Here is a 72,089-nt window from a genome sequence, read left to right on the forward strand (position 1 = left end):
AATGTAATGTACGTGGTGCATGTGCAGTACTTTAAGTACTGTAGAAGACAAGATACTGTTATCGAGGCGACCATCGAACAAGATATATTCATCATTTTGCTTTACACTAAATCTGTATTGGTCTGGAATAATTTTGGGGATTTCTAAATTTTTTTAAAAAAAATTCTAAATAAGGGACACTCCGTTTTGGTTTACACTACCACCAGTTTGGATTGGCAAAGGTGTAGACACAAAACAACACTATTATTGTGCTTCGCGAATAGCGTTAAACTTTTACCTTTTACGTTTTGACGACGGAGCTGATGGCAGCCCTATCGCGAAAGCAACACTCTCAGCAACCTTACCCAGCCAAAAGCAACCTCAGAAAAGTGCAATCTATAATAACTACGAGTAATTGATGATGTGTGGGTCACATCATGAGTGGTTTTGATATCTTTTTCAGAATATAGAGACACGTAAGTTCGTAACAAACCACACTCGCAGAAAGGAGAATTCTTATAAAAAAGACTCACTTATAAAGCAGAGCAAGTAAAAAGGTCTTGACCTCATCGATGACGTCTCATGAGCGACCGGTCATACGCGGAGATTAAACACTCGCGGGAAGGGCACAGTACCAACCAGAGCATTCTGAGGCGCATAAGACTAACATATGTCTTTGACACTCTGTGTTCTTGTAGCTGCATACTTCCTGTAAGATAGCTGTGTCAGGCTGCTGTGGCCTCTCAATCCACTCTGTCGGGCTAATTACCAGCTCGTTACCCCTGGCGGAAGCAGCATGCTAGCGTTCCTCGAAGCCAATAAGTCCTTATTTGCTCTCGCTCGCTTCTCCGTTACTCCCTCCCACATCGTTTTCCCACATCGCAAATTGTTCGCGATACTCTTCATCGACAAGCGGCTCGTACATGAGCACACTTACCCGTAGCGTTTTATCCGCAACAGCGTAATACTGACGCACCACAAAAAGACACCAGTGATTCGCATTTAAGCTCACTGGATTAACAATGCATTTTGTCTCAAGTATTTGTGTCTTGAAGGAAGTTTGCCAGCCCACCATTCCAAATAAGGTTGAAAGCATTAGGGTCTGTCCGATTGACCCCGCAGTAGCTTCAAGGCGGAAATCCATCGCACTGTCGTTTAAATAGCATGGTGAGTTTGTGGCAAACCAGAGCCACAGCGTGCCGTCAAATCTAAGCCCTCTGATGGAGATACTACTGATGGTGATAGTGAAAGTGATTCAACCCGGTTAGTTTATCCTACAGAGGCGATGGATACGGTGAAGCAAATGCAGAAAATCGAAAATGAATCCGAGAACAGTGGTGAGTACACCGATGATGACAGCGTGTCAGGAGATGACGTGCTCTCGACCCAAACTACGGAGCCAGCTCAAAATGAACAGAAGCGTGAGCCACTGTCGTCTATAAAATAAATCTGGCAGTGACGAGTGAGGTATCGGTAAAGGAAGATTTTCGTACCCGCCAGATGTCAATAGAGTTTGAGTTCACGACAGAGACAGCTGCGCGGCCGGTAGATATTATTAATGTACCAAAAGTCAAACGCCGGGGAAACCAAGAACCCAGCTCAAGCAGCTGAAATTATCGCGAGGGGCAGATCGACTAGCCGTGCACACGTACCCAAGCAGTTTAATAGCATCGTTGAAGGAGCTGTTAGCTTGAGCAAGGAACACCCCAAATCTGAAGTGTGTACGGGAGCTGATCGATAAGTATCCTGTTCAGCTGTAAGACCCTTGCCTACGATAGATGCTTTAAGAAAAGGTTACACGATCTAACCTAACGTTGTCAAACAGATGACGGATTGTTGTGATACGTACCTGTACAACAGCCTCGTCATGAGTAGGAGCAGCCCATCTTACTGCAATACCATCAGACATAATGCAGATCGCTTCATCACCTTCCAGCAAGTGATTGCGAGAAACTGACAAATCAATATTTTTGCATCGAGAAATATTTTCGTCAGAACGCGCCTTTCGACGAAGTCCTTGTCAATCACGACTGACGAGATGCTGCGCCATCCTGGAATATTATCCTTGAAGTAAGCGAAAATTGTTGATAAGGCCATAGCCTGTTGGTCTAGGCAGATAAAATCCAAAACTGGGAATCCTCTGCCAGTGGCTGTAGTGACCATAAGTCTGCACAAAATTGCCACAGCAAGCACATGTTTCGATTAGAATCTGAGGTTGCCATATGGTTGCTATAATTGGGTTGTCGTATAGCTGTTTGGCATAAAACGTTGTGTGGTGAGGTGCTTTCTCAGAAATGAGAGACGGGATCTGACAAGGAGTCAATATCACAGATATGTGACTACACCCGGTGGTTAGGGTGGATCTGGATTGCCCGGCGTGGATCCATACTACTCGAAGTAGATTGGGCCGAGGTAAAGTGGCATCCCATTTGTATCGACGATGGATCTGGGAATAAAAGTAGTTCATAGTGTTAAGGCCAGAAAGAGAAATATGGTGGGCGGCGGTACAGCTAAGATCGACCAAGGGGGATCCACGCTCACCCAATTATACCGAGATAAATGGGATATACCATGTGCGGGTGGATCGAGTGGGGATCATATGGAGGAAAGGCTGTGGATGTCATCTGGAGGTGGATCTGGTATCAACAACAAAAGAGAAGGCAAGATCCACCGCTATATGGCTCAGATCCCTCTTCTCCAAGTACGGATCCAAGGGATGGAGGATCTTACACCGAGTGACCTGGATCCAGGATATGGAGATGGTGGATGTAACGGATCTCGAGCTTTCGTGGAGCGATGGAGACCGCAGACATTTGTAAGGCGATGTCGGAGGATTGGAGGGCTCAGATTCATGATGAGTGTACACTTGCAGCAAGGTGTTTTAAAGTGGCTTGGATCCGGGACAGTGTACCCATAATATGGCGACCGCAATATGATTACGCCATGGATCCGGTGGGTCTGATGCTGATACAGCTGGGGTGATGGGCCAAGGAGAAAAAGGGCATGCAGCCGAGCCTGGTAGGGGATTTAGCAGGTAAAAGAGATATAAGTTAGAAATTCAGGCAGGTAAAGGCTTAACTATGAATCAGACTTCAATTTGCACAGTATCACGCAAGTGCCTTCCTGCCCTCGAGAATCGGAGCTATATTGACCGTACGAGCTTGGTGAAGATTGGATATTGCAAATCTAGTTCTGGTAGCGATAACTGGATAATACATTGGCCAGTTCCTACGACCTAGTGATCTTTCCTTTACACGTGCAGATCCGAAAGACTAACCGTATTTACTACTTGCCCGGGTATACCTAAGAAGCTCTCAACTCGCTTCCGGAGCGGCAAGTACGACGCAAGGAAAAACAAAGGCAAGGTAGGACACCCACAAGGCAGCCCTACGGCCAGATCCCAGATCTAGGCCCTGGATCCACCAAGCTTGAACATTCGCTTGGAGTCCAGAAACAACTACGGACGCAGAGTGAAGATCGTACCACTACTGCTCCACCCCATCCCCACGTCTCGCCAAGATACTCAAGCTTGACGACGTGAACGCTTCGGAAGTTATCGAGAGAGCAAGATCCCGCCCAACCGACGGGTACACAAGGTGAGAAAAGGTCAGCAGATCACGGAGCACCGGGAGACACACTCCGTTAGTCGGCGTCTGGGCGCTGTTGGTAAGTTGGATTCAGCAATCTCTCAGATTTTGCTAATTCCGCTACACCAGATTTGCTATCTACGAACCCGAATGGTAGCCCAGATTATCGGTACCGTGTGTGAAGTTCATTGTAAGTCCCCCCCCCCCACCCCCACCCCCACCGGTTAAACATTAACTTGTGAACCTTGGTCTGTACTACGACTCCACATGTGACATCCATCTGGTCCTACATGACGAGAACGTCATTGCCTTCCAGTTACACCAGAGCGTGGAGAAAAATTTTAAAGCGCTCCTTTGCCGAGTCTTAAACGATGATGCTGCGAATGTGGTTGCACGTTTGTTGTGATGTGATTCGGCAGCCTGTTAGCATTCAAAACAAATCATAATGTCGGGCTCGCTAAACGCACCGGTATCAACGGGCGTGACAGCAGGCGCAACAGCGTCATTGCTGCGATGCTCTGCCTCCCGAGGAACGCCATCTTCATCGTGGCCATGTTCCTCTTCCCGAGGAGTACCATCCTGCTTGTGGCTGTATTCATCCACTAATTTTGTTTTTCCTTTACTACTTATTAGAATCGCACCCACTCGCATCGCACCACGCGCACAAAGGCGGCATCATATCTGATAATGAAAACATTGCCAGTTGATGAGCAATATATTGAAGATGTTAAGACGCTTGCCGACACCCGAGCGTCGTCAAAACAAATTACCAACTTTCTCAACGACCGCATCGGTGATGTTCAAAAGAAAGAAACGTGGACTTAAGCTCAGCCGAGAGCTTGGTCCGCTGCTACAGATGCGGCGGGCATGGACACTACCAGCGTGTCTGCCACGCTCTTTTCGCGTCTTAGTCACTATTCCAACGGCGTGTAGGTGTCCTTCATGGACACCGTGTACCGTGACGGTACACAACCGTGGTGTAGGTGTCTCCCATCGACACCATGTACTGTACGGTACTAACCTTTGGTGCGGTATGCCCACCACAATGTTGCCATGTCTGGTGGCAACAGCTTCTACTGTGCTCTCGCCGGAGCGGTTTCATGGCCAGTACTTGTATCATGCACGACGCATGTGCAAGCACAGTGTACAGGTCCATGGATCCGTACACGATGTACGCTGTGTACGACACGTACCACGGCTACCATAAATGCTCCGTGAACTTCATATGTGTCATTCACGACGAGTTCATTACGCGGAACACCCGGCAGGCAGCTCGACAGCAGCCAGTGACGATGAACGGTACGTGCGTTGACTCACAGTGTATACGCCCAGAGCGAATTAAAGCGTGGTATGGCATATCCGTTGCACTTATACCAGTCTCTGTCACAAACACCATGTACCTTGATGATACTCGACCGTGGTGGGGCATATCGCATAACCATGCCACTGCGACGTTGGTGTCTGGCATTGACACCGAGTACTCACGGGTACCAGCCCATGGTGAGGCAAGCTGCCATCACCACGGTGTCATGCTCGGCGCGGCACCAGCTACGACTGCGTGCCTTGCCTCGACCACCACCTGGTCAGCTGTGTGTGCACACGTGCATCACAATTGGGTTATGGTTCCGCGGTCCATTAAACCCGGCGCGTGGCGTACATCACGTACCGCTTCCGCTTTGTCAGTGGGGGACACTTTCCATTCACCCTGCTCGACAGGTCGTTCATGACCAAGGGACCTGTGCAGTGATTGCACCAGTCTGCGTTCCACCTAGTGTGTGGCTGCATGCAGCCACAACACTGCTGATTCGCTCAGCGATTCCGAGGCACCTTGCGCCAGTGGCTTTCTTCGCCACTATATCTTGTTCGGCTAGAGCTACCGCAGCTCTAGCCCGGCTGTTCGCCCCAAGCCTGCAGTCGATGTACATCGACGCCTGGTTCCGTAAGGAACTAGGCCTTACCTCAAGACCAGCGAGGAAAGGTATTGTCGAGCCTCTCCCCCACTTACAATTGAGATTATCGAGGCTCGCGTGGCTTAGGATAGCCACTGGCAGCACGACGGCTACCTGCCTCGTAAAAAGGCATGAAAGAAAGGAATTTTCAACCCCCCCCCTAACCCCCTAACTTAACCTTGCGACTACGGAGTCTCCCGTGGCTTGTGATAGCTACTTGCAGGCGCGGCCCTCCGCCTCGTGCACGGCGTCGGTATGGACGACTGCGTCGGCCGTGCTGACCGAAGGCGTCCAGCCTTCGCGTCAGCAGTTTGAGTCTGCGCGACATGACGTCGAGCGAGTTGCTCACGTCTGGCGAGGCCAAGACATCCTCGCGCCTCGAGCCAATGGCTATGTGTGCGGAACTATGTTACCCGCCTCGGGTGTGGAACGCTGTTACCCACACCGGAAGCGCATACAGCGACTTCGTTATCAGTTATGGTCTGAGTGACCTTGCGTGGAGCTATGTTACCCACGCTAGGAGCACCGAATGTCGGTCTTCTTAAGCAGCTTCGCTGCTTAAGGAACTTATTATCCGCAGTGTGGACCTATGTTACCCACCTGGTGAATGCCCTTCGGCGCCACCTCTGTCGAAGCCCATACGACTCGGCGACCTTCGGTGTTGGGATCGGCTAGTGTGGCAGACCCGCACACACACCGGACAGAGTTGGTGCTCACCAACCAAGCCAGAGGAGTCCTGGCCTTGAACTCCGAGTCGCTTGAAACGACGTCGGCCTGAACAAGCTTCAGACCCGACTTGCGGCGGCTGACGTGACGTGGCACTTCGTTATCCACGTCGTGATGTTCCGTTGAAGACATCAGAGACACTCGAGACCTCGTGTGGCACTGTGTTACCCACACAGGAAGCATGATCAGTGTTTTCCTCTTCGGTTATAGTCTTTGGGCGACTGCGTGAGGTAATGTGTTACCCACACAGGAAGCGCATTCAGCACCTTTCTCTTCCGTTAATGTCTGGACGACCGTGTGGTCCTACGCTACCCATCTGGCTAGCGCTTATACGCATAACCACTGTCGAAGCCCGTACGGCGCGACGACTTTCGGCGTTGGACGCTGCTGGTGTAGCAGGTCCACACGCCGTGCAAAAGACCCATGCCCGTGGCATTGCCGCAGCGGATCATGGCCTTGCTGTACGCAGAGCTGTCGGCGCGTTGACAGCGCCGTGACGCTTCTGCGTCCTGGCGGTCTGTATCAGACGCCCCAGTCATGACGGAGGTGGGAGCACGACTCACCAATGGACCTGGACTGGTAGGCCCTTCTCAGCCTTGCCACACCAAAGTCCGGGCTGTGTCTTATGTTCGGCACAGCCATATTGTCCATGGCGAAAACTGCGAGCGACACCGCGGTGCGCGAGTTCATCGAACCCAAACGTTCAGGTCCGTTGAGGACCATTGGTACTTCCCTTACCGTACCAAAGGCTAGTCCAGTCCATGACCGTCACTCTGACATAGAGTGCCGTCGGGTGTCGCTATGCCAGGCGACGTTCCATCAACGTCCCAGAACTCATCAAACGCTCAAGGGGTACCGTACCCTCGTACACCTAGTGTACTACTAGCAACCCATCACTGCCCTTCACCGGTTTGAGAGAACCACTTCTCTCTAGGCTAAGTCCCATGATGTGCACAACCTGCACACCCATCACGAGGTTTGCGCTCTTCAGTAGGGCATACCGCCTCTACTGATGTCCGGGGAGTCTTCGCCCACCTGGCCGTGGCCTGCGCCACCGGACCTGGGGTCCACGGGCTGTCTTCTTCCGGAAAACTGGCGAGGATTACAAGCTCCCCCCGCAAGAATGGACCCTTGCAAGAGTCAAAGGCATGGCCCGAGGTGAGCTGATAGCTCCCTCTAGTGCTGGGGCAGGTGTTGCCCTTCTCGGTGTCGTCCCTCGCGGGAGACGCCATGCTCCGGGCGCGTTCGCGAGGACTGTCGTGTCTAATGGTGCGAGCTGTGGGCGAATGCCAAACGTTCGGATTTATTGCACCCTGTGTCAAAGCACTGTACGAGCGCTAGCGCAGGAGCTAAGGCAGCTCTGCGTGAAGGCTTTGCGAACAACACAGTTGTGAGCATAGGGATGCAAATCCCAGTGAGCTTTAGAAGCACAAGTCACTGTGGGTGTGACTGAGAGCCGCGCCAGTCTCGTGGTTGCTCAGTGTGAGAATTCACCTTTGGGTGTTTCAATTCTCTCACTTCTGATTGGAGAATCCGTTGTGATTGGAGAATCAGGTGATTCCCAGTTAAAATGGGGGAGGAAGTAACGAGGTACAATCCAGTATGCCCCATGTTACCTAAGAGTGACCCGTCACTCTTGTGGACATCTGGTACACAGTACCAGGTGCTCTAGGAGCCAGTCAGGGCATGACTACTTAGGTCCACTATCGGTAATCTCTAGTGTTTGGAACCCAAGCTAACCTTACTTATAAATAAATCAGTCATACATCTACTCTTTTAAGCAGCAAACCGTTCCCTTTGAGGCCGGCAACACGTGGCCTAACATCCACTCGGGTGGTAAATACTCTTAAGCACTTTGTCTGTGCAAGGTGCTGTATGACCCCGTCACATAAGTTGTGTCTCATCAGTCTCCGCATTTGCTACAACCGTTTCGACCGACTTCTGTCTCTACACAATCTCCGCAGTCTCGGACGTCCTCTTCGATTATAATTATTATAATAGTCATACCCCGACTGTGACGGGGTCACACAGCACCTTGCGCTAGAGGAAGTTATCTTCCGAGAGTATACAAACTCTCAGTGAACGGCAGTTCACAGGTCCCCTCTTTAATTAAAGAGAGCGAAGTGACCTAAATAAGGTAGATTGTAAACTGAGTATATTTATAGGTAGGTTAAGTTTGAGGTTAATACAAACTATCAGTTACCTATAGTAATGCAATGTCATTTAACCAATGGTTGGTTTTGAATGACCTTGGTACCTTGTACCAAATATCCCGGAGTATGACATGTCATACTCCTGAAGTGTGAAGTGTCACACTTCATGTAACCAGGGTACACTTAGTGCTACGTACCCCGTTACATCCTCCCCCACTTAGGTTCGGTTTACCGACCAATCAGAATGAAGAGATGTTCGTCACAAACTCTCATTCTCAAAGTCGAAAACCATCGACTCGGCCGCGCGAGCGCGGCGGAGGCTCACTTTACAGTTAGAGCCTCGAGCAGCAACCTGTGCGCTCTTCGTCAAGGTCTCCACTTCGACCGTTAACATGCCTCGTGGCACTGCTAAGAGCGGTGCTAAGACACGCTCCAAGGCTGCAGCCGGTAAGGCGCAGGCCAAGAGCACTAAGCCTCACGGCAAAGGCTCTGCACTCAAGGAGGCTACTCAGGTGGCCTCCGAGGCGATCGGATCCTCGGGTGACGCGGCTGCGGACAAGCGCGCAAGCAGGCGCCGCAGTCCGTCGCCCTCGTCTTCAGACAATCGTCCGAACCCTCGGTTCGTAGAACATGAGTTCAACTCGGGCAGTGAGGACGATGCCGAGTTCGAGAGCACTCATGATGCTCCTGCGGGCTCTGTGGGAGGGCACAGCCCAGTGCCCAGTGAGCACAAAGAAGACAGCGTGCAGTCGTCCGCTAGTGATCACGGTGATCACAGTCCCAGGACCTCTGTGCGCTCTGAGAGTCCGGCCGTTAAGGCTAAGGGCACTCCCAAAGCCGGTGGCGATGAGGAAGGGAGTCCTCGCAAACGTCTCTCGCTTGCCGAGGGTCTTGCGCGCGCTAAGGCCTCTAAAGCCGAAGGCGCCAAGCCCTCAAAGAAGCGTACCGCCTCTAAGTCTCCACTCCGCGAGGAGAAGGAGACTCGACGCTCCTATCAGAGTCTCTTCGACTCCTCGGATGAAGAGGAGGAGAAGGAGGAAGAAGAGGAAGAGGAGGGTGCCATTGTTGAGCCCCGGGAGGTCTCGAATGACCTCGACCAGCAGCAGGAGGATTTCCAAGCTGCCCAGCGTGTGCGTGGGGGTTCGGTGGCGGCACCCGTCAACCAGGGAGCTGCCATCAACTCAAGAGGGTATTGGCCTCCCGAGGAGAGCTCTGGGGCTGACCTCTTCTTAGAGCTTCTCGTCGCTCCTCGTGGCCTTGTGGGCGGCCACACTTCTAGGGGCATCTATGAACGAGCCCTTGTTCAGAAAGAACAGTTGTTCGTCGACAACGTGGAGGCTGCTCGGTGTGTGCTTCTCGCGCCACACCGCATTCCCCTTAAGGACTTCACGACTTGTCGTAAGAAGCCCGAGACCCGGGGTGGTCTCTATCCTGTTTGGGGATACCCCTGGGTTATGCCCGAGAACTGTCCCACATGGAGTTCTTGTGAGGACATGTTCTGGGCGTGGGTGGAGACTCTCAAGTACTCGCCCACGGAGTTATGGGAACTCCATGAAGATCAGCAGCTGTCCCACATCCTGGACCAGCGTGATCTTCGTGTGAGGTTTGCCCACTTGATCAGCAAGCGTATGCTGCCAAGGGACATCCTGAAGCGCGCGGCTTCTAGCGCTCACGATGAGCGCGGGTACGGTATGTATTCATCATCCGTACCCCGTTCGGGCAAGAAGCCCCGGACTACTTATGAAGCTGCCGCCGCTTCTGTTCCCAGATTGCGACAGCCTTCGGGCAGTCAATCAGGAGCCGTTCAATCGGCTCCCACGAGTTCTCGGAGTGGGCATAACCCCTCCACTTCACGAGGAGCTGTCGCTTCCCGCGACACCGTTGCTCCTGGAGGATCCGCTCCACGTGGAAGTGGACTTCTCCATTCCGGTCAAGCAGGCGCGGAGGTGCTCTCGTACGAGGTACGAGTACGAGTACTCGGCGCCTCCCGAGAGCCACTCTCGTCCGAGTGCTCCGACTGCGGGTACCCTGAGGTTGACCGCCTCCGTCAACGTGTCCTCGTGCTTGAGATTGCACTTGGCCTTGGGACTGGCGGTAATGCTGCCGCCCAGGCCGGGAATCAGGGCGAGCTCGCTCGTCTTGCGGGTCGCCTGGACCTGGTGGAGCGAGAGGTCGCGAGCCTGCACCTGCGGGTGGACCGCCGGGCCTCTTCGTCCGATCTGGACGAGGCCTTTCGCATGATCCGACGGATCGAGGCTTTGTTGCCACGTCCGGAGCCGCCTGCGGCACACTCCCAGACGTACGCGTATGGTGCGTACCCGGCGTACTCAGCGTACTCGGCGTATGGCGCCGGGGTCCGTTCGTATGGAGCCCCTCCGGCGTACGGTCTTGACCGCAGCCTTGCCGTCCCGACCGAGGCTTGGGTGCCTGCTCCGACGCCCTCGTCGACGACTGTGACCGGCCCTCGCTTCGAGGAGCTGGGTCAAGGGGGGTCTGCGAGTCAGCAACCCCCTGCGGGTCAAAGTACCGCTTAAGACGTCCGACATAGAACGTCGGGTGCGTCGTCATTGACTTTGGAAGGTCGATGGTGTACGACGCACCATGTCTGGCCAGGACTGCAAAAGGTCCGATGAAGCGGTGCTTCAGCTTGTTGCTGCCGACAGAGCTGACAGTGTCTAGCGGTAGGTTCCTCGTGTCTAATAGCACTAAGTCACCAATCTCAAATATACTTAAGTTTCCTCTTCCATGTTTGTCTGAGTACTCCTTTTGTCTATCCTGGGCCGCTGCCATGGCATCGCGGACCCTGCTGACAATGTTCAGCTTGGTATCCATAAAGGATTCCACCTGTTTCCGCAGCGAAACTGGCCTCACATCCGAGACCTGGGAGGAAAGGGCTTTCCGAGCCTCTCCCCCACTTAGAATAGAGGAGTCAGTGTTTCCTCGAAGAGTGAGAGGCACTCTGGGGTGGCGGAAGCCGTTCAAGTAGAACGGCGTGAACCCCGTGGACGCGTGCACCGCGTTGTTGAGCGCAAACTCAACAACTGGAAGCTGCGTCGACCACGTACGTGGCGCTGCCGCGCACACACTGCGCAGAGTGTCCTCGAGCACTCGATTGACGCGCTCTGTTTGGCCGTCTGTCTGCGGATGATCCGCAGTGGACATCTGCAGACGAGTTCCCAGTAAAGGGAACAGCGTTTTCCAAAACGCAGCAGTGAACCGCGGGTCTCGGTCCGAGACAATCGTCTCCGGGAGACCGTGATAGCGGAACACGCCATCGACGAACAACCTTGCGGTTTGTTCGCCCGTCACAGTGACGGGAACTGGAGCAAGATGTACCATCTTGCTCAGCCGACACACGAACACCAAAATTCCGGTGTTGCCGTGTCCGTCGGCGGGAAGCCCAAAGATGAAGTTAAGACTCATCGACTTCCAACAATCAGCCGGTACGGGCAGGCTCTGTAGTGGAGCCGAAGAGTGCCCTGCGGGTTTAACCCGCTGACATGTTTCACATGTCTTGACGTACCGGGCGACCCACTTGTACATGTGGGTCCACCAGAAGGACTGAGAGACCGACAGAAAGGTCTTCTCGCGGCCCAAGTGGCCGCTGGAGGGTGCGTCATGCGCCTCCGCGAGGATGTCGAACTTCAGATCCTCGTCGTTGGGTACAACCACCCGTGGAGGATCAGTGGGCTCTACCCGATAATAGAGGAGGCCCTCCTTCAACTCATATCGGTGGAGCCGTGAGCGCTGTCGCGACGAGAGCCAGTCGGACTTCGCGCTCGTTCCGGCCTTAAGGAACTTGACGATAGGCGCGACAGCCTCATCGTCCCGATACGCCATGCGTATCCGATCATATAGATCCGTTGTCACCCGCGTGATGTGGGCCAACTCATAGTCGGGACGCCTAGAGAGGGCGTCCGCAAGCACGTTGAGCTTGCCCGGCTTGTACTCGACGCGGAAGTTATATTCCGCGAAGAAGGACAGCCACCTCGCCATCCGTTGGGAGAGGTGAGGCGAGTTAGTCGCCGTCCTCAAGGACGCGTGGTCTGTGTAGATCACAAAGGGCCTAGAGCCCAGAAGGTGAACACGGAACTTCACAAGGGCATATTGCATTGCCAGGAGCTCCTTGTCATGGACAGGGTAGTTCCGCTCGGCGGCTTTGAGCTGCCGGGACTGGAACGAGATGACTCGTTCCTGTCCAGCCGTGATGTCCTGCAGCAATGCACACCCGATGGCGTAATCGGAGGCATCGCAGACGACGCTAAACGGCTTCGTCTCGTCCGGCAGAGCCAGGACAGGGGCCTCTTGGAGACTGGCCTTGATGCTGTCAAAAGCATCCTGGTGCTCTTGCTCCCAGCGCCAGTCGACGTCCTTCTGAAGGAGGCTCGACAAGGGCTTAGCGAAGCCCGCGTACCCAGCGCTGTACTTGTGAAGGTAGTTGGCCAAACCCAACCACTTTCGAAGATCCTTCTGGGATCGGGGCGTCGGCCATGCTGCTTTGGCCTTGACCTTGTCTGGGTCAGCCCGAACGCCCACGTTGCTTACGAAGCAACCGAGAACTTTGATCTCTGGTGACGCGAAAACGCACTTGTCGATGTTGGCGTAGAGCTTGTTCGCTCGCATCACGTCCAACACTCGACGGAGGTGTCCTAGATGCACCTCCATGGCCGTCTTGCCTCCCTCGGCACGGCTATGGACGAAAATGTCGTCGAAGTACGTCTGTACGAAGGTACGCAAAGGGCGGAACAATTGCGTCACCAGGCGATTGAACGTCGCCGGGGCGTTAGACAAGCCCTGCGGCATGACGAGCCACTCCCAAAGCATGCCGCTTGGAGTGCTTACCGCGGTGAGCGGGATGTCACTCTCTCGCATCAGGATTTGGTAGTATCCGTCTACCAAATCCAGCGCACTGTACAGTACGCTCCCGGCCATGTTGTTCAACAACACATCCTTTCGTGGGATCGGTGTTTGGGCCGGCACCGTTGCGTTGTTCAGCTTGTTATAAGCGTGAACCAGACGCCACTTTCCGTTCGGCTTACGAACGCAGAAAGTCGGCGTCGAGTGCGGGGATTTCGACTCCCGCACCATGCCTGCCTTCGCTTTCGCGGCGAAGAAGGCATCAATGACCTCGCACTGTTCGCGCGGGAGAGGCCATTGCCTCGTGACACAATACTTTGTGCCGGGCACGAGATCAATCTCGTGCCGTACGCCTCGATCCGGTGGGAGTTGGGTCGGGGGGTGTTTATTCACCACGTCCGCATACTCCGTCACCAAAGGATACACCGGATCCTTGGGGTTCTTGAGAATCTCAGAACCCAAGCGCGCCTGACGCTGCTTGTTCATGTCTTCCAGGACGTTCTCGTCCAAGACAGAGGAGGAGTTCAGCTCCTCCTGAGTGGTCTCAGGTCTCATGAGTACCATCTCAGCGATCTCTCCAGCCTTGAGGTTGGCCAGGAAAGACTCAGCCGTCATTTCCTCGAGGTTCAGTATCTCTGCAACCTCTGGCAACGGTTCCAAGTGGACACCAGATGCCTTGACGGGTAAACCCGTCTCGCTATCGAAGATGTGATAACACTCTTCCACCGGCCTTGTCGGAGGAGCCCGGGCCCTGGACTCCGAGTCGCTTGAAGCGACGTCGATCGGAACGAAGTTCGGATCCGACTTGAGGCGGCGGCGGCGTCTTTGCCGACGGCTTCTGTGACGGGGAGCTTTGCTGCCCACGTCTAGGGATGTCGTCGCTACGACATCCGAGGCACTCGTGGCCTCGTGTGGTACTGTTGTACCCACACAGGAAGCGTGTTCAACGCCTTCCCCTTCAGTTAAGGTCTGGGCGACCGCGTGTGGCACTGTGTTACCCACACAGGAAGCGTGTTCAACGCCTTCCTCTTCAGTTAAGGTCTGGGCGACCGTGAGTGGAACTCTGTTACCCACTCTGAACACGCTGTTCTCAGTGTTCATGACAGCTGCAGCTGTCTGCGGAACTAAGTTACCCGCCTGTGGACCTAAGTTACCCACTTGGCCGGCGCCTCTTCTGGGCGCGGCCACCATCAAAACATCCTCGGAGTCGTCATATACGTCGACGACTCCCAAGCATCTGCCGGATGCTTTGGTACCCTGGCAGCCCTCGCGGGCGCCCCGGGTCCTGACAGAGGTGGGAACATGACTCACCAATGCTCTGTCGGACTGCGCAGGGCGGCTGGCACCGATTGCCTTGCCTCGCCAGTCGATCCAGGGCTCGTGCTTCTCAAGCCAGGGCATGCCCAGGATCATATCATATGGATCCATATCGAGAACAGTGAACTGTTCGAGGCTGTCAAAGTCTTCAAACTTGACAGCCAGATCCACTTGGACGTTGGGGACAGTGACGACCTTCCCGTCGGCCAGTCGCACTGACACCGTCCCGTTGCCCTTGCTTTCTCGCAAAGCTTCGGACAACTTGTTGCTGTTACGAGCAACCGTCTGGCGGCGTGCGAAATTCTTCGACGCCCCAGAGTCAATCAAGATTCTAAAGGGGTGATCGTACCCCCGTACACATCCGTGTACTACGAGCAACCCGCCGCTGCTCTTCGCCGATTCGAGAGTGCGAAGACTCTCAGGGGCTAAGTCCCCGTGGTACGCGCCACCCGCGCACCCATCACGAAGACTTAGTTCTTCCCCAGTAGGGCGCCCCGCCCCTACTGGTTCCCTGCGTTCCCCTGTCCCCGGGATCCTGGCTTCTGCCAGCGACCCTTGAGGACGGGCTTGGGGAAGGACCGTCTGCGGAGTCTTTCCGCGGGACAGTCGCGCTTGAAGTGGCCCATCTTCCCACAGCCGAAGCAGCGGATGTCACGCTGTTCGGCGGACCCGAGTTCCATGGGAACTGGTCCGTTGGGGCTTGTTCGACCGGGAGCCGACAAGGAACTCCCAGGCCACGCTGAGGCCGGCGTACGCGCCTGGCGATGGCTGTATTCTTCTTGAAGAGCCACTTGAATCGCCTCTTCAAGGGTGTTTGCCTGCACCCGGAACAGCTGAGTGCGTGCGGGGCCCACTCGAAGGCCGTCCATGAACACAGTCATCTTGATGTGTTCATTGAGTGGGTTTCCCACTAGGGACGCCGTGAGCTCCCGTATCTCTTGCACATACTCGTGCAGTTCGCGTCTTCCTTGTTTACACGCGAGGAAGCGCGAACGCTGGCGGTACTCGTAGTTCGCCGGGAGGAACGCGGCTCGGAGCTGTTCGCACAGCTGAGCCCAGGATGTGAAACATCCAGGGGATGTCGCTTCCCGAGTGTACACCCAACTCTTAGCACGACCGCTAAGGTTGGAGAGTGCAAAAGCAACACGCAGTTGCTCGGTCGAGATCAGAGCCGCGTCCATCGCAAGCTCTACTTCTCGGACCCAGAAGTGAAGGTTCTCGCCTTCCTTCCATTCATACGGCTTTACCTTCAGCCGTATTGGCTTCGGGTGAGGCGGGTTTGCTCCCGCCGCCGGAGCCTGCAGGTTCTCCCGCACATGCGCGATGAGGCCCTGCTCGTACGCGTCGAATGCATTGACGCGCTCAAGCTGCTCAGCCGGTGTTGATACCACCAGGCTCTGCAGGGCCTCCATCCCGAAGATGCCTGCCATCTTCCGAACCGACTCGAACTGAGAGTCGTTCATATGGGAGAAGTCGTTCCTATCCATGGCAACGAACTTCGGAGGTTCAGGTAGTCTACCCGCGATGGCGTGGATTGACTACAAGTGCTACCAAGTGTGACGGGGTCACACAGCACCTTGCGCTAGAGGAAGTTATCTTCCGAGAGTATACAAACTCTCAGTGAACGGCAGTTCACAGGTCCCCTCTTTAATTAAAGAGAGCGAAGTGACCTAAATAAGGTAGATTGTAAACTGAGTATATTTATAGGTAGGTTAAGTTTGAGGTTAATACAAACTATCAGTTACCTATAGTAATGCAATGTCATTTAACCAATGGTTGGTTTTGAATGACCTTGGTACCTTGTACCAAATATCCCGGAGTATGACATGTCATACTCCTGAAGTGTGAAGTGTCACACTTCATGTAACCAGGGTACACTTAGTGCTACGTACCCCGTTACACCGACTAATTGTGGTGTACAAATCGAAATACAAAATATTAGGATTGCAGCTGCTCTTATTATAAAAATACCGGTAACAAGGAATAATTTGGATGAACGGTGAAGTGGCTTCCAAATTATCATAAACTGGAGTTATCATTGTCCAGTGTGCCAAATCGATGGTACAATCAGGTCGAGTGTATTCTCCATGGCTAGCCGAGTTTTACACGCGGAGAAGGCTTATCAAGCTGACTGGCTAACATTGCTAAAGAGCTTCGCTTTAACTTCACCACACTTATCATTAAGGCACAATTCTGTCGACTACTCTTTCCCAAACAGCCCGAAACGTGCATAGCACCTACATACTTATATACGACTACGAAGCTAAAAATCAGTTAATCAACCATTATTCCATTGACCAGTACTAGTATGATTCATTTCCATTGTTAACGACTATATCTTAACGTTTGTTTATGCTGTAGTATTAATTTAGCTTTCCAAATCCCAACCACGATCGAAGGAACATTAAGAACCAAATTTTATCTCTACTCCATTTGGGAAATCAAGACCAAGAGTAGTCGGTACGCCGGTGAGTTTTGAGAGGCGGATTTAAATTACCCGGCTCAGATGCTGAATTCGCTCTACGTTAAATACAATCTTCACGGATCATTTTTAAAGCTCGGTTCAACAACAGCCATTTTGCCACTGGCTACATTTAAGAAAGCCAGTTTGGTGCTTGTACAAGTACTGTACAGTATTACTTAAATTAGTATGAATGCAAAAGTACTGTTGGTAACATGAAACATTTCTCCGAAAAATGAATTGAAATTCATTAGAATTATCACATTTACCCTTTCTTAACACTACAAGTCGGATAGCGAGGTCCTGCTTTGAGCCTATGTATAGTAATACCAATTTAATACGAATTGTTTTTGTTAACCAAAATTTTAAATAGGTTAAATAATATTATTAAACGGTCTTTTATCGATGTTGCATTTTTTAAACCATTGGATACAATATCGATACGAGCTGATGGGTATGAACGTTTGCTGGCACGGCATCGCCGAAGCCAAGGGCACAACACCGACCGCCAGACACAAGACAACAACTTGAGTGACCGATCCGGTAGTACTATTTGCATTGCGTGATTCCTATGCGAAAAATTTAGCTAAAACCCCTTGTGAGTCGGATGCCAATACTTACAATGTAAGGGCCAACGCAGCAGCAAGTGGTTCTTGCTCGGGAACTGTTGTTATCGAGGAATGCGGTCTCACAGTCGCAATCTGAGAGGCGAGACGAAACTAATCTGTCATCATCCAAAAGTATGACCGACAAATTGGTTTGAAATCCAATTTTTTCATAAAAAACCATTTCATACCAGTATTTTTCGCTTAAACTACGTAGTTTAAGTTTATATAATACTACGTTGTAGTAGTATATTGCATACTCAGATAACAACAACCAGCACCACACTACTTATTTCATTTTCTAACTCACGTTCAGCTGAGCGTTAACCTCTAAATGACCACCTTGACGTGAAATGGGCACCCACAAAACCAGGGAACCTCCACCTGTACCAGGCAAACCAAGAAATCCTGGTCGCCAGCGATCCATGTACAGAGTCTTCCCACCAAGCGTAGTAACGTTCGACGTCCACTGGGCGGTACCCCCTGCTTTGAGCAGGACTTCGCCAATCTTGTCGCCGCCAGACTTGATATTAACAGTCACGTCCTCGGTATCTTTGCTCTTCAAGTTAATAATGACGGCGCCGTCACCCTTTTTCCTCCAAGAAAGCGTGCTGTTCTTAAAAGCTTTATGAAGTGCACCCATTCCCAGGGTGGCTAGTTCGTCGCCGTCATCGATTTCACCCATAAACTGCGTAGGACCGCAGATAGTCTGCAGGAATTCCGCAAACAGAGTCGACAAGTCCGTTGGGTCCCAAGCATATGAGGCAAGCCAGAGACCATTACGTAGCCAGGTATAGGCGTTGTATTTCGCAGCCATGTGCGTACCGTTGTCACTTTTGCCAGACTTGATGAGATCGTTGATCATCACTGTGTAGGTCTTGCGGAGCGTTTCTCGAGTCTTGTACGCGGTGGCGACACTTGACTCGGAGACCATTTGGGTCATACAGTTGTTGGTTACCGTTGGGATATCGTACAGAATGAGGCTAGACTCGCTTAGTTTTAGGCGGAGGTCGCCCTCGCTAATCTTGGGGTTCTCCTGTCTGTACTCGTTCACCGTCACCCAGACTTGGGTGGTTAGCATTTTGAGGTCGTCACCGCAAGTGGAGTTCTGCTTCATACCCGTCTCCAGACTCTTGATCTCACCCTCCGTAAGTTGATCAGCTGCTTCCGTAAAGTTGGCTCTCTTCATAAAAGCTTTGAACCTTTCCCAACTCCTGATAATTTCGTCGTCGTACGCGACTGTCAATAATAGAAGTAACTGAGCCGTGGGCATCAGTTGACGTGTCAGCTGCAGGTTTGCCGGAACTTTTTTGCCTGAGCACGCATAGATAGTTGCTGGAAGATCGGCGACGACAAAGCCAGCCTGGTAAAGCAGCAAAAGTAGCTTTTCCAGCGGCGTGTTGGGCTCGTTGACCTGTTGGTTTCGAATAAAGCGGATTGCAGCTCTTACAAAGACCAAGAGGTAATTAGCGCACGTGACTGCCCAGCTCACCTTCTTGCCGTATTTGGCCAATTGGCCGAACACGCCGAAGGAAGCCATACTCAGAGCAGCCATCGCCACAGCAGACACCTTGGCGGCGTTCTCACGACCGCAGTCGTTGTTTAGCTGGGTGCACTGCATGCCACACTCTATGGGATAGTCCATCGGGCACTCGGTCCAACATGTGTTCGTCAATTCGTTGCGATCATAATTACTTGGACACGTTTTCATGAAATGAGCCTCACGGTAGCAAGCAGGGTCGGCTGACTGCGTCCAAGGCCCCACCCAGTTTCGGTAGGTCGATTTAAACTCGGTATTTGCAGTTGAAGGACTCGCTACGTCGTCCATCGAAGGTAAAGCCACGTCCCACGCAGAGGACCCCGACATTGACAGTGCAGTAGATGCAGAATCATCATCCGTATCGAGCGAGGAGGCAGAGGACGACGCTGTCGAAGCAGGTGGCTGTGAGGCTGAGCCTAACGCGGACCCTACATCAGGCAACGAACCTGCGTTTGATCCCTTTATCAAAGCCTTGACACGGTCTAAGTAGTCGGACCCCATCATATTTTTGAGGGTTTCTGGAGACAGGGTCTCTAAAGATGTATCGGACGACGCGGGCGAAGGGGTCGAATCGTCGTCATCGTTCCAAAAGGTCCAGTCGATGGCTTGTGTAGTAGTGGTACCAGCAATTGCAACAGTGGCCCCCAAGACCAGAGCCACTCTTGACCGGATCATTTCGAAGTGGATTGCGAGTCGTAGTGAGTACGCTGGTCGAGACGGGCGTGAAGAAGAAGTCGATCGGGTGCGGGTGCGTCCGATGCCGCAAAATCGAGAATGATCCAATAATCCTGCTCTGCAGGCTGCTGTATCCTGCCTTTTGAACTTTGTGGCACCGGAAAACTCCACCAGTCGGCGCAGCCTAGTTGATGCAGATCGACATGGCAGCACGATTTGAAGAAGAATGGAGATGGGGAGACTACTGCAACTAATCGAGCCGGTCACCAATGGACAGCAACGTTAGGATAGGATTTAAAAATACTAAAAAAGCGGAGCAAGACCGGACACAGAAGACAGTCTCTACACCTAGACGTCAGTTGACATGGTTGAGCTTTGGCAGTGCCAAATTGGCACACGTCTCGTTCTGTGTGAACAGTGTTCACTGAATACGACACAAGTTCAACCTGTCGACCATTTGCACAGAGGGAGTCTATTATTACACTGAAAACTTGGTCATGACGTTGTGGCTTCAAAACCTACAAAACAGCATTTCAGAGCTATGTACATGTACATGTACCGTAATTGAGAACACAAGCAAAGGGCGATGCGCCCTGTCTACGAAAAGCAGTTGCTGATCCACTTCAACCCGTGCCGTCATCTAAGTATACTTTATTAATGAAAAGAACAGTCTTTACAGCATGTATTTACTTAACTGCACTGTACTGTTAAGTGCGAGAATCTGCTTCAACGCTTTGCTTGATTGCGAACTTCAGTTGAGTCCTAGCATTATTCGTAAATGCAACACTCACAAAAGTGGAATTCGTCTTCGCACCAAGATGTACTCCGTTCAGCTTGCCGTTTTGAGCAAAACAATACATTGTAGCTACTGAAGAAGTTAGCCAAGTAACAACCGTGATGGGGCAGAAATTTGCCACGATTCAACACGTTATTTGTAGACATACATGTGTAGACGAATGAGGAATGAACACCACAATTTTCAATGACAACAGGCAAAATATAGTGACGGGGGTGCATTCTACACGTTAAATAATAATGAACACCGTAAACTGGAGTGGGGCACAGAACCATACTGAATTGTTTAAGCGCGCAAGCATACCACGTATTTTTGTAAAGTGAGACAGACTAAAATTAATCCTACACTATAAGAAACATCAGACTATTAATAAGAAGTTAAAATCAGTTGCACAGCTCACTAATATAAAACCTTCACATGAACGGTCCCTGGACTGGCTAGAAAAGTATCGATGCACCTTAAACATAGTTTCCGATTCAAGCAATTTTAATGTGCCTGGTAGTCCAAGTTACCTTTTTTTTCCTCTGGCATGATAGTAACGCTACTAATAACGCCAGGGGATAGGTTTAACAGGAGCTGCCAATTTTAGATATCATGCCATTAATATCTTCAACGAGTGCAAACAAATGTAAAACTTATGGCGAAAATGCTCCCTTTTGGCGGAGGAAGCGACCAGCTTTAGGTAAGTTGTAAGCTGATTTTTTTATCGGTAGGCTAAGCTTGAGTTAAATGTACAGACTGTAAGTCACCTTTACTAAAGCTACGTCATCAGCCAATGGTTGGCCTCTGACGACCCTGGTGCCATGTACCAGGTGTCCCGAAGTGTGACGTGTCACACTTCATGCAACCAGGGGTACCCTTGGGGTACGTACCCTGTTACATCCTCCCCCACTTAGTTTCGCTTTACCGACCAATCTGAAAGAGAAAGAAAATGTACGTCACAAACTCTCATTCTCAAAGTCGCAATACATCGACTTGGCTGCGCGAACGCGGCGGAGGCTCACTTTACAGTTAGATCCTCGAGCAGCACTGGTGTGCTCTTCTGTTCGGTCTCCCCTTCGACCTTTGGCATGCTCCGTGGAATGGCGAAGAGCGGTGTATAAACACGCTCGAAGGCTGCAGCCGGAAAAGCGCAAGCCAAGAGCACTAAGCCTCGCGGCAAAGACTCTGCACTCCAGGAGGCTACTAAGGTGGCCTTGGAGGCTATCGGCCCAACTGGTGACGCGGCTGCGAGCAAGCGTGCAAGCAAGCGACGCAGCTCGTCGCCTTGAGTCTCTCCTGACAATCGGCCGAACCCGCGGTTCGCTGAACGTGAGCTCGATTCGGGCAGTGAGGACGAGGTTGAGTCCGGGAACACTCACGATGCTCCTGTGAGCTCCGTGGGAGGGCACACACCAGTGTTCAGCGAGCACGACGACGATAGCGTGCACTCGCCCGCTAGTGATCACGGTGGTCACAGTCCCAGGACGTCTGTTCGCTCTGAGAGCCCTGTCGCTCGCCGAGGGACTTGCGCGTGCTAAGGCCGCCAAATCCGAAGGCGCCAAGTCCTCTAAGAAGCGCATGGTTTCGAAGTATCTACTCCGCGAGGAGAAAGAAACCGAATCCTTCTGTACGAAGAGGAAGGGAAGGGTGCCATCCGTGAGTCCCGGGATATCACGAACGACCATGACCAGCAGAAAGAGGACTTTTATGCTGCTCAGCGCATGCGTGGGGGTTCGGTGGTGACACCCGTCAACCAGGGAGCTGCCATCAACTCAAGAGGTTATTGGCTTCCCGAGGAAATCTATGGGGCTGACCTCTTTCTGGAGATCCTCGTCGCTCCTCGCGGGCTTGTTGGTGGTCACACTTCTCAGGGCGCTTACGAACGTGCCCTGGTCCAGAAGAAGCAGCTGTTCGCCGACAACTTGGAGGCGGACCGGTGCGTGCTTCTCGCGCCGCACCGGATCCCTCTTAAGGACTTCACGACTTCTCGTAAGAAGCCCGAGAACAGGTGTGCTCTCTACCCTCTCTGCCCCCCCCCCTCTGGGTTCTTCCCAAGAACTGTCCCATCTGGAACTCGTGCAGGGACATGGTCTGGGCGTGGGTGGAGTCTATCAAGTACTCACCCTCGTAGTTACGGGAGCTCCATGAAGATCAGCTGCTGGCCCGCATCCTGAACCAGCGTGATCTTCGTGTCCGGATCGCCCACATAGTCAGCAAGCACATGCTGACAAGGTACCTTCTGAAGCGCGCATACGGAGTGTCGTCAATGTCCGGACCCGTTCGGGCAAGTAGCCCCAGACTACTTTCAAAGCTTCCGCCGCTTCTGTTACCAGACTGTGGCAGCCTTCGGACAGTATATTAGGAGCCGTTCGACCGGCTTCTACGAGTTCTCGGAGTGGGCATAACCCTTCCACTTCACGAGGAGCTGTCGCTTATCGTGCCGCCGTCGCTCCTGGCGAATCCGCTCCACGTGGTAGTAAACACGGTGCTGATTTGGGAACGAATCTACGGGCGAATGCTTCGCCCAGACGAGCCCGTGCGAGACTACATCGCCGACCTACTGAAGATACAGCGCGAGCTAGCGGAAAATAATGACCCATCTCAGACTCGCGACTCGCTAAGATTATGCTGACCAAGGCTCACGCAGTCTACCCAACGATTGCAGATGAAGTTACGGAGAAGCTACGCCGTGATTCAGACTACAAATATACGTTGCGCGACGCACGTAGCCGTCTGGAGAATGAAGAAATGCAACGCAACCAGTGAGTGCGTGAATCAAGCAGCAGCGCTGTGAACAGCCGTGGCCTGGCCAGTAAACCCCAAGCAAATGCTGTGCAAAAGCACGGCAATAGTGAAAAAGGTCCTCGCCGCCAGCGCGGCGGCAAATATGGTTTCAACCGTGGCTCAAGTGCTGCATCTACAAACACTGGCAAGTCTAATGCAGAATGGATTGCGAAAAGGAAAAAGAACTCGAAGTGCAATGCTTGTGGTGAGAAAAACCACTGGCGCGGTGATGCTGAGTGCAGCCAAGGACGTCGTCAAAACCAAACCAATCAAGGTGACGAACAAGTGCGCTCTCTGAGTAGAGCTATTCTTCGGCAACATGAACCGCCTGTCTCGCGTGACAGGGTGGTAGAGTGCATGACGTCTCGTGATGAACATGCAGAGCACGCAGTTGGTGGAATTAGGAATGCTGATCGATTGATTTTACTGAACGACGTGCGTTCGGTACTTGGGTTACAAGCAGTGGAGCAATCGGAACAGCAGCTCCATCGCCGAAACACTGGAGCTGGTGGGGTTACTGTGCGTGCTGCGTCGCCACAGTACTCACCCACGAGTCCTCCGTCAAGCCCCGTTGTTCGCAGCCCTACGTACTCTCCTACAACACCAGCGTCACCTGATTACGCAGTGAATGCAGTAATTGGAGACGACGAGCATGTCCCTGTCTTGCAGGCAGATGAAATTGAATGGCTTCTCGATAGTGGATCGCAAGTTAATCTGTGCGGAGATTTGACTTGTTTTTCGCATGTGGAGCATGGAACTTCCAGTAACGTGATGATGGCCTGCGGTCTGTCAGAAGTCATGCAAGCAAGCGGAAGTGTGGTGTTACGTGTCAAAAACGGAGTCACGGGCAAGTGGGAGCCTCGCCGTCTGGACAATGTCCACTACTCTCCTAATGCCCACGTGAACCTGATAAGCCTAGGGTACATGCGCGCCTGTGGGTTTAAGCTTGTTCAATGAAGACCAGAGCACTGCGTGGCTCCGCAAGGATGGGTTGAAGCTGCGCTTCGACCATCATGACCTGCTATACCGCCTGCGTGCGAAGCGGTCTGTGCGATTGGTAGGTGCTGTTGAAGAGCGCAAGGATGTGATGGGATTGCTGCACAATCGCCTTGGACACGTGAACATGAAGCTCATCAAGGAGTTGGCTAAGGACAAGGCCGACTTTGGCTTTAACTTTAACATGCAGTCGTTGAAGGACTATGAATGCGTTCCTTGTTTATCGGCTAAGTTCAAGCGTACCACTTGCAAGCGTGGGCCACGGCGGCGGAAGAACCCGCTGGAAAAGCTATCTGTTGATCTCTGCGGTATCAATTAAGACACGGCAGCTGGCGAAACGATGTTCATGCTGGTAGTAGATGAGGCAACGCGATACAAGTGGTGTTATCTGCTGAAGCATAAAGACGAAGCAGCCAAGCTTATCGAAGAACTGGTATTGAGGCTCAACACTCAGTTCAAGCGTGCAGGATATTCAGTAACGTTGGTACACTCAGATCAAGGTGGAGAATTCGTGAACACCTACCTGGAACGGTTCTGCTCGAGCAAGGGCATTGAATTTAAGACTACGAATGCTTACTCCCCGGAAGAGAACAGGATTGTTGAACGGGCCAATGGTATAGTGCTTCCGAGGCTACGAGCAGCACTTCATGCTACCAATCTACCGAACCTGTTGTGGGGGTGAAAGCTACTCTACACATTATAGACACACTGAACCCTCCCTTCCGACCGCTCCGTTGAACGGGAAGTCGCCCCCATGAGCTGCTGTTCGGCACGGCACCGGTGCTGCGACACCTACGAACCTGGGGCTGCTTGGTACATGCGTACGTACCTCCTGAGACCCGTCCAACGCGAGCAAAGCTGAACCCGCGGTCTGTGCTCTCGATTTTCCCGGGCTATAGTACTACTACAACTGGATACAAGTTGATGGACCTGCGAGCTGGAGCCGTGACTACTCGACGCAGTGGGAACGTATATTTTCATGAGAAGCTTACTGTTGCGAATGACTACATCCGTCGGCTACTGCTGAATATGTATTTCAGTGGGGACTATGAGCTTGTGGATGTGATCCCGGTGGTGCCTATCACATCTACACTTGAAGCCCGACTATTTCCCGAAGCAGGTAGCGCACCTGACGTGCCTGCGGCTACCAAATCAACCAATCTGCCTCCTGAAAAGGAAATCGGTGAGAATGCGGAGCCAGTGGGGGCTGTTGCAGCAACACCCGGAACTGAGTTGCAGCCAGCGGCTGTGACAAACAAGAAGAAGAAGCGAAAGCGGCAAGTCTCTTCAAGCAGTGAGCAGGACTCCAGCAACGAGTACCAGCCACGATGTACGAGCTCACCTTCAGCGGAGGTACGAAGCTCAAGTCCTCGCAGAGTGAGAAAGCTACCGGCTCGTCTCAATGACTATGTGGTCGGTTCTGTGATGAACACGACGACGGACATTCCAATTTCTAATACCTACAAGCAAGCGAAGGCGAGTAAGTATTGGCCGGAGTGGAAAGCAGCAATGGAGGATGAGCTGTCATCATTGCGCGCACATGGAACTTGGAAGCTTGTTGCACGAGCCAAGACCAAGAGTCAGACTGTTATCTCAAACCGATGGGTCTTTGCGGTCAAGGGAGATGCTGAAGGGCGAATCCAGCGGTTGGTGATTCATGGCTTCAAGCAGAAGTATGGAGTTGACTATATGGAGACATTTGCGCCTGTCATTCGGTTTGAGACCATCAGAGCGGTCATCCTGTATGCTGTGAAGCGTGGCTGGGTTGTCTTACAGTACGACGTCAAGACTGCGCTCTTGTACGGTCTACTTTCTGAGCTCATTTACATGGAGCAGCCTGTGGGGTTCGAAGAAAACGGTGGGTAAATGGTCTGCCAACTCATTAAGTCTCTCTACGGCTTGAAACAAGCACCTGCAGTATAGAACAAGACGTTGCATACACTACTTGAGAAGCTGGGTCTCACCCGTTTGGACATTGACTATGGCATCTACGCTATGTACAACGACGACGGAGATGTGACGATGATTCTAAGTGTGTACGTGGATGACCTCCTGTTGATGGGACCGACAACTCTATGTACCAAGATTGCAGAAAAGCTTAAAAATGCATTCACCTTGACGAGCATGGGTGAAGTCAAGTTCCTGCTGGGAATTGAGATTACGATCGACAGGGCGCACAACAAAATCATGTGTTGCCAGCGGGCGCACACCGACAAGATCCTAAAAGCCTACGGGATGCAGGATGCCTACGGATGCATGACTCCACAGTCAACCAGCGAGTCGAAGGCTAACGTGAAAGCCGTTGTGCCTGGTATGAAACTACCGTACCAAGAGATTGCCGGGTCACTGCAGTACCTAGTAACGAGCTCGCGGCCTGACATTGCACATGCGGTACGCCATTTGGGCAAGTACCTGCCGTGCTTTGAGCACAAGCACTACCGTGAAGCCCAGCGGGTTCTCCGGTGTCTGAAGCAGACACGTGATCATGCACTTCACATGGACGTTGTTTCGGGCAAGGACGTTGAAGCTACGGTGTACACGGACAGTGATTACGCTAACGATCCGGATGATGCCAAGTCTATCTCGGGCTACGTCACGTTTCTTGACGGCAATGTCGTGTCTTACGGATCCCGGAAGCAAGGGATCAACGCTCAGTCGAGCACCGTGGCTGAGTACATCGCTATGAATGAAGGGGTAAAGGACATACATGGCTGGATGGCCTATTAGAGGAGCTACGGTGGTCTGCGGCCACACCACTACTGCGTGGTGATAACCAAGCGGCCCTCTATCTTACTGCGAAACCGGGAAAGCACTCAGCCACGAAACATATCAAGAACAAATATCATTTGATTCGACATTTAGTGGAGGACGGGCAACTACGGACTCTTCATGTACCTACTGACGACAATACGGCTGACATCATAACCAAGCCGTTGGCAAACGCAAAATTTACAAAGTTTCGAAAGCAATTGAAGGTGATACCTGTATCAAGTCTAGCTACTGCTACTGCTACTGCTGAACATCAACACTAGCTACCCAATCAAGTGCAAACGTTCGAGCCACTTGCTAGGCTGATCCTGCGGGTCAAGCCAGCTCGACGCGCGTCTCGAACGAGTGGGGGTGTGAGGTACCAGAGTGTACCAGTGCCAGACTGCCAGCGAGCAGTGCTGGCACCGACGTGTAGCAGCGGCCACACGGTCGCGTAAGCGATTGTACTCCATATTACTCCTGCGATGGTGAGCGGCGCGGTCTCTCATGGCGGTTGCAACCGCCCAAGTCCTCAGCACCAGCACCTGCAGCTATATAAGACAACAAGAGTGGTTAGCAACTGCTCACTAAATAAATCATGGGTACCAAGGTTGGCTGCGGCGCAGCTCTGCTCTCACTTCCAATCGTACCAGCGAGTACTCAAGCTCCTCACCTTGGTTGTTCCCGCCGCGGCATTCTGCCAGGCAACTCCCTGCCTTCCACCTCGTCTATCTTGCTCTTCCCTTAAGTATACGTGATGCTGGAGCCTACGTCACGCTGACGGTAACTACAAGGCACACAGTACGTCTCACGGGTCACTCTTTATGTAACCTGGGGTACACTGGATTGTACCCCGTAGACCTTGAGAGAATGGCAGAGGCTACAGAAGTCCATTCGGCGCAAAACTGGTGGCTATAAATAGAGGAGTTACAGGGTTTACGTTTTGTCCAATCAGATGTTGTATTGGATAGATAGAGTTGAAACAATGGGTCAGTTTCGCGTGATCATTTTCGACCAGAGGAAGTAATACTGCACAGCTCAGCTGTTAGTGTCTAACAGCTCGGAGCTGTGCGTCGGTCTCGACGCATCCGCTGCAATGCAGCCTGCAAGTACATGTAGTGCTCGGGAGCTGTAAACTACAGTGAAACCTGTCCTAAATGAACCTTGAGAAATCTGATATCTTGTCGTACATACCAAGTCCATTCCCAAAGATTACTGTGGAGTAAACTTGATATAGCTCAAATGACAAGCCTGATACAAAAGTTTGAGGACAGCAAGTGTATATGTGTAGCCTACGACAACGAAGTGGTCGTTAAAAACCTTGTAATTAGTTTTATATCAGTAACCAGCAACCAGCAGTCTTGAAACTGTTTGCTTCATTCTTCGACTGCATCGAGAACACGATTTGTACCGTGTGTGTGCTCTGGACGCAGTCGCAGTCGGCAACCTAAAGTAGATATGGCCAAAAATTGTAACTTGTCTGGACTAAATTTTAGTGGTCCTCCCTCGAGACAAAACGCTATCGTGCTATAACTTATCTGAAAATGATTATCATGCTACGTGTTTTAAATACTCCATTGCAGTAAAGCCCTACATAATAATATTGTTTTATATTTTAATATTAGGATATAATATTATAATGTATACATGCAATTGCGGCAGCCAACGCTTTTCCACCTACACGATGTAGGTGAAGGAGCGTTTAATGACCTAGTTAACAAATGATTGCTTATCAATGAGTCCAGGAGAGACTTACATGCCTAAATCCATATAGACAGTTTCAGCATGATATACCTGTGTGCTTCCGCGTTAGACCTGGAAGCGCACAGCGAAGTACATTTGCATTTTACATGTTAAGCCGGCGTGCTTCCCCACCTCGCTCATATGCGTGATATTGGCGCCTTTTACCGACCTTCTAGCTCCTGACGACCTGAGTAACATGATAAGCTGCTATACCTGCTAGAGGAGTCGTCCACGGGCCATACCAGGTAGGACAGGTTTTACTGTACTGTACAGCCTGTAGTAGTACTTGTACATGTACACACCGTGGGTACAGAAGCTGAGGCACTGAGCCTGGTCGCGGTTGAAGAAGGACACGTGATTAGATGCATGGATCAATGGGACGAAGTTGTGCCCGGGTCTATGTATTTCAATTGGTACAATAATCTCCACAAAAACGGAACGCACATTGCTGATCGTCGATTGTGCTGGCGGTAATCGAGCTTTTGGCGGCGCTTTACGATCTGCCACGTCAGTGACGTCGCCAGCGTTAACAAGAGATTCCGTGATACGATTGGTGTGTACGTCTGGTGATGCACGTTGTATTAATCCCGTGGTGGCACAGCCGGTGGCTTAGCCACAGCAAAAATTGAAACTGTACATGTCGATAAGGATTTTGTGGTTTTATGTTATACAAAATATACTGTAACATTTTTTCTACTGCATGGAAATCATTCCGGCGATGGAGTCTACTGCACCAATTTACTACTACACTGTACCCTTTATTGCTGCAACGATGCAGACGATACTGTACACTGACGGCCACTTGTCCATGAATGTGCTTATACATGTTAATGCATTTGTGTTTTTTAAAATAGTAAGATCCTGTCACTGCCTTCAAGCGTTTTCGCATACGCTGTTATGTTAAAAGCTCGTTTAACCGCAAAAAACTCAAGAGTACAGTACAATGTATTGTGCTCTTGCGAGTTAGCTGTACACATGCATCTTCATGCACTGTACCACTTGACAGACCTCCGGACCGGATTTGGTGGATCGCCGGATTGACCTTTATGTGCTAGCCAGTGTTCTTGCGAAGCGGATGGCTGGGGATGAGCTGGTAAAAAAGTCGCCCGGAGCTGCGCTGAGTTCATGGAGTTCTTGGTTAGACGACTGAAGTTTTGGCTTGCTTCATCGTCCACCCACCAAGAAAGAAGAGTGCGAAATACGTCCACTCTTTTCTATCAGCAGAACCCAGATAATATTTAAAAGATTACTGAGATAAATCTTAAATCTGGGCAAGTTTCAGCAAAATACGACAATTACAATAATGTACCAACGTCGCGATTAGCAAATCTCATTAGTCAAATAGTCAAAAAAAATGATTAGTAATAAAAGAAAGAAAATAAATGGGCGAACTCAAATGGGTATCTTTTTGTAAAGAAAAGTATCTACAGAGCTTTCAAGCATCCTGCTGAAGAAGGAAGGGGTCGATTATTTATACGCACTACACAGAGCAGCATTTAGTTTGTTATTCTTTATACGTACGAAGAGACGACGGGATTCACTATTTTAATTCCAAACGTTCATTTTTAGGTATTCTTTCTAGGTAGATGCTCACAGAGTTTTCGCTACAAATACTGGCTGGTTGTTCTCACGTTGTGCAGTTACTTAGCCAATTTCAAGGAATATCGTTTTGAGTGGTATTCTCTCGAAAGTTGCAGAAGACAGTTCAGTGCTTAACGATAGCAAGGGTCGATTAAATCGACCCTAAGAAAACAAAACCTGTTTATTCAGAATTGTATACTATTAAAAACAGACTTAAGTAGTCGAAACAGTTTTGATCTAGACGTGCTTTAATCAAGCAGTGTATAGCACATGATCTACACGAGGCTATTCCAATACTTCATTATCCAGAACATCAGTTTTAATTTCATCACCCCTATTTCCGTGGTTCATATTCATATTAAGATGTGACCCATTTGACCATCAAAAAGGGTCTACTACGCAACTACAAAAACGCTGAAACGGTACACATCACGCAAACCTAGCCCTCAACTGAAAGTTTGTTTGCTTTGGTCACACTACCGGTATGCAAAATACATGTACATGTACTACGTAGTACAACTAGTAGTATCTGGCACAGTGACACCAAAACATGCACTCAAGGTTTGCAGCAGTATACCCATCACCATTCTTCTTCAAATCGCACTCCTTGACGAGGTACAGCACTGCTCCGAAAAGAAACGGGAAATTCAAAAGACAAGTTCAGGATCATTGTGCATTTTGCAGCCTCGGACTCACTCGTGCTGAGGTGGCTTCCTCGCGGCTATTTCCTATAACAGCTATGGTCCGATTAAGACTGGCGCTCTTCTCGTTGACTGCCATTGCCAGTACATGTACCATCAGCACACAAGCCATCGACTGGACCTTTTGGAACGATGACGACGATCCGACTCCTTCGCCAGCGCTATCCGATACTAAGTACACAGAGACCTTGTCTCCAGCAGCGCTCACAAACATGATGGGGTCTGATTATCTGGATCGTGTCAAGTCTGTGATTAACTCTGGAATGGGATCAAATTCGCATTCGGATTCCGAATCGAACCCGTTGTTTGATGCTGGCTCGGCTTCCGCTCCGCCTACTGCTTCAGCTTCGTCTTCTGGCTCCTTACTCGATTCGGATGACACGTCATCCTCTGCTTGGGACTTGGCAATACCCTCCATGGACGAGATCGCAACGCCTTCAACTGCAGTTACCAACTATAAATCTACCTACAAAAACTGGGTGGGACCTTGGACTCAGTCCTCGGACGCAGCTTGCTACCGCGAGGCTCATTTCATGAAAACCTGTCCGAGTAATTACGACCGCAATGAATTGACCAACACGTGCTGGACGGAGTGTCCAATGGATTATCCTGTGGAGTGTGGCATGCAGTGCATCCAACAAAACAATGACTGCGGTCGTGAGAATGCCGCCAAGGTTTCTGCTGTGGCCATGTCTGCCTTTAGTATGGCTACGTTTGGTGTATTTGGTCAATTGGCCAAGTACGGAAAGCACGTGAGCTGGGCTGTCAGATGTGCCAACTACATGATGGTCTTTGTGAGAGCAGTCGTCCGCTTCACTCGTAACCAAATGGTGCTTGATCCACAGACGTCACAGGCGAAGCTCCTGCTGCTGTTGTATCAGACGAACTACGTCGTTAGTGACCTCCCGGCTACCATCTACGCGTGTTCAGGTAGAAAAGTCCCACCCGGCCTTCAGCTAACACGGCGACTCATTCGTACGGCTCAGCTGGTTCTCCAGCTCGTGATCACCTACGACGACGAAATTATTGAAAGCTGGGAGAAGTTTAAAGCTTTCATGAAGAAAGCCAACTTCACGGAAGCGGCTGATCAAATCACAGAGGGTGAAATCTCAAGTCTGGTGGTGGCTATGAAGCAGAACTCGACGTGTGGTGACGACCTAAAGACATTGACCAATCAGGTCTGGATGACAGTGGATGAATACAGACAGAAGAACCCCAAGATCAGCGAATTCGAGCTCCGCCTAAAGATGAGCAATTCGGACCTCCTTGTGTACCACATCCCGACAGTGACGAACAACTGTATGACTAAAATGATCTCCGAGTCTACAGTGACCACTGCGTACAAGACTCGTAATACACTTCGCAAGACCTACGGAGTCATGATCAACGATCTTATCAAGTCCGGGAAGAGCGACAATGGCTCATCCATGGCTGCGAAACGCCAGGCCTTAGTCTGGATCGACAACGCTTTCACCTTACTTTCGTATGGCTGGGAACCGACCGATTTGTCGACCCTTTTCGGGGAATACCTTCAAACTATCTGCGGTCCCACTCAGTTCATGGGTGAGATCGATGATGGCAAGGAACTCGCAACTCTCGGAATGAATGCTCTTCACAAGGCTTTCAAGAATAGTACGTTATCTTGGACCAAAAAGGGCGACGGCGTCGTCATTATTAATTTTAAAAGCAAGGATACCAAGGACGTGACCGTAAACATAAAGTCCGGTGGTGACAAGATTGACGAAGTCAGTCTCAGGGCTGGAGGTACTGCCCAGTGGAAGTCGAACATCACAGCACTTGGCGGCAAGACGCTGTACATGGATCGCTGGCGTCCGGGCTTCCTTGGTCTCCCTGGCACAGGCGGAGGTTCCTTGGTTTTGTGGGTGCCCGTTTCGCGCCAGGGTGGCCATTTAGAGCTCAATGTCCAGCTGAACGTGAGCTAGACAAGCAAGTTACAACATAGAGTATGTGTGTTGTTGTAAGTCGAGAGTAAAGTCGTCAAAAAGGCGCCAGAAGTACTAAGTTATTAAAGACTTTGAAAATAGATCGACGTTATTCTATCCGACCGCTCTCAGCAAGCTATTCGTAAAATAAACTGTTTAACAATTAAAGAAGTTATTAAACCTGCATTTCGCTGCGCCACAGCCACTGCAACTGGCTTTTAGAGAAGAATGACTTTGATGATCAGCAATATTAACGACCTTTACAAAACTCAATTGCACTCGTTAAAAAGTACAGATGAACCGTAAAAAGGAGCGTTTATTCCCTAAAAATGAAGAAAACGCATGTTAATGCAGAGCACGATAAATTTTATAATGAAAACTAAAGATTTCTACAAAATGGGCTTCTATTTGGACGAATAAGCAAAGTAAAACTACTCGCACAAAAATGGTCTATATTATTTGAGCAGGCCTGTGTTACGCAAGCCGTCTATACTAAGAATAGTGCTTGATGTTTCATTTTTACCACCTCGCAGCAACTCTGGTACCGCTAATCGTAGTTCATTTAACATTTCGAGATTGTTCCAGTGTCAAAGATCCTAACTGAACGGCACGTCGCTGGATCCGAGACGAAGTCGTCAGCTATCTTTTCAACTTTCGTTTCTGCCCGCGTGTCATCGTTTTCACGTCATTTTTTAAGAATTGCTTGATCAGTATCAGGAATGTATCTCCATCGAGAAAATGTTATATTCACACAAACCGATCTGATCAACACACAAGGTCCAGAGCGATTTGCCAGCACCCTGGCAGTAAAGGGGCAGACTCGCCACGACTTTCTATTTCTCTGCAGACATGACCTATCCCGCCTCTGCTGTCGCAGAGTCATCTTTAGTGTTTCTTGAGTGTGCACTGAATGTTGGAGCTGTGATCGGTGATTTCTGCGTTGGCCGGGTCCCATACAAAAATCACAGCACACATCGACGACTGCGCTCACACCACGGTGCCGCGCCCCTCACGTGACTACGAGTCATGACGGGTCTTAGCGCGTTGGACCTGCATGCGGCCAGCATGTACGCAGGCGACACGATAGAGTATTCACCCGTATGTTTGTCTTTGGAGATGCCCGAGGACATCACACGGCCAAAGTCCTCAGGATTGACGAGGACGTTAGCGCTCAGTATCCTATCGACGTGGACACTGATGAGCCGATCCCGCGTGACATGATAGTGCGATTGGCTGTGGACCGCCACGGCAATCGTTTTAAGCCTGCGTGCGCCATTTGGCGCACACTTCGCTCGTATACATTAATACCAGGAGAGTGCAGTGCCCCCCCGTCAACCCGTTGCCTTTGCCAAGGCTATGTCGACCGCAGTCCGGGGTGCTGTGGAGTATGCATTCCAACAGCATCGCAGTGGGTGTGAGGAATTCGTTGGAGAGTGCTCGCAGCCGGAGAGCGATCCCAGCGAGAGACTAGCCAGTACTGGAGACTCGTCGTCGTCGTCCCGCACCGCTGTCGTAGCCAATGCAGCATCGGACGACGGAGAATCTCGATTGCCGAGCCAGTCTGCACGCGATAGACCAACGGATACGCAGACGGCCGACATGTTACCTGCATGTCTCGAGGCGGGGACGTCGCCGTCCAGCATTATCCGCGTAGGCGATACATGTAACGGGGTTTCATAGTGTGGAACACACAAGGGTACGAAGTACTCGGAGAGTTAACAAACTCTCAGTACGTTGGCCGAAAGCCACACGCTATGTATTTGATTAGGTTTAACTATGCTAGACAGTTAAACAGATACATTTACCCCTAGGCGGCTTGGCCGCAATAATAGTAAATAAAACACTTCTGATTTTGAAGCATAAAAGTTAAGGTATTAACTTTGAGCCCTGGTCTTGGGCTGTAAGTGTCCTTTGGATAAGGAACTTAGTATAAGTGACTCTTTGAGTCGAACGTCTTCCTCTGACGCTAAAGCTACGGCAGCCCCGCTGCAATACAGCTGTGGACGTGAATGTAGTACCTAATGCACAGGAAGGAGATGGAAATACAAGCGAGGATTGCTTGCATTCGGTCACACAACCTCGTCAGTCGGAGGAGTCAACTTCTGAACCTACCACATCCGATCCCATGAGCTCCAGTGCATTCATTATGAGAGGTGGAGATCACGGCGACGGTGGAGCCGCTGGTGAAAATGCAAACAGAGAGATGTCACGCGAGGAAAACATGAAGTCTGCAACGCTTCCCTGCCAGTTGATGCCAGCTGACCAGGAAGGCATGCATCTCGCCCTCAATAGGAACGTTTGTCAGGCGCGTTCGGGTCTGATTTCGCACTCGCTTAAGAATGCTGAAGACGCTTTCCACCGCGTGTGTCCCAGGAGGATCACTCGCAAGGCCAACCGAGAATCGCCTGAGCTTCCCAAATACTTGTTAAGTTAAAGTCTTATCAAGCATCGTTGATTGGAAGTGCAGACGCAGAGTCCAACTTTTGTTTAAAAACCGTAAGGCTATTATATTCATCTTTGAGCATATTTCTCTGGGTCCATATTTTGTGAGCTATTCCACTGCCAAAGTGGTCCGAGCGCCTAGTTTGTTGACGCCTGGTAATTCCACCTAAAGAAATTCGTTTCTTACCGTAGGTACCTCGTGGTTGTACCGCAAGCTCTTCCATCAATCTCCAGTAGAAGCACGTTAGAGTACACACGACCACCGCAATTAGCTCTTTTTCCAACCTCAACGACCAATGTAAAGTGGCTGGTGTCGTTGGAAAGTTCAGCTCTTCGTGACCAGCCAATAGATATCAATTTCTGCAGGTGAATTTTGATTATTAATTCTGACTTTTTTTTGGAGAATATCTTTTAAGTCAATAAAATCTAAGCATTTTCTTGAAAGGGTTAGGCCATATTAACTTGTTTATTCGTATTCTAGATATTCTTAAATGAAACAGCCCCTAATAGTACAAAGAATGAATGATTAGATGCCTGGATTTATTGGATGCAGTACCCCCTGTTCCTATCACTTGAAAAATCGAGTCCAGTATTTTGAATTCAGTACAATACAGTACAATTTTCTTTTTTTCGTGCCGTCGGATCTTTGATAAACTTCAGGATGCTGCTTACGAAGAAGATGTTAAGGCAAAAAAGGTATAGTTTGTATGCTGAAACATGGTGTATCTGCAGATCCTAAAAAATATTAATGACCTCCGAAGCAGGGTGCATTACAGATAGTTTACAGTTACAGACAACGACGATGAAATTTGAAACTGCGGTACCACTTTCAGCCTATCAAGTTTCTGGGTGTCGTGCATAATATGTTTGGACCCGGGCGGTGTTTCAAAGGTATGGCTTCGTTGTCTGCAGCGCCCTTCCTCATCTGCTTATGTCTTCCGATTGCCTTCACCTCAATCACGAAGCCGGTTGCCAGCTGTTGTAGCCTGCACAGGTTGTAATGGCTTTTTTTAGTGACGCAGCAGGCGTTGACAAGGTACTATTGGTGTGTACAGATGCATAGGGTTGGAAGCGCCGGTTATCCGTAACCACGAAACACAGTATGTTGGTATCAACACTTTTAGGTGTGTTTAAAAAAACGCTTTTTTAGGGAGAGTAGGGAATGGGCTTACAGTACTGTATATTAATAGTAAAGTTCTTCCGGGTAAACAAGAACTCTTGGCTGCCCGGATATTATAAAAAAAATGTCATTCCGGCGGTGGAGATTGCAGAGACTGGTGCCATCGGACAGAAACGGCACATATCTATAGCCAACGCAATGCCCCCCCCCAGGGAAACAAACGTGGCTATAAACGTAAGTAGCTGCAAGTTGAGGCCTCCGGCATTAAATATATTTCGCCAACACTGTTCGTTTGAGGAAATGTTGTGGTAGTGCATAAATGTAGGCGTCGCCGCTACTCGGAATTTCTAGAGGAATGGAGCTATAACAACAAAAGTGCTCTATGTATTGATCATCCCGTACAGCTTGATTGGATGCCAAATTAAGGCGCATCTCAAATCGCCCAAACTTGCACCGTCCACGAGACAGCGAAATATCTTGTCTGCGAATCGGGTACACGTGCAGACACTAGCGTTTGGCAGCTATTATAGTTAACATGTTTAATAATGTTAAACTAGGGTTGACTGCAACGAGTACATGAATCGAAAGCTCGCAACGAGCTCTACCAAGTACATCTGCTAGCTTGAAAAGTAGGTTTAATCGGTCAGGATCATTTCGTTTTGAGTTGTCTCTGTATGTCAGTGTAATTGATAAGGAATGCCCTTAAGTGTCATAGGGTCACTGTGTCCATACTCCGTGCTCTCGCCTCCCGTATCGAACATGAAACCAACAAATGCGTTGTAGACCAGTTTAGCATTCTTTTTCTGCGCATGCCTAAACCATAAGTCATATCAGACTGTATTGTCAGCGAACTACAATAACTTGTTAAGTATTCTAGCGGTCACACTTCCTTAAAGTGCTGATTTGTGAGCGTGCGGAGCACAATGAACGAAGCCATCAATCCGTTTCCGAAAATCAGTAAGCATCATGCACAAAAATATCCGGTTCAAATGGCAGGTTTCATTTCGATTTCCTTTATTTCCTTAATATTCGTACACAACAGCTACTGTAACCGGTAACGAACATGAAAGTTCACTTTTGAACTAACAGTGGAGATGCTCTAGGAGTAAATCTGGATTGATTGCCCGTTTTCATTTGTTACATGAAACGTTGGCAAATCGTACTGTACCGCCCTTTTGTCGATCGTGTTGTGGACTGAGAAGTTCGGAAGGGCAAGGTACATGTAGGGTCATTCCGTATTTTGCAGCCTTAGACTCATTCGCGTTTATGACACTTCAACATGGTCCGACACAGGCTGGCACTCATCTTCTTGGTAGCCATTGCCTGTGTTCCTTGCACACAGGCCATCGACTGGACATTTTGGAGCGATGACGACGATTCGACTCCTTCGCCAGCGCTACCCCATATTACGTACACAGAGACCCAGTCTCCAGAAAAAATAAAGAACATGATGGGGTCTGATTATCTGGATCGTGCCAAGTCTGTGATTAACTTAGGAATGGGATCAAATTCAGACTCCGGTCTGTTGCCTTATGTCAGTTCCTCGTCAGCTTCAGCTTCGGAGTCTCCTGCCACCGCAGCTTCATCCTCTGCCCCATTGATCGGTTCGGACGATGGTTTGGCACCAACTGCTCTGTCACTTACGGGGTCTTCGGCTTTGGACTTAGCAATACCCTCGATGGACGAGATCGCAACGCCTTCAACTGCAGTTACCAACTTTAAATCTACTTACAACAACTGGGTTGGGCCTTGGACTGAGTCCTCGGACGCGGCTTGCTATCGTGAGGCTCATTTTATGAAAAAGTGTCCGAGTAATTACGACCGCAATGAACTGACCAGCACGTGTTGGACGGAGTGCCCGATGGATTATCCCGTGAGGTGTGGCATGCAGTGTATCCAACAAAATAATGACTGCGGTCGTGAGAATGCCGCCAAGGTTTCTGCTGTGGCCATGTCCGCCTTAAGTATGGCCACCTTCGGTGTATTCGGCGAGCTTACCAAGTATGGAAAACACGTGATCTGGGCCGTCCGATGCGCTAACTACTAGTACATGATGGTCTTTGTGAGAGCAGTCGTCCGTTTCACTCGTAACCAAATGGTGCTGGACCCACAGACGTCACGGGCAAACTTTTGCTACTTCTGTACCAGACGAACTACGTCGTAAGTGACCTCCCAGCTACAATCTACGCGCGTTCAGGTAGAAAAGTCCCGCCCGAGCTAACACGCCGACTCATCCGTACCGCTCAGCTAATCCTTCAGTTGGTAATCACTTACAATGGTCAAATTATTGAAAGTTGGGAGAAATTCAAGGCTTTTTTTAATCGAGCCAATTTTACGGAAGCAGCCGAACAACTCACGAAGGGCGAGATCTCAAGTTTGGAGACGGGTATGAAGCAGAACTCGACGTGCGATGACGACCTTAGGACGCTTACTAGTCAGGTCTGGATGGTGGTGAACGAGTTCAGACAGAAGAACCCCAGGATCAGCGAAGCCGAGCTCCGTCTAAAGTTGAGTGAATCGGATCTCGTTTTGTACCACATTCCCACAGTGACGAACAACTGTATGACCAAAATGATCTCCGAGTCTACAGTAGTCACCGCGTACAAGACACGCGAAACGCTCCGCAAGACCTACGGAGTGACGATCAACGATCTTATCAAGTCCGAGAAGAGCGACAACGGCTCATCCATGGCTGCGAAGCACAACACCTACGTATGGATCGACAACTTCTTCATCTTCCTTTCATATGGTTGGGAGCCTACCGACTTGTCGACTCTATTTGCAGAATACCTTCAGACTACCTGCGGTCCCACTCAGTTTATGGGTAAAGTCGATGACGGAAAGGAAGCTGCCACTTTGGGCATGAACGCTCTTCGCAAGGCTTTCAAGAATAGTACGTTATCTTGGACCAAAAAGGGCGACGGCGTCGTCATTATTAATTTTAAATGCAAGGATACCGAGGACGTGACCGTTAACATCAAGTCCGGCGGTGACAAGATCGACGAAGTCAGTCTCAAGGCTGGAGGTACTGCCCAGTGGGAGTCGAACATCACAGCACTTGGCGGCAAGACGCTGTACATGGATCGCTGGCGCCCAGGCTTTCTTGGACTCCCTGGCACAGGCGGAGGTTCCTTGGTTTTGTGGGTGCCAACTTCTCGTCAGGGCGGTCATTTAGTGCTCACTGCCCAGCTTAATGTGAGTTAGAGAAGCTGTCAATGTTGCCACGATGGCGCTATTTTTAATCTATAAATATTTATCATATTAATTACAAAAAAAATACTTCACGGAAACGTGGCTGGTTTAAAAGGGGTTGACACGTCCAATACAACTCACAAGTCATTTGGAAATCGTGCACCGCTTGACGATTTATTTTGTACTTAGACAGGCCCTTAGTGAGTTCAAGTAAATTGCCCAATCACGTCGATTTCGCAGCAGAACGCACAGTACTTGTATTAAATAAAAACACAAGCCAAGTTCGGCAAATTTGGTCAGAATTCACAATATTAAATAACACGAGCCAAGGAGCATCTAATAAAGATACGTTTTTGTGCTAAATAAACAGAATGCGAATGTAAAAAATTCGCTCTTTGCTTCGCTTTTGAAATTCCTTCGGCACCCCCCGAAGCTCGGGGGCTAATCCCTCCGGTCCAACTTCCACTGATTTGATTGGGCAATGGAGCTGTGTTTTCTTAAGTACCGTACATGTTCAGTTTTATACATTTATTAAAAAAGCATTTTTAAATAATAAAAAAAATATTATTTACATTTTCAAATAAATTTTATTTTTATCGCGTGAGGTCCTCGAACATGGCTCCACTTTGGCGCCGACCGAGCGTTCTACTGGGCGGGTCGGCACTCTACGCAGGCGTGGCGTTCGCCACGTACGTGACGCTCTACGACCCTAAGAAGAATGGCGATAATGCAACCACACCGGCCGTAAACGACGCGAGGCGTCTGCAGCTTTTCGACATGAACGCTACCAAGTATGACAAGGAGGTGGACTGGGACGAAAGACTTACGGGGATCTCACTCATGCGGCATTTCCTGCTACAAAAGGCACGTGGCAAGGTGTTGGAGATCGCGGCCGGAACGGGCCGCAATCTGGTCTTCTACCCTGCGCCTTCGAAGGTGGTTCTTACCGACTTTAGCCGCGGAATGCTCGACCAGGTGTCGAAAACGCAGCAACAGAGGCTAGCCAGCTGCGAGCTTAAAGTCATGAGTGCGGGCGAACTGGCCTTCCCAGACGGGCAATTCGACACGGTGGTGGACACCTTTGGGCTCTGTAGCATGGACGACCCGGTGCGCACGCTGCATGAGATGCAACGCGTCTGCAAGAATGACGGCGGCCGCATTTTGCTGCTGGAGCATGGCCAGAGCAGCTACAAGTGGCTGTCAAACATCTTGGACAAGTTCGCGGACCTACACGCCCAGAAGTGGGGATGCCACTGGAATCGCGACATCATGGCGCTAGTAGAGCAGGCCGGACTAGAGGTGGAGACCGTGCACCGTTTCCATTTCGGTACGACGTATTACATCGTAGCCAGGCCTCAAGCCAAGCCTGGCCGAAAGCCAAAGAAGGACGAATGATTAGATGACTGAAATAATGGGAAGACGTGCATGTCAATACTACTAGTAGTAGTAGTAATAGTGCGACTTATGCCTGGCGTTCGGACTCCGGAGTATCCGGATCTATGTACATGTAGTTTGGTTGAAGTGCAAGAATCGCAAAGCTGGAAATTTGTGCTGGTCGTCGCTTGTGCTGGTGGTACTAGCCGAGCGCCGCCGCTACGCGGCGGTAATTTAGGTTTTACTCTAGATTTTTGCCTTCCCGCCTTCGCTTCGCTTTGGCGGGATAATTAGTCCAAATCCTCTGAGTCCCCCATGTGCCTAAATCGACTTCTTTAATTTCATAAATCTGCGTTTCATTTGCTACAAAATGCTGAGTTCCCAGTAAGCCGTGTAAATATTTTACCGGTACAAAAGACTGAGACCCTAGCATCATACTTACCATGCTCATAAACGATTACGCTAGTGATCTTGGCAGAGTCTCTTTATTGTTGTTGGCGATCACTGTACCTTAATCTTCCACCCGGAAGCACCTGCACTTCAGTCTAAAACCGCTAAATAATATATTTAGTTTAGCGTCGTGCTCGATTTCACGGGCCGTTTCTGAAACCTAGATTGCAACAATGCAAAGAATATCTGTCCAGCTTGCATCAAATACCCGCTTGTACTGCCTGGTTAAGCTTGTAATAAACTGACTATTAACCACTTCGCAAACCAAACTCGCTACTTTGAAAGAAAATTAAAAGTGTTTCAGAATTAGTCATTAGACACTCCAATCTGTGCCTGTTATGGTTATAGCCTTTGGATATAACGATGCGTCGCAAGACGCCTTGCTGTTGTTGTTGTTGATGGCGGTATTTTTATTTGATACTTAATTGATGATTCCAGGATGGATTAGGCTCTAAGTTGATTAACGTTTCTTTACGGGCCTACTTATAATAACCATAATTTACACCTCTCATGTTGTGTTGTTATCTTACCGCTGCATGTAAAACCTTATTCTACGCCTTGTCGGCAACGCGTCTGCCTATTAAGAAGTATCAGAATTTTGCTGTCTAAATAAACGCTTAGGAAACAATACAGTATTAATAGTAATTGTCATCAGCACATATTACTTCTTTTCCACGTCAATCTAAACTATCTATCTTTGTGGATCTAGTGACAACGTTTATAAGCACAGCTTTGATCTTACGGCAAGCCCACACGACCGGCTACTGCTGTACATGTAACATGTACGATTTAGCAATACCAGAAACCCACTCAGATAACGTATTATTAATAATGTTAATATCTTTACAATAAAAAAATTGAAATTATCATTTTAGTCAGTGTCACTCGCAGATCCTACTGAGTACAGAGTATTTAGTATACTTAAACCATGTCCTCGGAAACACGCATGCTTACGTGTACGCTAAGCACCCTGCCCTCCGTTTAGTACTCAAATATCAATGCATTATGAAAAAGTATAAAATATTAAAACGATGCCGCCTTCGGATAATGTATTAGCTTTGTGCAAATCCCCATATGTAAACTGGGAAACACATGCATTTATTGATGTCAACTACACATTCTAGTTTTTAACCAATTGAAGCCACCTTCGCTGCGCTCGGCAGCCAGTAGGAATATTTAAAAAAAAATTTCCAATGATTTGTCCGGAAAAGCGTGACAGGCACGACAATTTAGTGTGACGGACAGACAGGTTGCTGCAGTAGATGTTTAAGACTAGCCGTTCGCCGCCGCTACGCGGCGGAGTGGCATGGTTTGTTGGAGATGAGGTGGCCGGAACTTTATTGCTTCTTGGTGTCGCGTTTTGAGAGCGTGGCTCACCCCGTAGATCTTGGCATCGTGTATTTAACCACTTGCCTTTCCGTAGTCTCATTCGGCCCCGTATAATATCGTGGTTTGGAACGTTTCCGCTACCCCGTACTACAGGTTGGATGTTGTTTTCTTCAATGGCCCATGCTCTTTCGTGCTCTTCCCGGCTTCGAGGTTCCTGCCCACCCATGGCCCACGCTGCTCAGCGGTTCTGTCCTCTCTCTTGTGGGTTCATGCGCGTTAGTACGGCCTTTTCGTAAATGCTAACTTTTCTCTGTTCTCAAACGTTTATGTGGGTTGCACTGGCTTCGTGGTAGATACTATTTCGTGACCGTTGGCCTTCCATCGCCGGTGCTCTAGCCGAAGTGTGCTATTCCGTGGTTTGGTGACTTCATGCAGTCGTGTTGTTCCGTCGCCCGTGTATCGTGCTACCGCCGAGCTACTTGGCAAGGTGGAAGAGTTGACGATACTATTTCGTTACCATTGGCCTTCCATCGCCGGTGCTCTAACCAAAGGGTGCTATTCCGTGCTTTGGTGCCTCCATGCAGTCGTGGTTCCGTCGCCCGTGCATCGTGATCTCCTGATGAAGTGTCATCGACCGCGGAATCACGCTATAGTGCAATCACGGTGTGGTAATGCTGTCTATGGTATTGTGCTCGCGTAGTTATTCTGCGTTGCCCGTGTTATCGTGTTCTACAATGGCATCGTGCTCCACGGTGTGCAATCATGGCCCCCCCACACGTGCCCCCTCCCTCTCCCCCCCCTCGTGTTTTTTGTGGCTGGTCCGACGTCCGTTAAATCGTGTTCCCATGTACTACGGTTCTCCGTGGCTCGGTAAGCTCAGGTTCTACACTTGTATCGATCTCCGCGGCTCGAAGATTTTCTGACTATAGCTCCGCGGCTGCGTTCTTCCATGGCATAGCGGCCCAGACCATACTATCTAGTTATCTTGTGGTGTCCCGGTTGATCTGCCGTTTGTGCTTCGTATTTTACCGTGCTTCGTGGTCTACCGTGTTGTATCGTAGGTGATTTCCGTGCTCTGTAGCAGCTACGTGTTCTAGCCCGGTTTTAGGTAGAAAGTCTAACAGAGTCCGTGACTCTCAGTGCTTTCATAGATTTACATGTTAATTGCATCGGCCCGCTTCCGTGCTTTGTAGCTCTGTGTTCATATTTGTTTCCCCTCCATCGTACATACTGTTTCTTTCTGCCCTACAAATCCAGTTCGATAAGCTCGCACCTTCACCTAGGCTCACGCCCTGTCCTAAGCTCCCATACAACGCACCTAAACACGAAAGTAATTGTGACCAATGGAAAACGTTTATTTTTAGCCAATCAGTTTTTCTGGTGATTACGCGGATGTTTGTTGCGCTGGCGAGGTTTCCAGCGACGACGGCGGCGATTAATGCGCTCCTGGACAACACGCCGCGGCGGTTGTGGGGGCCCCATAGCGGCGGCAACTAAGGCCAGGCTTTGTTGGCGCGAATCAGTGGCTGGCTTCGGTTCTGGTGTGCGTGGGCGGTGCCAAAACGCCTGGCTGTATGGACCAGAGGCGCACGCGATGCACCTGCGGGCACCCGCTCGAGCCTGGCCCTGTGCGAATGCATCCCATGCTAAGAATTGTTCGCAACAGGCGCACAGCCGGAGCTGCAGCCCGAGACCGTCTGGCTCGAGCGGGGGGTGCACAATGACCGCCTGGCACGTCGAGCACATGGGAGGTAAACGTTCCATTGGAGAAATGTTTTATTAGAAACGTTTTTATTAAATTAGTAATATTATTTTTTAAGTATTAAACTAAGTATTTCGAAGTGTTGAATTACTACTTTGCTAAAATGCGATCCAGTGGTGTCGCCAGGGTCTAAAAAAAACAACAGCGCCTACGACGATATAATAGTACCGGTGTGCACGTCGGCGAAGCCTACCAATGCAAATTAACCCGCACACACGCAGCGCCCTTTGCATGAGGTGGCGGCCCACAGTTGAAAATGGGGCAAAATGATTTTTGAACGGTGCATTTAAGTACGATGTGTAGACCACATACAGTGTGTACACCACATATTGCAATTTTAGCGAATCGAGGCCGCCTTCGCTGCGCTCGGCAGCCAGTAGAATGCGCGCATTTGCGTTACATTAATTAACCCTAGCCCGTGACAGACAGACGGACAGACACCAGACTCCACTAGGTGTGTAAGATTATAATCGAGTACATGTATTCGTGTTTTGAAAGTGCGCTGTTTCAGTGACGCGGTCGGCACCGGGAAAAATGCTCTTCACTGTACTGTGCATGGACAGTGGCATTTTAATGCTACAGTCGTGCACCTCCAATTCGACACCGGTATCAGTCGATACCCTGCCAGATTTTATGATTACGCGAATCGGATGCGCAATTAATCACCACCCTAGCAATTAACCTCAACGGTTTTCCCCTCCTCGCGGAGGGATGACACGCCGCATCGATCTGATTTTAAATTTTGGATCGGACGTCTTCATACAAACACACACTTTGATTTTTACCGCATAAGACAATGGGACATCGCCCTTCCTCCTACATGTCCCTAACTCTAGCACAAAAGCAGTCTTTGTGCGAAGCACAAGTCAGATCCTGCATGCTCTCACTCCGAACTTGCTCGTTGGGCAACGGAGCGCTTTAAGACCCCCCAAGCAGTAAAGCGCACTACCGTCCTGAGTATTCTTAAGCGGTCGGCGGACGTTGCCGCCTTGCCGGATACCTATCGCGACCGGAAGCGCTGTCGCGCGCCTGACGCCAAGATTATGCAGAAGATTGGCGTAAATGTTGTACTGAATTAACAAATGATATATCAGTGCACTGAGTTTACGTTTATTTTTTGCTCTACGTTGTGCACTTATGCCCTGGCACTATTAATATGGTCCGGCCTGTCGAATTGGAGGTGCACAACTGTACTGTATTTAAAAAATGCTGATGCACAATTTTTGTGCATCAGCCATCGACACAAAAGGTTGTTAATTTGATTCTAAGACACTCCTCTTTGTACTGTAGTGATACAGTCGGAAACACTACATGTACACGTATCTGAACGAATTTTTCCGAGAGCAAGGTATTATATCATCGCTCTTTTATTTGAAAGAGTTGACAGGACCAGGGTTTCACATAAATAGCCGGCATCACTTTCGAATCAGCAGCGCACCCAGCAAAGCCCCGGCCGCCCCGTACCAGCAGTCGGCGCTCGAAAGATTTCGAGTACGAAGCGTCGGTTCAGAAACTACTTGAATTGACTATAGCGACCCACCAAACCCGACCTTTGCGCACCATGAGTGCTCTGAAGGATCCGGGCAAGGCGAACCAGCCGGACCTCAAGCCATCTGTGCTCGGCCAGGATCAGGAGACTCAAAGAGAGATGACGGAGCAATCGGAGCAGAGGGACGAGGCAGAAGCCCTGAGCCAAGACTCCATCGTGGCCGAAACCCAGCACTCGTCAGCTGAATCGGATAACGACATGCAGGAACCGGATTCTGAGGAATCTAGATCTGAATTCGGCGACAACCCGGGAGTGGATCCAGCAGACGCCGAGGAAAACAAGTCGGCCGGAATCCACCCAGACGCGGGTGACGGAGCTCAGCAACCCATGAAGGCAATTCCCTCGGCTGGAAATGTCGAGACGCCAATCCGAAACTCTACCTCGCCAACACCGGCAGTACAACCCTTCGAGATGTTCGAGGCCGTCGTCGTCAAGATGCAATGCTTCCCGCAAGAGCAGCCCCGGCACTCGTGGACAACTGTTTAGTATAGCGCATGCTAAGGTGTCTGTAGACACGGACTTGATCCCTAGTGGCAAGCAACGCTACCCCAAATTGAAAGGTGATGAAAAAGAGCTCCTGTGCAAGCTTTTTAAGGAGCTATGCGTCTTCGAGAACGGCACGTTCGAAGAATGGGAACGCTACGCGCAAGCTGCAAGACAGGACTTGTACAACATGTCCTGGTCCTTCAAGACAATCATGCATCGGATGATCAGTAAGGTCAAATGGGCGAAGACGAAACCTCTGAATCAATGGGCAGCGAAGTTGAAGGCCGGGAGACGCTCGACTCGCGTGGAGGAAGGGCCTACAGAAGAAGTGACGTACTACCAGGACTTCATGTTCAACCCGTCAGTCTACTCTAAGGCGGATATTGCAGCACTGAGACGGATCTGCGAGCAGCCAGCTGCAGCGACAGCAGGCAGTTTGCTACGACCCGCCACTAAGGACGAATGGAAGATCATTGGAGGTTTGGCAGAAGGAACAATCGTGTGTCGGCGGATGTCCGACTTTCTGAAGAGTGTTTTCGACTCCCAAGAACGACTTAGGCTCCACCGAACCATACAGAGTCAGGTGGAAGGAGAGTTACAGATCCAACTCCGCGGAAGAACGATCATACGGCACAGTCGCCAGCAAACTCAGACGATCCAGGAAGATATCCGTATCGCAGCTGAGGAACTACGAGCCAACACACCAGAGCTTCGTAAAATGTTGAGCTTGATCAAAACAATAAGCTACAACCACGCTCAAAGAAGTATGCACTTCTTCTTCTTTGACCGGGCGACAGCAAGACAATTCGAGCAGGTCCAAGTCCCCTTCCGCAGGGGAGTGTATCGACTGGCCAACGTGCACCAACCAGACTTTGGTTCTATTTGGGATCGCCAGCTTGGACGAGAACTCGACTCACGCAGAAGCGCAAGTATGAAGTTGATATTTACAACATCACGCGATTTACGGACCTGGGTTTACTAGCGGAGTACTTGCAGCAGCACATCTCGACCAAATTCGATCTAGATCCCATGGACACTTGCCGCCCAGAATCCCGGACGGCGACAGTCTGGCGGCTATCTCTTCACACAGCGGAATGCCCAGATTTCCTCCGAGGTATAGTACGCACTGTGTGGTACGGCAGGACGATCGTACTTCAGCATCCCAGCGCCCGACAAAGGCTGCAATGTCTCCAATGCAGAAATCTAGGCCACACAATGATGCGATGTCGATATACGGACAGTCAGCTCCAGGGACCCGGCAGCCGCGTGGCTCTCGAACCCGAAGTAAACTTTCTGGTAGACAGGACCAAACCATTTACCAGCCTGGACGAGGTGAAAGAATTTGCGACCAAGCGTCTTGATATCCAGAAGGAGGAGCAGAAAGTGGCTCAAGCAGCCTTGTCACCTTACCTACCAGCCACTCATCCAGTCACCACTATAACTCAACCGGAGGCTGGAATCGACGGACCAACCGGCCCAGCCCAGTCAGTCAGCCATTCGACGGAGGAGCACGTGCCGCCGGTCCCCAAAACGAAATGGGTAACGGTGCCATTGCGAAATGGCAGGAAGTTATATGCCTATGCGACAACTCTCCAGCAAAAACTACAAGTGGATCGCTCTCGTTATGACGTGCTCGCTGGAGATGAAGAAGAAGACGACGAAACAGCACCAGAGCTACCTGGCCCAGCTTCTCCATCGTCAGCGCCGATTGAAATCCAGTCAGATGACGAGCTCGAAGAAAAAGCCCCAGTCCAGTTAACTGAGACCGACAGGGCCAAGCTCCATCTCGTGAAAGCAAAGCCTCCTAAAGTACCTACGACGCCACAACCAGTTGCGCTGAAGTCAAGGGAGCGAAAGGGGTTGCGTCACGCAGTAAAGGCAGCTCAGCAGCCGCTCGGGAAACGAATGCCACCAGCAGCATACTCGGGTGAAGTACTAGAGTCTTTCTCGGCGATTGAAGCCAGTTTAGGGATACGCCAAGTGAACACTCCAGCGACAGGAAACTGCATGGCGATGGCGCTCGCTCAAGCCCTAGTCGACACGGATCTGGCGTCTCAAGATGATAGCTTGGAAGCAATCACTAAGAGTCTGAAACAAGGAATATGCTGGACTGGCCAACAAAACCTTCAAGAGCAATTTGACCATTACGTCCGGACCACAACGCTAGTGAATGTACTGCGTGGATGGAATGGGATGCCATCTCATGAATCGACTAAGCAATTCAAGTGGTATCTGGAGGAGTACGCGCGCTCCCCGTCCAGCCGAGAATCTATCGTACCTCAATATAACTGGGGGTGCAGTGAACTCATGACGATGGCAGCCAACTTCCTCCAACGAGAAATCTACGTCCTCGCGTACGATACAGACCACAAGAAGCAGTGGTACTGTTCAATGTACAAACCGAGTACGACACAGCGAGGGACCCAGACATACGAAATTGGGCAGCACATTCCCCTGCAAGTGGGGCGATGCACCGCCCTTATTCGAGCGGCGAAGATGGGAGATACAACTCCACCTCTCGTCATCCGGCACTGGGGCGAACACTACTCGGCGTTCATTCACAAGAGAGAACCCGTAAGTATGCGACCAAGCCCAGGGAATGCTGAAGACCACTCACGGTCTCGCGAAGACCAGGAGCCAGAACGTCCACCATCATCGCAACAAGAGGGTGACTCCTCCCAGAACGCTTGGAGCCTGTCGAGATGGGACGGCAATATAGTCGTAAGCTCACCGGCATGACCATCTCACATGATCTTAAGTGTGAGATTCATCTCATACTAGAACATGCTGACCCGACACGATATGCTGAACTGCTCGCGTTTCTAGTGAACACAGCGTCTCAATTGTCTCTTCTTGAACGAGAGCGCCTCAGAAGAATGGACTTGGCTACAGAAAGATCGGCCGACATCACAGCCTTTCTTCAAAAATACCAGATTCCCCTGACTACTCTCCGGCAATGGCAGCAGGAATATGCGCAAGCTCAGCAAGACGAGCGGGAGCTGCAAAGCTCTCAGGAGTCCAGACAAAGCAATAAATCGGACTCATCCTATCTCCCGTCCAGCGTCAACTCGTCGCAAGAGCAGCAGCCAGCACGACGAAACCCCGGGAAGGTCAAGGAGACAGGCAAAAGAACGGCGAAGCGTCCCCATACTCTCACGCCAATAGAAGCGGAGCGTATCCGATCGCTTATGAAGTCCAAGGTAGCGCACCAACACCTGAGGGATGAGCCCATGCCCCGAGTCTCCTGAGATGACGCGAATAGTGCAGACATCAAATGGGCAGAACGATGGGACAACTTAGCCGGCGTGTGGCCGTCAACGGCGACCGCTCCGTTTCCTCTATACACGAGCACGCCGGAAGAGTGGAGCTACACCGCGCAACAGGAGCCTGCTCAACTCGTGCTCATATGTCAACTTTTTGAATTTACAGAGGAGGTGTTGAGTTCTTTGGGGGACAAAGTGCTCGAGGTTTGGACGGGAGCATGGCGACAAGAGTGTCTTCACGACCGACTGGTCGCCTACCGAGCCCGAACCACAGACAGATCTGTCAGGAATTGGATTGATGAGTGGATCGCAAAATTGACAAGGCCCCCTCCGCAAAATCTAGCTCCCCTCATTGACAACCGGGAAGACTGGACTCGTCTACGAAACAAAAGATATGGCAATGATGATATTCTCAAGCTTTGTGATGTCGGAACCAAGGGCCGTCTTGCTCAACATTTGCTATGTGCCATAATTTACGAGAAGGAGATGCGAGTGTTGACTGGAACGGAGGAGGAACCGGACAACGGCACCGTCTCCAGGCTGCAGCGGCACCTCCGTGCGCTGGAAGTGAACGCTCACTACCGAGAGGCTTACTACCGAGACGTCCAAGGTACCATGGCTCTCGGTCCTTGAATTCACCACCCCATCCGACCATCAGCGTGTGATATTACATTTGGCCGGAACGCAGCCTCACCAGGTCGCTAAATCCAAGAGAAGGGGCCTAGTATATCCAATACGGACTTTCCAACAGACAAGAGTACAGGAGGAGCTACTTGACGCCTTAGTAGAAGAAGGTATCGGCCGACAGGAGACGACTCACACCTGGGACAGCACGGTACAAAAGTGCGGACTCTGCATTAGCCGACTCACCAAGCAAGAAAAGAAGCGCAGGAAAACGTTCAAGCACAAACTGAACGCCCAAAGCCGTGTGCACCTGTTAACGAGGAAAGCGCTACTCGACGTCACGATGGAGGATGTAATGGGGTTACATGGTGTGGAACACACAGGGGTACGAAGTGCCCGGAGAATTAACAAACTCTCAGTACATAAGTTGGAGAGTTAACAAGGTCTCTCAGTACGTTGGCCGAAAGCCACACGTTATGCATTTAATTAGGTTTAACTATGCTAGATAGTTAAACAGATACATTTACCCCTAGGCGGCTTGGCCGCAATAATAGTAAATAAAAGACTTCTGGTTTTGAAGCATAAAAAGTTAAGGTTTTAGCTTTGAGCCCTGGTTTTGGGCTGTAAGTGTCCTTTGGATAAGGAACTTAGAATTAGTGACTCTTTGAGTCGAACGTCTTCATCTGACGCTAAAGCTACGGCAGCCCCGCTGCACTTGGTAGCACTTGTAGTCAATCCCGCTCCTGAGTCGGTTGACTATATCCTCTGCGAGGATGGAACACCCTGTGTTCGCGAATTTGCCCCCGGTGCCGCAGGACGCGCTTACTAAGCTTATGTCCTTGCTTGGCCCGGAGGGCGTGGCTCATTTTGCATCGCAAGGTCCAGAGGCGGTCACCGCCAGGCTGGAATCGTTCTCCCGCTACGAGAACGCGCTCTTGGAGCATGTCCAAGAGAAGATGAGCGCCGCAACGGCGGCGGCGTCGATGACGCGTGAAGAGTCTATGAGACTGAAACCGCTCATGGTGAGCGTAAGAACCTTCGAGGGGAAGGATGGAGAGAATCTCCTTCTCTGGACCCGTGAGGTCGAGATGGCCATGGGATCGACCCTGCTCCAGTCTGAGCATCAGCGCGTGGCGCTGGCTATCTCCAGGCTTGGAGGTCGCGCTCGCGAATGGGCACTAACGTGCGGCACGTCTGTTGACACTGCGTTTCCCACTTGGGATCAGCTGAAGCAACCGCTTTCGCGCGTGTTCGCGCCGCCTAATCAGGCGTACCGTATCCGGTCAAAGTTCCTTGCTACCCGCCAGGGTAAGAAGGATTTATTGGACGATGACCAAGAGTTGAGAACTCTTATCGCTGGAATGGCGGCGGACCCTCTTCCGGAACTGGTCAGCGTGACCGTGTTCATGGAGGGACTTCATGTGAGCGCAGCTCGAACGGAAGTGTTCCGTGTACACCCTAACTCTTTTGAAGAGGCGGTGGATGTGGCATTGAATGCCGAGCACAACTTCAGGTCGGCGCGACCTGGCTGGAGCGCTGGTAGCGCAAGCTCTTCGAGCGGTCCAGAGCCGATGGACCTCAGCTATGCTGAAGATGAAGAAGCGGAGCTTCTTGCTGCGGAGCAGCGCGCCGGCATCCGCCGATCCTTTGTGTGCAATAGCACTAAGCACTTGAGGGCCTATTGCCCTCTGCGCAAGAAGCGCGAGGCTCCGGCGAGCCAACCCTCCGGGTCATCGCCGGGAAACGGCAACTCCCAGTAGGCGCGGGGCGGCCTTCTGAGGAAGAACTGAGTTCTGTTGTGCCTCGAAGAGGTAGAGGGCAACGGGGCTCAGCCCCGAAGAGAGCTGAGCTCTCTTACGAGAAGAGTGTGTGCAAGCCGGGCTTGCTGGTCGCTCAAGCGAACGTGAAGGGCTTTGCAAAGCCATGGAGAGTCTTGATTGACTCGGGAGCCTCGGGCAACTACGCCCGTCGCTCCACCCTGGAAGGGAGTCAGCTGTATGCTGAGGCACTGGAAGTGCCAACGAGAGATACGATCTCTGTCCGTCTCGCGACGGGGACACTGGTAACTGTGTCGAAGGTCTCTGTCGACCTTGGAGTGAAGTTTGAGAACTTCGATAGCGTGGAACGCTGTTTGGTCTTAGACCTGGATGCGAGGTATGACCTCATCCTTGGCATGGCATGGCTGGAACGCCATGAGCCATGGATCGACTGGAAGTCGAAAACGCTGGGTGCGTCGCACCCTGCTCCTAGTGGAGCTTTGGTGAGGCATGAACCCACCTCTGCTAGGAAGCAGAAGCGCTTCTGGCGCGAGCACGAGGCCGAGGCGGCCGTAGTGCTGGACATTGGTATGTCCGAAATTGTTAGCAACGAGGTTGCTGTTTGCCCTGAGGGCGTACGTGGTGCGGCACGTTATCCGCTGAGCGGTGCAGGTCAGGTCGATGACCAACTGCTGGGTCCTGGTGAGGACGAGCGCGAAGTGGCGCGTAATCCACTGAGTGGTACGAATCTGGTCGATGACCTACCGCTGCGTGACCCGAGGGTCGCGGTCGACTGCGAGTCGAGGCATCATGGGCGTGGCCCAGAAGATGCAGGTGAAGTGACACCTAGTTCACTGTGTGAAGGTCGAGGACCTCTCGGCTTTCAGCCGAGTGTCTTGCGAGACACTGTATCCTCTTTGAGGAGTGATGGTGCTGCTGCACCCGGTGGTGGTGACGGAGATGTCACCACACCGCCCTCATCCGGCCGGACTCGGTCGCAGAGGGAGAGGAGAAGAAGACGCAGGGCGTCTGTGATGTCTTCGACGTCGGACGATGTGTCCTACGTGATGAGCGGTGAGGCTCCACGTGATTGCTGTGAACAGCTGTACACACTCGTGAACGGAGTGACGGGGGAGGTAGAAGGCGACATCAGCCTTGACACTCTGCCCGCTGCTGATGCTCTGCTAGAGCTGGACGAGATGTCCATTGCCGCGTTTGGCGAAGCCTTAGAGGCAGGCGAGCTAGCCGAGGTGGTCCTGCTGGGACCTGAGGAGGAGTTGAACTCCTCATCCGTCGTGGACGACGCGGTCCTAGAGGAAACCAAGAAGGCGCTGAACGCAAGAAGTGGATCGGCGATCCTCAAAGATCCTTCGGATCCCTTCTACCCGGTGGTGAAGGAGTATGGAAGCGTTGTCTTGAAAGACCCACCGACGGGTCTGCCTCCGGATCGAGGCGTGTGTCATGAGATTGACCTGGTTCCTGGAACCAAATACTGCGTAACAAGGCAATGACCTTTGCCGAGAGAGCAGTGTGACGTCATTGACGCATTCTTCCGTGCGAAGCACGAGGCAGGGATGGTGCGCGAGAGTAAGTCTCCGCACTCGACACCCACGTTCTGTGTCAGAAAGCCGAACGGCAAGTGGCGCATTGTTCATGCTTTTAACAAGCTAAATGCGGCCACTATCCCGGCGCAAACGCCGATTCCTCGCAAGGATGTTCTGCAGAACAACATGGTAGGCTGTACGTTGTACAGTGCGCTCGACTTGGTCGATGGTTACTACCAATTGCTCATGAGAGCGAGCGACATTCCGCTGACAGCGGTGAGTACTCCGAGCGGTATGCTCTGGGAGTGGCTGGTCATGCCCCAGGGGCTGTCGAACGCACCAGCAACGTTCAATCGTCTTGTGACGCAGTTTTTAGGCCCCACCGGGCGTACGCCCAGACGTAATTTGACGATATATTCGTCCATAGTCGTGCCGAGCACGGAAAGTCAGACGTGGATAACCACATTGACCACTTGCGAGCGGTGCTCGAGTGCATGCGCACTAATAAGTTGTATGCCAACTTGGACAAGTGCGTCTTTGGCGCGGAGGAGATACCTTTCCTCGGGTGCTTCATTGGGAAGCGTGGCTTACGGGCAGATCCTGCCAAAGTCAAGGCCATCGTGGACTGGCCGGTTCCCAAGAACCAAAAAGACTTACGCAAGTGGCTAGGCTTAGCCAATTACTTGCACAAGTACAGCGCGAGCTACGCGGAGATGGCTCGGCCATTATCAGATCTCCTTAAGAAGGACGCATGATGGTGCTGGAACGTCGAGCACGACGGAGCCTTTGAGGCTGTAAAGGAGAGCCTCCTCCAGGCTCCGATCCTTGCGCTACCGGACCCGGATAGTCCGTTTAGCGTCGTCTGTGACGCCTCCGATTTTGCAATCGGTTGTGCTTTACTACAAGCAGACGCCGAAGGGCGTGAACGCGTGATCGCGTTTGAGTCTCGCCAGCTCAAAGCTGCAGAGAAGAACTATCCAGTTCATGACAAAGAGCTACTTGCAATGAAGTATGCTCTAGTCAAATTCAGGGTACACCTGCTAGGCTCTAAGCCTTTTGTGATCTTTACTGATCATGCGTCGTTACGCACTGCGACACAGTCGCCTCATCTCTCTCAGAGAATGGCAAGATGGCTTTCCTTCTTTGCCGAGTATAACTTCGAGGTGAAGTACAAGCCGGGGCGGCTTAATGTAGTGGCCGATGCGCTCTCGCGCAGGCCGGACTACGAGTTAGCTCATGTCACGACAGTGACGTCGTCAGTGCCGGACTTGATACGCGGAGCGTATGCACAAGACGACATGTGCGTAGCGCTGCTACGGGCTCTTGGGAGCGAAGAGTTTAAAGACTCTGACAAGGAATTGTCTGGGCGCTTACGCGCGAGGCTGCATCGATACTCACTCGATGACGGCCTGCTGTACTACAGCACCGACGCTGAGGATAACCCTCGTGTAGTCGTTCCTCATGATGAGGATCTAAAGTATCGAATCCTCTACGAGGTTCATGATACGCCCGTGGGCGGGCACTTAGGTCGGGAGAAGACCTATGGCTCGGTGAGCTCGATGTACTGGTGGCTCAAGATGTATAAGTGGGTCGGCACCTATGTACGCACGTGTGAGACGTGTCAACGGACAAAGTCTGCGCCAAGCACGGCAGCGCCATTGACGAGTCTGCCTGTTCCCAAGGGATGCTGGCAGTCCATGAGTATGGACTTTGTGTTTGGCCTTCCCAAGGATAAGGCGGGAAACACGGGTATAGTGGTCTTTGTAGACCGATTGAGCAAGATGGCTCATTTAGCGGCAGTGCCGGACACCATTGATGGTGAAGGTACAGCTTTGCTGTTTTTAGACCGAGTCTTTCGCCAACATGGTTTGCCTGAGGCAACTGTCTCGGATCGAGACCCGCGCTTCACCGCGAAGTTCTGGACGTCCCTCTTCAGAGTGCTCGGCACTCGTTTGGACATGTCCACAGCGGACCATCCGAAGAACGATGGTCAAACCGAACGCGTGAATCGCGTTGTGGAGGATACCCTCCGAAGCGTATGCGCTGAGGCGCCAAAACGCTGGAGCCAGATGCTCCCACTCGTTGAGTTCGCATTAAATAATGCAGTGCACGCCTCGACAGGCTACGCTCCGTTCTATGTGAACGGCTTGGTTAACCCTCGCGTCCCACTGACGCCGCCACGCAGTGGCTCAGGGCTTGATGGGGGAGGGATAGCCGAGCGGCTAGCTGATGTCAGCCCTGTTGCGGTTCGCAAGCAAGTCGATGACTTTGTCTCTTTGAGACTGAGCGTAATGCGTCAAGTACACGACGCTATGGCTGAAAGCCAAGACACGCAGAAGGAACATGCAGATACCAAGGGCAGAAGCAATGTTGAGAGGTTGAGGCCGGTGACCAAGTTTTATTAAACGCTAAAAACCTGCCTACTCATGCAGTGTCTGCAGTCTTCAAAACGAAGTTAAGACCTCGGTTCATAGGACCGTGTAAGGTCGTGACCAGGAAGGGCCTAGCGTATACGCTCAACCTTCCAAAGAAGATGCGCACGCATCCGGTCTTCTATGTTGGCTTGCTTAAGCCATATCAAGACCCTGCTCAGGTGGCGCGGAGGCGTTGGCACCAACGGTGGCTGGACCACGGACAGCTGCAGGGCAGCAAGTGGTAGAGCCACGAGAGGATGAACGACAGCAAAAGGTGGATCCACAGATGGCTGATCAACAGCATGTGGCAGAGCCACAGGTCGCGGAGCGAAGTGCTCGAGATGCAGGAGCAAGCCAAGCTGAACGCTCAGCCGAGCGACTGGACGCTCAAGGTCCGGGACCTGGTTGTGAGTCAACAGTGGTGGCTCTAACCTATCCACAAGGTGGATCATCTCTTCGAGATCGACCGATGGACGGTGAACGGGAACGTTCGCGTCGTGGACGCCGGCGTCGTATGGACGCAGACGCCGTTCTGGCAAGTGCTGACTCTCCCCGCGAGAGCCCAGCTGAGGCAAGGCCTCCTCCAGCTCTGCTCGATGAGCATGGTGAGCTCCACTTTCACGTGGAACGCCTTGTGGCGTGGCGTAGACGCCAGAATCGTACCCAGTACTTGGTGAAGTGGAGGGGTTACCCTCACTCACAGAACTCATGGGAGTTTGAGGCTATCCTCCGGCAAGATTGCCCTGACGTCGTTGACGCTTACGACCGGGCACATCATGTGCCGAAGCGCCACCATGGCGTGCGACAGCGTCGCCAGGCGCTGGGCGCCTCCCACTAGAGTGGGGAGCGATCAGGTCAGTAGTTGAGCACAGGCTCTGACCAGTGGCTGTAGCAGCCAGCTCGTACGTATGAGCGGTGCTCGCAGCGGGAGCAGGAGGTGGAGAGACCTCGTAGTGCTAGGGACATGGTCCCGAAGGAAGCAGGTGCTTCGTGTTGTGCTGAACAAGGTTCAGGCACAAGCGTCTCGATAGACGCATAGTTGTTCTGAAACAACTTGCTCGCTGAGCATGATCCAAATGTCGATACGCTGTAACAGCGAAAGTGGTGTCCCGGACGGGGATCGAGCCACTGGCCTTTGGCTTGACAGGCCGGAGCTCTACCATTGAGCTATAAGGGCGATGCCCGTACGTCAGTCCGAGAACGGACTACTCATGGTATGAGAGGGCTGCGCCCGGGTGAATTTTAACCACCGACCTGTGGCTTCCAAAGCCAGCGCTCGACCACTGAGCTGAAAGGGCGTTGTCCTTAAGCTTGTCCATTCAAGGAAAACAGTTCATGGAACGAGAGGGCTGTGCCCTGGTGGGTTCGAACCCCCGACCTGTGGCTTCCAAAGCCAACGCTCGACCACTGAGCTAAAAGCGGATTGCTCTTAAGGTTGTCCAAGCGTGGACAATCGTTCATGGAACGACAGAGCTGTGCCTTGGTGGGTTCGAACCACCGACCTGTGGCTCTCAAAGCCAACGCTCAACCATTGAGCTAAAAGGGTGTTGCCCTTAAGCTTGTCCAAGCGTGAACAATCGTTCATGGAACGAGAGGGCTGTGCCCTAGTGGGCTCGAACCACCGACCTATCGCTTGTGAAGCGAGTGTTCAACCGCTGAGCTGTTGTCGACGACTCGAATGAGTCAAGAGCATTGCTCTAAGCGGTTTGCAGCTCTTGGAGTAGGCGCGGAGCGCGAGCGTAGGTCTGAGACCGCTTGAGAGCAAGATGCACGCTGCGCTTGGAGCATTGGGCCGTGGGCCGACGACGAGAAGTTGGGCATCAACGATGCGTAGGCGTTTGTGAGCTCACGGAGCTGTACAACGCTGGTGTGAGGTGTAGTAACCTCCGCCGTCTTAACAAGACGTGACCTCGCTCAGGAGAGTTTCGAGAACGGAATGTTCTCATCTTAGTGGGGGAGAGTGTAACGGGGTTACATGGTGTGGAGCACACAGGGGTACGAAGTACCCGGAGAGTTAACAAACTCTCAGTACATAAGTTGGAGAGTTAACAAGGTCTCTCAGTACGTTGGCTGAAAGCCACACGCTATGCATTTGATTAGGTTTAACTATGCTAGATAGTTAAAGAGATACATTTACCCCTAGGCGGCTTGGCCGCAATAATAGTAAATAAAACACTTCTGGTTTTGAAGCATAAAAGTTAAGGTGTTAACTTTGAGCCCTGGTCTTGGGCTGTAAGTGTCCTTTGGATAAGGAACTTAGTATTAGTGACTCTTTGAGTCGAACGTCTTCCTCTGACGCTAAAGCTACGGCAGCCCCGCTGCAGTACAACTACATATATAAAGCGGTAGGCGAATAAGAAGCGGCGTACAGTTGATCCAGAAACGTTATGGAAGTTAAGATACACTGATAGCACCCCGTTGACGTGAAGCTCTCTGTCAGCCCATAGGTATACAGGCTAAATAGATGTGCTAATGCCCAGGCCTCCAAAAAATATTAATTGCGGAACTGCAATTATTGCGAGTTTTTTTTATATTATGATAATTATTGACTTCCCAACAAACAATAATACATTAGTTCAACTATTGCAATAAATTAACGGCTATAACTCACTTTAACGCAGCAAACAACGGTCCATCCTTGGCTGGTGAGCCTTACCTACCGTTGTTTAACTAAAGTGAATGGCTGTAGCGAGCCCAACGCGGACGTTGCTGTCAATACTAGTATCCTCAGCTCACATGTCATTTCCTAAACAGCGATAATGGCGTCAAACAGGGACTTATATGCATTGTTCTTTGAGCTCCAAGGTAAAGGAACCCATCACTGCTATATTTGCGGTGCTAGTCGTGGACAACTGCTCGATACAGGCTATTCAAACCTCGTGTCCCACCTGTCGAGCCGTCACGATGTCTCCCGTGCGCAGCACGCCGCGCACAACAACGGTACCGAGCAACCCCTTCAAGATTTTTCGCTCGTATCTGAGGAAATCTACCATCGCTACCAGTGACTCCGGTGGGTGGCCGTGCGGGATATGTCGCTTAGCGGGGTAGACGACGAGCTTACAAGGGCCATGTTTAAGAAGCTATCGACCAACTCAAAAGCTGTCAAGGTAAACATGATTACGGAAATTACAAAGGGTGTCGTAGTCTCCGAAGAGATGGGCATCCTATTCGGCATAATATACGACGCCTGGACATACGGCACCATGCATATTTTGCTATCATCGGACTCTACGTAGTCGGCGGGCCAGCTTCAACGAAACATTCTTGCCATGCCACCGCTGGATGAAGGGAGCCAAGATGCAGATACTTAAATCGCCCACTTTCGGAACGTGTTGGCGGCTTATAGCAAAACCGTCGACATGATCCTGTTTGTTGACGCCGACAATTGAAGCACTAATTCCAGTATTCCCAACGTATTTGGCATTCCATTAGTCGATTGATTGCATCGCACCGATTTAACCTCGCAGTTAAAAGTTCTTAACTGAATACGAACAGCTGCTGCAGCAAGTCAACAGCTGATGCTGCAGCTGCACCAGCCAAACGATGAGGCGGAGCTATCTCAGCTCACCCCGTAACTAGCGAAGAAACCCAACGAGACTTGCTGGTCATTTACCTACGAGATGATGCATCGATACGGAGCGATAAGGCCGGCGATTTGACTTGTGGAAGCTGTGGAGTAGATGGTGCCGCCAACTAGCGATCACAAGAAGCTGGCAGGGCTCTTAAAACACTTCGAGAAGCTCGACAGTGTATACAAGCGCTTGCTGTCCGAGACCACTACCATGCGTAAGGTGCGTCGCCTTTCTGATTCGGACATGGCAGACTGCCCAATTATGGGTGGCCAGCCACCTTAGGGGGTAATCCTTCTGCTCCCCATATATTTTCCGTTGTAACTATTACATACTTTAAGTAAGAGCCTTTTGTAAAACGATGTATAATGCCACGTTTTGCGGTCCATTTCAGGTGAGTCGAAAAATAATTTAGTGAATTCATGGGTATCAATTTCGAGATACTATTGTAAAACGTGACATGATGCATTGTTTTGTAACATTTTCCGGTTGGAGCATAATTGGTTCAAAAAAAATATAATATTTTGATTGGGCGACTTTTGTAAAACGATGCATTATGCAACGTTTTTCAAAGGTTGGCAACAAAATGGTTAAACCACTGTCAAAACTGTGCTTTATCCAGCTTTTATGAATGAGCTTGTCAAGATTTGCGATGGAGAGACACTGCCCGCCGCTGAAAACGTCGCACTGAAACGTTTCGTGGCGCCGCGCCCAGACGAGCATCCGGGCACGACTGGTCGCAAGCACAATGACCCCAAGATAGCTAAGCTGTCCCGATCATCCAGCAGGGCGGACCCAATAATCGTCATGTGGAGCAAGCGGCATACACGTCGTTGGCGGCAGGGGCACCACCGACATCGAGTGCCTGTGAACATCGTCTCGAAGTGCAAGAAGGTCTTCACTCCGGAGCGAGCAGCATGCTCCCAGCGCACTTTGAGATGCTCATGTTTCTCTGAGTGAACACGAATATGTGGGACGTCACGAGTCTGACCTAGGTAAGACAATCATTCTGCTTACGTAACAAGCGTAATGCTACGTATTACCAATAGTTGCGCCGTCTTTATTATTGTTCCCTGTTGTATTGCCGTTTCTAGTATGGAAGTCATGTGAAGCCAATGCGTATCTTATTGTATTTTCCAAGGTCTGCTTGAACCGGGCACTGATTCGCTCTAAAGTAACGAAGGCGTTTGGATCAGCCTAGTAGTTTCTATTTTGTGTGCTTGTAAACCTTTCTTGGGATTTTAGCTTTTTTATAATGCAGTTGAATGGTTCTCTTGAACTTCAGATAATAAATTAAGTGTCCATGTATTCGAGGTTATCGTGCTGAAACAATGTATTAAGCATATTTGTTCCAGCTGTGGGATGCACCACGACAAAACGTTAAAAAAAATGACAGGCAAGTCACCTAGCAATGCATGTTACTCTTAATTGTTGCTAGCATGTTGGGGTGATACAGTTGCGATAAACTTCTGCATTTGATGTTTTTTTAGATATCAATGTACTGCTGTAGTATTATTGTAAGCTCCAGTATTCCATGCACACATCGTACGCGTACGTACCCCAATTATGTGGGTAGGTGATACTGAATTGAATATCAATTATCATGGATTACATGAACTGCAGTAAATCATTTTGTCGAGATTGTCTGCATCTTGAGTAGTCCATAAATGCAGGTACAAAAGGGATATAATGAAACAAACTCAGTGGAGATGTTTGTGGAACGAAGATCAGTTTTACACGCTGTCTATTTGTGTTTGTGGAGATGTTTGTGGAACGAAGATCAGTTTTACACGCTGTCTATTTGTGTTTGTGACCAACGAGATCCAAAATAAGATTTCATTATTTCGTGTAGCAAATAACGGTACAAACGGCCACCGAAGCAACTGTATTTTATCATTTGCAAAGTAGCGTTATATTACATATTGCAGCTCTTGTTTTTTGCTGGCAGTAGCTGCATTTTGGAAACTTCAAAGTACAGTATACCACTCTCTCTCGCGGTCTTCCACCTTTAGTCGGGTCTTGTATCAAGCAGGCCGACGTAGGAACATAGACGTAAAAAGTAACGTAGTTGCTGTATTCTTGAACACTTCTTTCTTAAGAAAGAAAATTACAACAGAGCTTCTCACTAAGATCTCATCATAAACAAAAGTTCCTTACGTCTCAGCAGATCCCTTCCACGTGGCGGTCCAAAGTAGATTCCTGCTACAATCCGTCGACCAGAGTTCCACGTTAGACTTGGAATGCCGACGGCTGCGTCGAACGCTCCAGTTGCTTGGATATGGTGGGTTTCTCTGTAGCGAGTACGTAACGGGACTACACGTTATGAAGAAGGTTTTCGACGTTGGTGTGAGGTACACCAATGGTTACATTTGGCAGACTATTGGTCTACATGCATTTAGGACATTCATTCGTTAAATGTCAACATTTTCAACCAAATAGACTTGTAGGATTATGTCTATCATTCGTTGGCGAATGCATTTCGTTTATATTACAAAAGGAGGAAAATTCAAACAAACAAAAAATATACAGCTCTCATTGTACCGGAAATCGGCTTTGCTTTCCTATTTAAGTAAAGTTACACTTTCGGACGAAAGTATTGTTAATCTAAGGTAAACGCAACTTACGCTTCCTCATACACGTGCGCTAACGTGTAAGTCGAAGTAGTGGGCACAGAGTAGACCCATTACACCTGGTAGTTCTTTGTAGTCCGTCCATCGACCGACTACCTGACGAGTTCGTATGGAATACGAACACGGGGAAGAGAAGCAACCCATGGACGGTAATCCGTGCATGCGTAGCCCAAGTGACGCACTGTGTGCGTGCAGACTGTTCCCATCTGGCGGGTCCAGAGTGGGAAGCCCTCCAACGACTGTCAACAGTCATTGGAGAGGCAGCCACAGCAACAATGCTACGTACACTGTCGGACGAGCGAGGACATATGGCTGCCGGCTCACAGGTCATACGTGCTTTTGTACGAATGCGGTATTCAAGAAGGAGCTCAGACAAGTGTATGAGTCCTTTCAGAATGAGTTCCGGTCGAGGGTGGAGTTTCTCGACCTGCAGCAAGGTAAGCATGACGTTCATGCTTGCGCTTAATGTGCGCGGTACTTGGTCTCGAACATCGTGACCAATCCGATCGACGAGGCGACAAAGGTCGTTACGCTCACGAAGGGGTTGAAGAATGGGTCTGTCAAGACCTATTTCTTCCGAGAGTACTCAAGTACTCTCGAAGCGGCGATTGCTCTTGCGACGCAAGAGATGTTTAGCCTGAAGCAGGATAAGCTGCGAGCATGCCGAGGCTGGTACGTCCAGTGATGAGAGCGGGAGGTCCAGATCCTATAGACTATTCGAATGCTTTCGCTGCTGGACGCCAATAGCGTAACGGGGACAGGTGCGGTTTTACCGATGCGGATTCACCGGGCACTTTGCGCTTGAGTACACAGCGCCTGTGCACTCGGCCAGGGATCGACGTGGCGATCTCGGAAATCGCCGCGAACACTAAAAACAACGCGCAGGGCCAGTAGGCGTGTGTCTACAACGGACACGCGACACGAATGACTGCAGCCCCCAGCGAGAGAAATTGTCGCTGCAAGAAACAAAATGACAAGCCCAATCTTGTCATCCGGAAGTCGAAGAGAGCAAGCTCTCTTCGTGCTGTGGCTGGCTCAGGTGAGTCGGACAACTCTGCTCGACTGGGAAGTCCTTCGAACCAAAACTTCGAGGAATTTAAAACACCACGAAGTGTTTTGGAAGTACGGTTGGCAACAGGTGACACCTTCAGAACGGAGAAGCGCGTAGTACGCGTGCGCTTCTCGTACGAACACCGGTGTTAGGGGGGATCTTGTTGTCCTGGATCGGTACGATAAGTTAGAGTTGGCATTGAGGATACTGTGGCCTGCACGGCATGATCCATTGATCAGCTGGGAGAATTGTACACCTGTAAACATCGAACGCAACGCGACAGAGAGCGATTGCCCTGTCAGTGTTGCGCATGCACCGCAAGGTGTATCCGATCCTACCGTTGAGGCAGCACCATACGTTGCAGCCTCCGGTGCCCATTCACAAGTCGCAACGCCTGAGGCAGTCGTTGAGGATGTCTCAAGTCGAAAATCAGATTTGAGACACGTTCCTTCTTCAATGACCGTATCAGCTCTGGGAGTTGATCGATCAAGCATGGAAGAACTTTAAGTCGCAAGCAGTGACTGTGACGGTGGTGCGTCGGTCCCGCGGGACGGACACATCAGATATGCAAGAGACTCCAGATACATTCAGTAGCTGTGATGTCGGCGTGTCCGCTCCCGGAGCTGCCATGGTCGTGATTGGTTCGAAAAATCACGAAAAGGCGTCGAGGTGACACGAACTCAAAATCAACACCGAGAGGGACTTCGCCGAAAGGTCGAGGTGATGGCAGCGCGCCAGCTCTGGCGTCTAGTGATGCGGCAAGCAGTGCTGGCGGTTGCGAATGTCCAGCACAAAAAAAACGTTTGGGTGCTCGCGTGCAGCCGGGCTGCACGACGAAGCAGAATGTAATCAAGCCGGGCTTGGATGTTCGAGTTCGCGAAATGAATCCGCCGGCGATTCCAACAAAATCTGTCCAAGGCCGAGCCTGGACGAGAAACTTGTGAAGCTGGGCTTCAGAAGAACAAACGACGCGCAAGCGACAAAAACTGCACAAATTTCGGTTCGGGACCGATACGATACGAGCGATGTCTGCAAGCAGACATATGAGAAGACTTCGTGCGTCGAGACGTTCAACGTCTTGACGCGGACCCGTACTGGTCTCCAGTACCGGTCAATGCAACTGGAGAACCCTCCGACGAGTGCATTGGAGTTGATGTCGCTACCAGTCATGATCTGGATGCGCTTCTCGAAGAGCCTGTAGAATGGACGCATCGAACAGATATACATCCTTTCGGATATCAAAATGATGAAAATCAAAGCGGGGGAGCTGAGCCAACTCCACGATGCGAAAACCGCTGAGAGTAAGAACACTCTCAGCGCTTCGAGGAGCAGAGTTGGGACTCGCTAAGGTCGAGTCTCTTCTACGATGTTCTGCAGGGACACAAGGATGTGCTCCCGGGTGAGATTCCTGCGGAACTTTCGCAGGACAAGGGATTACAGCACGAGATTGACCTTGTGCCGGGTACGAAGTACTGTGTGACGTGGCAGTGGCCACTGCCACGAGATCAAGTAAATGCAATCGACGACTTTTTTTAAAGTCGTCGTAAAGCGGGTCAAGTGCGGGAATAAAAGTCCCGCACAGCGCACCAACGCTCTGTGTCAAGAAGCCACAGGGCGGATGGCGCATCGTTCATGCATACAACAAGGTGAACGATGCGACGATACTGCACAAACGCCGATACCACGAAAAGATATTGTCGTCGACATGATAGCCAAACGCCCGATCTATAGTGCTCTTGATATGCGCGACGGGTACGCATCAGATCCTGATGCTTAAGAGGTTTTTTTTTTCCCACGGCGGTGAGCACTCCAAGCGGTATGCTTTGGGAGTGGCTCGTAATGCCGCAGGGCCTGAAGAACGCCCCTGCAACCTTCAATAGATGTGTCACACATCTGTTGTGTTCAGTGCGGGACTTCGCACTAAGCTACTTCGACGACGTGCTCGTTCACAGCCGGACTGTGGACGGGAAGATTGACGTTGAGGTGCACAAAGAGCACCTCCGTCTGCTGTCAGGACTTTGCGTAAACATAAGCTCTATGCGAGCCTAAAGAAATGTATTTTCGGGGCGAGCGAGATACCCGTTCTTGGGTGTCTCGTCGGGAAGAACTGCGAGCGCCCTGACTCAGGAAAGGTCAGAGTGATCAATGAATGGCCTATGTCATCCAGCGGGATGGAACTGAGACCGTTCCTTGGACTTGCAGCGTACTTGTGCAAGTACGTCAAGAATTATGCGGGCAAGATTCGCCCGCTGTCGCAGCCTATGAAGAAGGAAGCTGAGTGGATTTGGACTGGTGAGTGTTTGGCATTGTTGAGCGCATTAATCTAGCGTCACAGGCTGCAGGTTTTTAAGACGCACGATATGGACGAGGCTATCGGCAGATAACAAGAACAAATAGCTTGATTTCGCTCTATCGACTTCAAACAACCGCAACCGTTTGCAGTTTTCCATCTCGATCGGCTTTGTCTGTGTCACAGTGAAAAATTAGGGCAAATACTCGTCAGTTTTAAAGCCTGCCATCACTACTGCTGCTTTAGACCTAGACCGAAAGAGTCCTCGGTTAACAGAGGGTAAGGTGGCAAGAAACGTACTTAAGTGGGAAATATTATAAAAATCATCTCGCATTAAATACATTTTCAAGCTCTGAGTTAGTATTAAAGTATTAGCTTAGCTTTTGAAAAACTGAGCTACTATTAATATTTAAAATTGAGAATATTACTATTACTTTCAAAAGTATTTAATCATATTTGGTTACATGTACCATTAGGCTATTGTAGACTCTTCAATAGCCTAATGGTAGACTCTACAATAGCCTAATGGTAGACTCTACAATAGCCTATGGTGACAAAAGCAGCCAGAACAAACATTGACTGTTTCATGCCGGCTATTTATGAGAGAGAGAGAGGCAGACGATTCCATTTGGTCATTTAACGACTACTAGATGTCTGTTTGATCCTAAGCCTGGCTAGCAACGCCGGTTCCAGGGCCTGGTCCGGAGGTTGTACGGGGCTCTTCTCCGTTGGAGACTTCTCTGTGTGTATTTTCTCTAGTTGTTGCAGGCATAGCAGGAGTCTTGTCCCACTTTCCAGCTTCTCTGGTTGTCTTCTTTCTCATTTTGCTATTTCTCGTAGCTGTTGCTGACATGTCGACCAGAACTCCAGCACGCTGCTGTCTATGGTGACGTCTTTCTGCTGGAAGACGACCCGGTTCCGCTGTATCCAGAGGCTGGTCGCGCAAATGCTGCACATGACCCGCCACATTCTCTTCCACTCCTTCTCATACTGAAGTTCTTCGTCCGGATGGTCTCTGCCAAGGTTGGCTTTGACTACCTTCGATAATGCCGGCGCTTTCCTACTTGCACATGCTCGCTGAAAATGGTTCAGCTGTTGTAGCCCCCATTGCTCTCCAGTCCAGTGACAGACTAGCTTCTGCCAACATGCTTGAGCGCAAGGGCAGTCCCATAGGATGTGTTCTAGTGTCTCCTTTTGTCCGTGGCAGCATTGTAGCTTGCGGCAGCTATTGTCTAGCGACCTGCCGTCGTGATAGAGGTTGAGCTGTCGGAGTGCCACCCGATAGCAGACCCAAACTTGATACGCCGTAAGCTCATTGTTGTGGGCCCAGAGTTGCTTGGGAGATTGCGCCATGGCCGCCGCTTGCCAGGTACTCGTCAGCGCCACTTGTTGCAAGCGAGCCACTGGTGCGTCGAGCTTGATGCCTTCCCCTCGATACCGCTTGAAAGCCTGTTTCTTGACTGCAGCGAGAACGTGTCGATTCCCCGTTGAGTCCGGCACCTGCCATGGGAATCCATGCAGTGTCGGATGGGCTCGAAAAACGATAGTCCCTGCTTGTTCCTGCCGTTGTAGTTGGTGAATGTCTTCCATTGTGGTGACATCCGCCTGAGTAGAGTCACTGATGGCCCAGTGAATTCCGTTCGGTTGCTGCTCTAGCTCGAACTGTGACTTCGGTGTATCATTGACCGGGATTGCTCGAATCCTGTGCCTGTTCAGTATGATCCACTTGTAGTCATTCTGGAGTTCTGGGGGGTGCCTTATTGTTGCCTGTGTTCCGACCCGCAGTGTGGTGCCTACCTTCAGGGGCGTGATGCTGCAGAGGATGGCTATGCCCCACCGGCGTAGTTTCGGTTGGAGATGGCTTGTTGCTGCCGAGAATGGGATGGGCATCGTATACAGATGATCACTCCTTCTCTCAATGTGGAGATCCTCTAACGTACAGCTCTCAATTCGGTTGTATTTCCGCCTCGTCAACATTGCTCCTGTTTCATCTACGATGCTTGGGTTGTCGTGCCAAGTGTAGATAGACCAGAATGCCTCCTCTTCTGGCTGTCTCGAGCGCACTTTCTCTGGGAGAGACCTCTTAAATTCCACATGCCATTTTCCACTCTCTGTCCAGCTCCCTGCAGACGTTGCGACTTCTTTTAGCTCGTGGCTCCTCTGAGAAGTGGTGGTTTCTTCGTCTAGCACGGGTGCCAGCCAGCTTCCAATGAGCTGTTGGAGCGTGTTTCCAGGCGTGGCCATCTTGCTGCCTTGACTGTTTCTGCTGTTCTGCCGTGGGGAGGCACCTCCCAACCAAGGCTGAGTAGCTCCTCTGAATGCCCACGCTCTCTATGCGGCGTAGTAGATATCATGACCTTGGACGAGCCACTGAATTGCGTGCTTCACCCGTTGTGTTTTGCAAGCTATCTCGATGGACGCTAGACCTACTCCTCCGGCTTGTTTCGGTGTGAATAGGAGTCCCGGATTAATTTTGTGCCGGCTTGATTCTGCACTGGTTGAGTGTTACCAGAGGAACTGTTATTGAATATTTCGGAGCTGTGTGGCCGCCCGGGTTGGCATTTCAAATGCCGCCGCAGTGAGCAAAATCGAAGGGAGCATAATGACATTGAGCAGGAGGACTCTGTTCTTCATACTATTCGAGATGTGGGCGGCAGTCGCCAATCGTTTTTGCACCGTACGAATCCGCGCTGCCCAATTCACTTCTGTTAGTGGCCCGGTGCCAACTTGGTATCCGAGGTACCGGACAGTTTTTTCCGACGGGTAACACAGGGATCTCGTGTATGCTTTCCATCTCGATTGCGGTATTGAGAAAGATGACTTTGCTTTTGGTCGGTTGCACTTGGAGCCCGGAAAGTTCTCCAAACCGCTGCACTATTTCCAGCACTCGCGGCAGTTGCCGCGCCTCTCGAAGGAAGACTGTGGAGTCATCCACAAATGCTGAGAGCTTGTGTGCTTGCCCGGAGGTTCCGGGTACTTGGATTCCTTTTGTCTGCTCGTCTTGCTGGATTGCTAACGCGAGTACTTCTGCTGCGAGAATAAACAGTAGGGGTGCCAAAGGGCATCCTAGACGAATGCCGAGACAACATCTTGTGGGTCGGATAGCTCTCCATTTACAAGAAATCTAGCCGTTGTGCCTTCGTGCAAGTTCCGTAGCATCTGCACAAACTCCGGCGAAAATCCAAACCGAATGAGTACGAGAAACAAAAATTCCCGTGCGACCGTGTCGTAGGCTTTCCTAAAATCCAACAGGAGAATTACTTGACTCAGAGCTGCGGCGAGCTCGGGTTCGGCTTTTGCTGTGGCAAGTATTGCGAGCATCATCATGACCGTTTTCATCATTTGACGGCCATGTACAAATCCTTGCTGCGATGACCCGCTCGGTTTTCCTAGGACGCGTTGAGCCCGGGTTGCCATGACTTTGGCTACAATTTTGTACCCAGTCTGAAGCAGCGAGATTGGCCTGAAATCCATGGCGTCGTCCGAATCCCCTTTCTTCTTTAGAGGAATAATCAGTGCCTCGAGGAAGGATTGTGGCGGTTCTCCTCCTTTGAGTAATTCATTGCTTATTGCCGTAAGAGCTGGGACAAAGATGGACTGCGTGTCCTTGAAGAAATCGTTGTTAAGCCCATCGAAGCCGGCCGCTTTATGCCTGTTGAGGGCCGCTATCGCATCTCGAACTTCTTGTTCTACCGCCGGTTCCCTCAGGATATTATTATTAGTGTGCGACAGCTTTCTGACCTCCGGGATCGTCACAAATTTGTCGAATTCACGTTCAAGGTCTGCGTCCGGTATAGTACTATGAATTTTGCCCAGTATCGGGGTCCATTCGCTTGAGAACTTGGTCGCTAGAGACATCTCACGCTCAAAGCCGGCTCCATGAATGTGCCGGATGCTGGCTATGGTTTGATCACGCTCCCAGTTAGACGCTTGCTTGAAATCCCAGCGCAGACGGTCCGCCGTTCTTTCTAGTCGTTGGCCTAGACGGAGGGGATGTTCTGCTCTCCTCTCCTCTGCAGCGGGGCTGCCGTAGCTTTAGCGTCAGAGGAAGACGTTCAACTCAAAGAGTCACTAATACTAAGTTCCTTATCCAAAGGACACTTACAGCCCAAGACCAGGGCTCAAAGTTAACACCTTAACTTTTATGCTTCAAAACCAGAAGTCTTTTATTTACTATTATTGCGGCCAAGCCGCCTAGGGGTAAATGTATCTGCTTAACTATCTAGCATAGTTAAACCTAATCAAATGCATAACGTGTGGCTTTCGGCCAACGTACTGAGAGACCTTGTTAACTCTCCAGCTTATGTACTGAGAGTTTGTTAACTCTCCGGGTACTTCGTACGCCTGTGTGTTCCACAACATGTAACCCCGTTACACTCTCCCCCACTAAGATTAGAACATTCCGCTCTCGAAACTCTCCTCAGCGAGGTCACGTCTTGTTAAGACGGCGGAGGTTACTACACCTCACACCAGCGTTGTACAGCTCCGTGAGCTCACAAACGCCTACGCATCGTTGATGCCCAACTTCTCGTCGTCGGCCCACGGCCCAATGCTCCAAGCGCAGCGTGCATCTTGCTCTCAAGCGGTCTCAGACCTACGCTCGCGCTCCGCGCCTACTCCAAGAGCTGCAAACCGCTTAGAGCAATGCTCTTGACTCATTCGAGTCGTCGACAACAGCTCAGCGGTTGAACACTCGCTTCACAAGCGATAGGTCGGTGGTTCGAGCCCACTAGGGCACAGCCCTCTCGTTCCATGAACGATTGTTCACGCTTGGACAAGCTTAAGGGCAACACCCTTTTAGCTCAATGGTTGAGCGTTGGCTTTGAGAGCCACAGGTCGGTGGTTCGAACCCACCAAGGCACAGCTCTGTCGTTCCATGAACGATTGTCCACGCTTGGACAACCTTAAGAGCAATCCGCTTTTAGCTCAGTGGTCGAGCGTTGGCTTTGGAAGCCACAGGTCGGGGGTTCGAACCCACCAGGGCACAGCCCTCTCGTTCCATGAACTGTTGTCCTTGAATGGACAAGCTTAAGGACAACGCCCTTTCAGCTCAGTGGTCGAGCGCTGGCTTTGGAAGCCACAGGTCGGTGGTTAAAATTCACCCGGGCGCAGCCCTCTCATACCATGAGTAGTCCGTTCTCGGACTGACGTACGGGCATCGCCCTTATAGCTCAATGGTAGAGCTCCGGCCTGTCAAGCCAAAGGCCAGTGGCTCGATCCCCGTCCGGGACACCACTTTCGCTGTTACAGCGTATCGACATTTGGATCATGCTCAGCGAGCAAGTTGTTTCAGAACAACTATGCGTCTATCGAGACGCTTGTGCCTGAACCTTGTTCAGCACAACACGAAGCACCTGCTTCCTTCGGGACCATGTCCCTAGCACTACGAGGTCTCTCCACCTCCTGCTCCCGCTGCGAGCACCGCTCATACGTACGAGCTGGCTGCTGCAGCCACTGGTCAGAGCCTGAGCTCAACTACTGACCTCATCGCTCCCCACTCTAGTGGGAGGCGCCCAGCGCCTGGCGACGCTGTCGCACGCCATGTTGGCGCTTCGGCACATGATGTGCCCGGTCGTAAGCGTCAACGACGTCAGGGCAATCTTGCCGGAGGATAACCTCAAACTCCCATGAGTTCTGTGAGTGAGGGTAACCCCTCCACTTCACTAAGTACTGGGTACGACCCTGGCGTCTACGCCACGCCACAAGACGTTCCACGTGAAAGTGGAGCTCACCATGCTCATCGAGCAGAGCAGGAGGAGGCCTTGCCTCAGCTGGGCTCTCGCGGGGAGAGTCAGCACTTGCCGGAACGGCGTTTGCGTCGATACGACGCCGGCGTCCACGACGCGAGCGTTCACCGCCCATCGGTCGATCTCGAAGAGATGATCCACCTTGTGGATAGGTTAGAGCCACCACTGTTGACTCACAACCAGGTCTCGGACCTTGAGCGTCCAGCTGCTCGGCTGAAGTTTCCACTTTGCCTTGCTCCTGCCATCTCGAAGCACTTCGCTGTCGCGGACCTGTGGCTCTGCCACAATGCTGTTAATCAGCCATCTGTGGATCCACCACTTGCTGTCGTTCAGCCTCCCGTGGCTCTACCACCTGCTGCCCTGCAGCTGTCCG

General features: G+C 50.8%; 3 protein-coding genes across 3 annotated transcripts; 2 read left to right on the forward strand and 1 right to left on the reverse strand.

Moving 5' to 3' along the window:
• Nucleotides 1–17,935: 17,935 nt before the first annotated feature.
• Nucleotides 17,936–19,462, reverse strand: PITG_08340 (uncharacterized protein; the record flags this gene model as incomplete). Its single annotated transcript, XM_002903690.1, has 1 exon — nucleotides 17,936–19,462. The coding sequence occupies one exon, from the start codon at nucleotides 19,460–19,462 to the stop codon at nucleotides 17,936–17,938; it is 1,527 nt and encodes a 508-aa protein (XP_002903736.1).
• An 11,756-nt stretch (nucleotides 19,463–31,218) lies between these two features.
• On the forward strand, nucleotides 31,219–33,123 carry PITG_08341 (uncharacterized protein; the record flags this gene model as incomplete). The annotated part of the gene is made up of 1 exon (XM_002903691.1): nucleotides 31,219–33,123. One exon carries the CDS (start codon nucleotides 31,219–31,221, stop codon nucleotides 33,121–33,123), a length of 1,905 nt encoding a protein of 634 aa, XP_002903737.1.
• Nucleotides 33,124–40,492: 7,369 nt separating this feature from the next.
• Nucleotides 40,493–41,272, forward strand: PITG_08342 (uncharacterized protein; the record flags this gene model as incomplete). The annotated part of the gene is made up of 1 exon (XM_002903692.1): nucleotides 40,493–41,272. One exon carries the CDS (start codon nucleotides 40,493–40,495, stop codon nucleotides 41,270–41,272), a length of 780 nt encoding a protein of 259 aa, XP_002903738.1.
• Between the last annotated feature and the right edge of the window lie 30,817 nt (nucleotides 41,273–72,089).

The sequence above is a fragment of the Phytophthora infestans genome, genomic scaffold (genome assembly GCF_000142945.1).
Source record: "Phytophthora infestans T30-4 supercont1.13 genomic scaffold, whole genome shotgun sequence".
Lineage (NCBI taxonomy): Eukaryota > Oomycota > Peronosporomycetes > Peronosporales > Peronosporaceae > Phytophthora > Phytophthora infestans.